Source organism: Ornithodoros turicata, chromosome 3 (assembly GCF_037126465.1).
Source record: "Ornithodoros turicata isolate Travis chromosome 3, ASM3712646v1, whole genome shotgun sequence".
Classification (NCBI taxonomy): domain Eukaryota; kingdom Metazoa; phylum Arthropoda; class Arachnida; order Ixodida; family Argasidae; genus Ornithodoros; species Ornithodoros turicata.
The window spans coordinates 58575615-58647703 of record NC_088203.1 but is presented as its reverse complement, the minus strand read 5'-3'; the positions used below and the strand labels follow the sequence as shown (position 1 = coordinate 58647703).

At 47.2% G+C, this 72089-nt stretch overlaps 2 protein-coding genes and 1 long non-coding RNA gene across 12 annotated transcripts; 2 read left to right on the top strand and 1 right to left on the bottom strand.

Annotated features, from left to right (window-relative positions):
• Positions 1–9787: 9787 nt before the first annotated feature.
• Positions 9788–15325, top strand: LOC135388509 (uncharacterized). Its single transcript, XM_064618093.1, has 2 exons — positions 9788–9796; positions 14659–15325. Exon 2 carries the CDS (start codon positions 14659–14661, stop codon positions 15187–15189), a length of 531 nt encoding a protein of 176 aa, XP_064474163.1. The 5' UTR covers positions 9788–9796; the 3' UTR covers positions 15190–15325.
• Positions 15326–45283: 29958 nt separating this feature from the next.
• On the top strand, positions 45284–53476 carry LOC135388507 (uncharacterized). 10 transcript variants are annotated; one of them, XR_010421434.1, is made up of 8 exons: positions 45284–45327; positions 45773–46221; positions 46451–46604; positions 46679–46840; positions 46964–47161; positions 52148–52180; positions 52611–52725; positions 53219–53476. XR_010421434.1 is itself a non-coding variant. In XM_064618091.1 (8 exons), exons 6-8 carry the CDS (start codon positions 47015–47017, stop codon positions 53411–53413), a joined length of 375 nt encoding a protein of 124 aa, XP_064474161.1. In that variant the 5' UTR covers positions 45284–45327; positions 45773–45841; positions 45931–46221; positions 46451–46604; positions 46679–46840; positions 46964–47014; the 3' UTR covers positions 53414–53476. The 10 variants fall into 10 exon arrangements, 5 of the variants coding, with proteins under 5 accessions (XP_064474161.1, XP_064474158.1, XP_064474162.1 ...); XR_010421433.1 differs by having other exon boundaries at positions 52608–52725; XM_064618091.1 differs by lacking the exon at positions 52611–52725 and having other exon boundaries at positions 45773–45841; positions 45931–46221.
• LOC135388508 (uncharacterized) lies at positions 46601–47161 on the bottom strand. The gene is made up of 3 exons (XR_010421438.1): positions 47000–47161; positions 46694–46912; positions 46601–46620 (listed from the first exon to the last, which is right to left on the bottom strand). It is a non-coding gene; the product is annotated as an uncharacterized LOC135388508 (long non-coding RNA).
• Positions 53477–72089: the final 18613 nt, after the last annotated feature.

Sequence of the window (72089 nt, the reverse complement as noted above, 5' to 3'; positions counted from 1 at the left end):
AACAACTGGTTTTTCACCGCAATGCATGTTACGTTTGTCCCATGTACATACTTCAAAGAAAAACCTTCCAAAAGGCAGGCAAGAGCGTTGAATGATTCCTCTGACAGACCAGTATACATTTGTATCGCATCGCTGGTTAAGTTTTCTGATAGGGGCAGAGTCTGTTCCAGTGCCTTCACTTGGTCTTCCAGATCTGCTATTCTTGCTTTCATACCTGGTAGTAAGGATGTCAGTATGTAGTAACTATTGTGATCCAGCACTTCTAATGTTGTGACATGTATTGCAGCACATGCACAGTAAAAATTTAAATCTGAAACATACTTTCCAAATCGCCAGATTCCTGCCCCCTGTCACACAAATGCGAACTGCTATCTGCAGTCAAAGTATGACCTGCAAATAGAGAAAAAAACATTCTTCATTTCGTATTCAACCATTGTGGAGAAGAGCAGACGAATGGTTAATAAATGGAGGAATCACACTTTGCAGAATGCTTTGGGTGCAGAGGAACTGTTGCATCGAGAGGTGTCCAACAAAAGAAACACACAAATTCAGATATGTCGGATGCCAGCGCTGTTCTAGCACCCGTCACATCTGAATTTATGTGTTTCTAGTAGCACCTACTGTTGCCGTGACGTTGAAGAACATTGCAAATATTGTCCAGTGTGTCCACAACATTTCAGCAATAAATTGTGCTACTATGCGCATTACCATCATTGATTATCGAGCCACTGCGAAGTCCACGTTGAGGGCTAGATGTGTGGCAAGGTCTGCGGGAGGTGGAAGCACTGCCAAGGGCTGAACACAACATTCCATGCTCAGGTTCAGGTTCTTGGTCTACTCGGCCAGGCGACACTTTGGAAATGGGGGTATTTTCAGACGAAGTTGGTGCTCTCATGCCTAAGCAGGAGAATCACAGTTTTGTAAAAGTGTAGCACAAAAACAAGTTATTTAGTCAAACTTAGATGGTACTTACAGCTCTGGGTGTTGGCTGTTCGAGGGACACAGCTTGGGGTGTTTTATGCTGCTGCATGGGCAAGAATGTCCAGCCCACTGGGTATGGCAATGTCAAGACCCACCTCATGCCTGGATTCAACTGGTGCAGGTGAAGGTACCGCCAACACAGCCTCTCTGTGAATCTCGGGCACCTCAGACAGTACATCTAGGCAATTCCGTGGCCTTGGAACACCTGAAGTGTGGTTGCCACAATATTATATGTGTTGAAGAATATTGCTTTAACAGTGTCACAATATTGTGAAAACACGATGGCAGTGCTGTCTCAATATTGTACTTGCGTTGGCGAAACATGGTTCTAGAGCTGTCACAATGTTGTAGAAATGTCTTCCAGTAACATTGCTGCAACACATTTTCAGGAGGACATTAGCCACGTTTCCGCAACGTTTGAGTAAAACATTACCACAACGTTTCGGCCAGACTTGTACGTATTTGGAGAATTGTATTTAAAATACTGTCTTTTAAATCCATTTTGTGGTACTTTGGTACTCTACTCAATGCTTTTCGTTTTCTGTATTTGTACTCTATTTAAAATACATTTTATGGTATTTTCTACTCAATACTCTAACTACATATTTTGGATCTCCCTCTCAGACTTTCTGTGTCTCATCATTCCATTATCTTGCTTGTTCAGTGGAAATTTCCTGAGTCCCTTGGACTTGACCCGGACATTGGCCCTTCTTAGAAGTCCCCATTTAGAGATCTTGCCCCGTGCGTACTAATCCTTGGCCAGTCAGGGTTCTGTTATGTGTGCCCTGACATGGTGATGCCGAATTCTGACCTTCCCGAGCAGGGACATGCCAGAAGTTTGCTTTGTTCTGGGTCACATATACTTAGTGGAGTTACGTGGTATCTCTTTGTCATCTCTTTGGGACTCGTGTTTAGAAGACTCCTATCACACAGCGGCGGTTAGCGTAGTGCGCGGGGTTTAGGTGATTCATGTCACGTAGCGGCCACTTGCCGCATTGACCAGTGGCCGGTGACTTTTTGCGTTCAAGGATAAATACTATATTAATTGTATTTCGAATACTTTTTGAAGTATTTTGTACTCTATCTTAATTACATTAATTTTCATGTATTTATATTCTTAATTATCTTCTTCTTCTATTATATATATTCTTATGTATCTTAATTACATTCTAACGTTAGTATTTATTATCTTATCTTAAATACATTTTTGCGTATCTTGTACATGTCTGGTTTCGGCAACAAATTGTGCGACTATGGGTGTTACCGTCATTGATTATCGAGCCATTGTGAAGTCCATGGTTAGGGCTAGATGTGTGGCAAGGTGTGCGGGGGGTGGAAGCACTGCCAAGGGCCGAACTCAACATTCCAGGCTCAGGTTCTGGGTCTACACGGCCAGGCGACACTGAGGAAATGGGGGTATTTTCAGATGAAGTTGGTGCTCTCATGCCTAAGCAGGAGAAGCACAGTTTTGTAGCACAAGTGTAGCACAAAAGCAAGTTACTTAGTCAAACTTAGCTGGTACTTACAGCTCTGGGTGTTGGCTGTTCGAGGGACACAGCTTGGGGTGTTCTGTACTGCTGCATAGGCAAGAATATCCAGCCCACTAGACGTGGCGATATCAAGACCCTTCTCATGCCTGGATTCAACTGGTGCAGGAGAAGGTACTGCCAACACAGTCTCTCTGTAAAACTCAGGCACCTCAGACTGTACAGTTAGGCAGTTCCGTGGTCTTAGAACATCTGAAGCATGGTTGCAAGAGACTATAAGTTGTGGCTGATTCCCTATCAGCCAGATATGCCAGCATCCCGTGCTGCGAACTTGGTGGGGGGGGCGTGGCCTTTTCTTATTTAAGGCAGGTAGCCTGACCTTGTGGCCCACTCTTGGCCAGGGTAAAACTGCGACAAGACGTGTTCGTTGCTCCGTCTGAACGTGAAATAAACTTGGTATGTTGGCTTAAATCTCTGTTGTGCTGCTTATTCCTTCGCGCACGGAACGGACGGGCTGACGCCCCGAGGTTGTGGGAACATAGGTTTCCACAACTGGCGCCCAACGTTTGGGGTCCGAGCTCGGCTGTTCCGTGCCGGGGAACACGCGGCACGGTTAGTAGTACATAGTAGTTGTTTTAGTTTGTAGTTTATTGCTGTTAGTTTTTTGGGTGTGCGTTCTCGTGTGTGTTTTTGTTTGTCCTTGAGTTCTTACAGCTCCCGCCCAGTACCTGTGTCCCGGAGCGGATGCACCGTTCACCGACGCTACACAGGTACGACCTCCGTAGCAGATCCGAGGCCCCGGGAGGGGAGCGGGCCCGTTCGGAAGAAAGGCTGGTCTCCAACGCCTCGGCGCCATCGGAGCCGAAAGGACCAGCCGAGGCCAAGGAGGCACATGCCGTGCCTTCCTTCCAAGCTACGTCGACTGAGGTACCTGCAGTGCCGCAGTCTGACGCCATTGCAACGGCAGAACTCCTGTCACGCATGACGGAGTTGTGCTCGCTGGTGGTTCAACGCATGGATGCCGGGTCGGTTTCGCCGCCGCAGGCACAAGCGCCTCTACGACTCAACTTACCGGTGCCTACCTTCTCAGGTTACACCGATAAGAAGTCTGTTGCCGATTTCCTGGATGACCTCACCGCCTATCAGACGGGTATGGGAATTTCGGACGAAGTCCTAATCCAACGCATCCTGCAGGTTGCTTTGGTCGGAGACGCCGCCCGCTGGCTTCGGTTGCAATCGGAGTTTACGTCCTTGCAAGACTTCCAGGAGCGGTTCAAAAACGAATTCCTTCCCCCGGATTACGAATACCGTGTCCTAGAGGAATTACATAAGTGTACTCAACATCCTGAGGAAAGCTTATCTGAATTCGTTCGGGCATTGCAGGATCTGTACAGCAGAGCGGATCCCACTGCTACGGAAGAGCAGCGCGTCGCACGGGCGATCCGTCAGTGCCACCCGCGCTTCCGGCCCTACTTAAGAGCCCATCGCTGAGCCCATCGGCCCCCTCCGCCCCCAGAGCAAGCGTTGGAACCGCGCTGCGCGTGGTCGGGAGGAGCCGCCTCGGTCGAACGCCTGCATGCAAAGACCGAACACCCGTAATGTGCCATCGGGAAACGGTCGCAGCCGGCGTCCATGAATGCTCGCTCAACGACGTCGGCAAGTTGCGAAGAAAGCGAGCAGACGGTTACTATCCGTGGCCTTGATCAGTCAAAAACTAGCTTTGCAAGCGGTAAGATAACGCAAAGAGATGCTTTGGCTCCTCTTGCTTTTTCTGTCCGAGATTACATCGAGGATAAGGAACCAAACATCGCCGTTCGAATTTTGGGTAAAGATTACATCGCCCTTATCGACACGGGAGCTACGCTTTCCCTTATCGGGGATAGTGTTTACGAGCATTGCGTGTCACGGCATGTGGAATTGCGATCCACAGATGTCACTCTTCGTCTTGCTTCCAATGACGCCGTTCCAGCACAGGCTGCAGTTGTGCTCTGGGTACGTTTTGATGGGAGACGACGAAAGCAGCGCTTCGTGCACCTTCCTGGCCTGGCAGTTCCTGTTATCCTGGGCAGAGATTTCATCATCCGGCAGAAATTGGTGCTGGACCTGCCCAATGGAGGATACGTGTACCACGGGTCGTCGGGATTTTTCCGCTTCGCCGCAGCACGGGAACACTGCACAGCACAGCAAGCTGTGGCAGCGTCCGTTGAAACGTCTGGGCTGCCGACTGTCTTGGGGTCATTCCATGGTCCCGAGGAGCAACGCCGTCAGCTTGAACAAGTACTGCGGCAGTTTGACGGAATCTTTACCGAAAAACCGGGTAAGTCGTCTGTGTTACAGCATAGCATAGACACCGGTAACGCTAGGCCCTGGCGTTGTAATCCCAGACCATTGAGTGTGCATAAGCGTGCTTTGTTAGACGCTGCTCTTGACGAAATGCTCCAAACCGGTGCAGTTCAAAGGTCCCAAAGTCCTTGGGCATTTCCTGTTGTTCTGGCTCCGAAACGTGATGGTACGGCTAGGTTATGCGTCGACTACCGTCGACTTAATGCAGTAACTGTAAGGGACTCTTGTCCCTTCCCGTCCATTGAGTCAATCTTGTATTCCCTGGGCAATGCAACTGTGTTTTCAACGCTTGATTGTAGTAGAGGATTTTTGCAAATCCAAGTTGCCCCGGAGGATGTCCCAAAAACAGCCTTTACGTGTCATAGAGGTTTGTTTGAATTTGTACGAATGCCTTTCGGACTGTCTAATTCACCCGCCAGTTTCCAGCGGTTGATGGATACAGTGTTGGGAGATGCGAAGTACAATTTCGCAATGGCATACATGGATGATGTCGTAGTGTTTTCTAGAAATTTTCAGGAACACTTGGAACACCTGTCAATCGTCCTTGCAAGGATGAACGAAGCGGGCATTACGATCAACCCCCGCAAGGTGCAGCTGGCATCGTCTAGAATCAGCCTTCTCGGCTTTGTGGTGGACGGAGGGACCATCCGTCCTAACGACGACAAGCTAAAGGCGATCACAGAGTTTCCGGTTCCCGGTAACGTCAAAGCCTTGCAGCGCTTCCTAGGTATGGTTGGTTTTTACAGACAATTCATTCCTAATTGTGCCGAGCTAGCGCAGCCGCTTAACCAGTTGTTGCGCAAGGACACGCGCTGGACTTGGGGAGAAGAGCAGGAACGATCATTTCGAGCTCTATCACAAGCAATCGCTGATACGACTAGGCTTTATCTGCCCGACCTCAACAAACCATTTGTTGTGCAGACAGATGCAAGCGATTATGGTGTTGGCGCAGTTCTCTTGCAGGAGCATGACGCTACTCTTTGTCCAGTGGCTTTTGCAAGCCGCACGCTGAATCCGACAGAACGGAACTACTCCGTGACGGAAAAGGAGTGCTTGGCGATCATCTTCGCTTTCAGGAAGTTCGACCTTTACCTGGACGGCAGTACCTTCACTGTTCAGACTGACCACCAGGCACTTTCTTGGCTGCAGCGGCTCCATAACCCGTCTGGACGACTTGCCAGGTGGGCCCTGATGCTACAAGGCTACTCCTTCACCGTGGAGTACAGGCGGGGCTCAACAAACGTGGTAGCAGACGCGCTGTCCCGCGCGCCTCTACCGGAGGGGGAAGAGGAAGGCACCGAGGCGCCTTCTCAACTTCTGGCAGCAGCACAGGTGGCACGAGACGTATCTTCGTCTTGGGGCACGGTCGTGAGCAGAGAGCAGCTCCTAGACGCTCAGAGAGCGGACGGCCTTTGTCAGCGGGTGTCGCAGTGGATAGCTGAGCAAGACTCGGCGGACACCGGAACGACTGACGGACGGCACGACTCCTATCTGCTGGGCGAGGATGGCATCCTGTTCAGATACATACCCCAGGCGGATGAGGACGACGGCTCATCCCCGTTCAGAGTCGTGGTGCCACGGAAGTTGCGTAAGTCTTTCATACGTTACTTTCATGACTCGGCCTTGGCAGGTCACAGCAGCGGCAGGAAAACTTATGAAAAGTTGTGTCGTGTTGCGACATGGCCAGGAATGAGGCAGGATGTAACAAAGTATGTTCGTACTTGTCCCGTATGCCAGAGAGCAAGACCTCGTGGTGGTTTACCCCCTGGGCGCTTACAGCCTGTTCAGAGCAATAGACCCTGGCAGATAGTCGCTTGTGATGTGATGGGACCATTTCCCCGTAGTCCTAGAGGTAACCAGTATTTGTTCGTGGTTACTGATCATTTCACGAAATGGGTTGAGCTGTTTCCTCTCAGGACACTGACTTCCCAGAGAGTGTGGGAAAAGTTACTCGACACCTTTTGCCGGTTCGGGTTTCCCGCACAGCTGATCACCGACAACGCAACCTACTTTACAAGTAAGGTGTTCTCAGATTCTTGCGCTGTCTTAGGCATTCAGCATAAGAAGACTTCCCCGTATCACCCTCAGGCTAACATAACCGAACGTGTTAATCGGAACCTGAAAATGATGTTGGTTGCTTTTACAAGCCAGCACCACCGTGATTGGGATCTTCGCCTGGCTGAGCTGGCGTTCGCTACACGGACGACGATCAACAGGTCTACAGGATTCACTCCGGCGTTCCTGAACTTGGGACGAGAGGCCCCTTTTCCAGTGGAGAATGCTCTGGGCCTCCGGGATGGTGGTACCCGGCCTCCTTATTCAAGGTTTGCTGAGGACCTCCGGAGTCGACTGGACGATGCAGCCCGGACGGCTCGGGAGAACCTGGACGTCGCAAGGTTGGACCAGGCTCGCCAGTACAACCGTGGACGTCGGAAACTCACCTACAGCGTCGGTGACCTCGTCCTTCGACGGACTCACCCGCTAAGTGATGCGTCACGAGGCTTTGCAGCTTCACTCGCAGATAGGTGGGATGGCCCCTTCGAGGTAAGTGCGTGCTGCTCCGGCCTCACTTACAGGCTTCGTCGCTGCGACACCGGCGAAGAAACTGGGCCAGTTCACATCTCGGACTTGAAGTCTTACCATCTCCGAGACCCGGACGGAGAGGAGCCCGATTTGCAACCTGCCTCCCTCCAAGACCTGGACCCGGATCCCGTTCCCGGACCTGCGTCCAGCCGCTACAACTTGCGTCCCCGCAGGCGGCGCATGTAGCTGCCACTATCTCCATCGCTAAGCATAGTGCTTGTGATTTAGTGCTTTATGAGTGTGATCTCTGTTCCACAGTTTTCCGCTATCTGTTTTGGGGGGACGCCTTCTCAGGCGCCCACGGTTTGAGGCCGCCTTCTTACCGTTTCCCTTTTTCTTCTCTCGCAGATGCAGCAACATCGTCGACAGTGGAGGACAATGGAGTCGCGTGCCTCACCTGGTCGTTCCGCCTCCCGCTCCGGCTCTCGTAGGAACCCTCGTCTCAGTTCTGCCCCGCAGGGTCACTCTGTGGCCACTTGGACTATAATTCACAACGGACAGCCCGTTGCCTGGGCGTCGCGCTCGCGATGGAACAACCAGCCCCGACCACTAAGGGGTGACGACTTGGCACTGACACCAGCTCCATTTCTGGGCCACACTCTTGCCGAACGACACCCTAGCGACCCGCTCCAGCCACTGACGGCAGAAGAAAGAAGGCTTTTGTGCCCAGTCTGCCTGGTCCCCGAGGTGCACCGAACTACACATAGACGGGGCTCCCTCCACCAAGCCCGGACCGAGGCCGCCCGCGCCACGAATGATGTCAACGCCGCTCTCGCCACTATCAGACGGCTTAGGCCAGAGTTGCTAGCCGATCCTGGGCTGCCTCACGGTCCTGCTCCACCTCCGGGACCACCTCCTCCGCCGGCCCCAGAAGAGGATCTCCTTGATGACCTCATGGACTTGTAGGGGGGGAGAATGTGGCTGATTCCCTATCAGCCAGATATGCCAGCATCCCGTGCTGCGAAATTGGTGGGGGGGCGTGGCCTTTTCTTATTTAAGGCAGGTAGCCTGACCTTGTGGCCCACTCTTGGCCAGGGTAAAACTGCGACAAGACGTGTTCGTTGCTCCGTCTGAACGTGAAATAAACTTGGTATGTTGGCTTAAATCTCTGTTGTGCTGCTTATTCCTTCGCGCACGGAACGGACGGGCTGACGCCCCGAGGTTGTGGGAACATAGGTTTCCACAAAGTCAACAACGTCATAAAAAAGTACCGATATTACGGTCGATGTAACTATAAAGTCACTAAACGCTGCCCGTAGCACTGTAACATTTCTCAGAGTGTATCGGAGCAATTGCGGATTTGGCAGTCACGAATTACTTTCCTCGTGTAGTTAAGCAATGTTGTTGCAGTGTTGTGCGCACGCTGCGCAAGTGTTACAAATGAAGTTCAAGTCGTGGACGTTAGTGACGTTTGGGCGACGTTGCAGTATGGCATTGATGAAATGTTGCTGTACATTCGGTGCTACCTGGGGTGTGTTCAACAAATATGGATGTAACGCTTTACAATGTTGTAGGAACGTTACATAACTGTTCCCAAAATTTTGTTTTGAATTAGTATGGCTGTGATACTGCCATAACGTAACGAAAACATTACCTAAACGTTGCCACAATATTATATGTGTTGAAGAATACTGCTTTAACAGTGTCACAATATTGTGAAAACACTATGGCAGTGTTGCCACAATATTGTACTTGCATTGGGGAAACATGGTTCTAGAGCTGTCACAGTGTTGTAGATATGTCTGCCAGCAACATTGCTGCAACACATTTTCAGGAGGACATTAGCCACGTTCCGCAACGTTTGAGTAAAACATTACCACAACGTTTCGGCAACAAATTGTGCTACTATGGGCGTTACCGTCATTGATTATCGAGCCAGTGTGAAGTCCACGGTGAGGGCTATATGTGTGGCAAGGTTTGCTGGGGGTGGAAGGACTGCCAAGGGCCAAATACAACATTCGAGGCTCAGGTTGAGGTTCCTGGTCTACTCGGCCAGGCGACACTGAGGAAATGAGGGTATTTTCAGACGAAGGTGGTGCTCTCATGCATAAGCAGGAGACGCACAATTTTGTAGCACAAGTGTAGCACAAAAGCAAGTTACTTAGTCAAACTTAGCTGGTACTTACAGCTCTGGGTGTTGGCTGTTCGAGGGACACAGCTTGGGGTGTTCTGTGCTGCTGCATGGGCATGAATGTCCAGCCCACTGGGTATGGCAATGTCAAGACCCTTCTCATGCCTTGTGGCGATAAGAGAGCGCCACGGGTTACGGCGATAGGGGGCAGCCGTGCTCCAGGGGGGCGTACCCCACGCAGAGGGATAAAAGCGGTGATCCGCTGGATAAGAGGCTCTTTCGTTGTGCGGTTTTTGCTGGGTGCAAGCTGACCGAACGTGAAATAAACCTGGTATGTCTGTTTGAATTTCTGTTGTGCTGCTTGTTCCTTCGCGCACGGAACGGACGGGCTGACGCCCCGAGGTTGTGGGAACTTAGGTTTCCACAACTGGCGCCCAACGTTTGGGGTTCGAGCTCGTTCGTCCCGTGGCGGGGAACACGCGGCACTGTGAGTTTGTGTAGTTAGTACTTGTTGTAGTTTACAGTTTTTGCTCTTACAGCTCTTACAGCAGAACTCCTGTCACGCATGACGGAGTTGTGCTCGTTGGTGGTTCAACGCCTGGATGCCGGGTCGGTTTCGCCGCCGCAGGCACAAGCACATCTACGACTCAACTTACCGGTGCCTACCTTCTCAGGTTACACCGATAAGAAGTCTGTTGCCGATTTCCTGGATGACCTCACCGCCTATCAGACGGGTATGGGAATTTCGGATGAAGTCCTAATCCAACGCATCCTGCAGGTTGCTTTGGTCGGAGACGCCGCCCGCTGGCTTCGGTTGCAATCGGAGTTTACGTCCTTGCAGGACTTCCAGGAGCGGTTCAAAAACGAATTCCTTCCCCCGGATTACGAATACCGTGTCCTAGAGGAATTACATAAGCGTACTCAACATCCTGAGGAAAGCTTATCTGAATTCGTTCGCGCATTGCAGGATCTGTACAGCAGAGCGGATCCCACTGCTACGGAAGAGCAGCGTGTCGCACGGGCGATCCGTCAGTGCCACCCGCGCTTCCGGCCCTACTTAAGAGCCCATCGCTTTGAAACCCTTGAGGCGTTGGCCCAGGAGGCTCGTTCAATACAAGGCGACCTCCTGGCAGAGCTTCAATACCGGCCCCCTCCGCCCCCGGAGCTAGCGTTGGAACCGCGCTGCGCGTGGTCGGGAGGAGCCGCCTCGGTCGAACGCCTGTATGCAACAGGTTTGGGTGACAACCCCCGTAATTCAGACAATGCGGAGTCATCCCACCGAGCCCTAGATCCGTTCCTCTATGACCAGAGGACGATCCCCGCAGGAACGAGCCTTGACAGACCCGTCCCGCCCCGAAGTCGCGGTCAACCTGGCCTTTCAGCTAGCGAAACCCCACGGCAGCGGGAGCGGCATCATCCTGCGCCCCCGCAGCCACGAGCGCCTACCGGCTGTTGGAATTGCGGCAGCCCTGACCATTTTCGTCGGGAATGCCCGCGACAAAGACCAAACACCCGTAATGTGCCATCGGGAAACGGTCGCAGCCGGCGTCCATGAATGCTCGCTCAACGACGTCGGCAAGTTGCGAAGAAAGCGAGCAGACGGTTACTATCCGTGGCCTTGATCAGTCAAAAACTAGCTTTGCAAGCGGTAAGATAACGCAAAGAGATGCTTTGGCTCCTCTTGCTTTTTCTGTCCGAGATTACATCGAGGATAAGGAACCAAACATCGCCGTTCGAATTTTGGGTAAAGATTACATCGCCCTTATCGACACGGGAGCTACGCTTTCCCTTATCGGGGATAGTGTTTATGAACATTGCGTATCACGGCACGTGGAATTGCAATCCACAGATGTCACTCTTCGTCTTGCTTCCAATGACGCCGTTCCAGCACAGGCAGCAGTTGTGCTCTGGGTACGTTTGGATGGTAGACGACGAAAGCAGCGCTTCGTGCACCTTCCTGGCCTGGCAGTTCCTGTTATCCTGGGCAGAGACTTCATCATCCGGCAGAAGTTGGTGCTGGACCTGCCCAATGGAGGATACGTGTACCACGGCTCGTCGGGATTTTTCCGCTTCGCCGCAGCACGGGAACACTGCACAGCACAGCAAGCTGTGGCAGCGTCTGTTGAAACGTCTCGGCTGCCGACTGTCTTGGGGTCATTCCATGGTCCTGAGGAGCAACGCCGTCAGCTTGAACAAGTACTGCGGCAGTTTGACGGAATCTTTACCGAAAAACCGGGTAAGTCGTCTGTGTTACAGCATAGCATAGACACCGGTAACGCTAGGCCCTGGCGTTGTAATCCCAGACCATTGAGTGTGCATAAGCGTGCTTTATTAGACGCTGCTCTTGACGAAATGCTCCAAACCGGTGCAGTTCGAAGGTCCCAGAGCCCTTGGGCATTTCCTGTTGTTCTGGCTCCGAAACGAGATGGTACGGCTAGGTTATGCGTCGACTACCGTCGACTTAACGCAGTAACTGTAAGGGACTCTTACCCCTTTCCGTCCATCGAGTCTATTATGTATTCCCTGGGCAATGCAACTGTGTTTTCAACGCTAGATTGTAGTAGAGGATTTTTGCAAATCCAAGTTGCCCCGGAGGATGTCCCAAAAACAGCCTTTACGTGTCATAGAGGTTTGTTTGAATTTGTACGAATGCCTTTCGGACTGTCTAATTCACCCGCCAGTTTCCAGCGGTTGATGGATACAGTGTTGGGAGATGCGAAGTACAATTTCGCAATGGCATACATGGATGATGTCGTAGTGTTTTCTAGAAATTTTCAGGAACACTTGGAACACCTATCAATCGTCCTTGCAAGGATGAACGAAGCGGGCATTACGATCAACCCCCGCAAGGTGCAGCTGGCATCGTCTAGGATCAGCCTTCTCGGCTTTGTGGTGGACGGAGGGACCATCCGTCCTAACGACGACAAGCTAAAGGCGATCACGGACTTTCCGGTTCCCGGTAACGTCAAAGCCTTGCAGCGCTTCCTAGGTATGGTTGGTTTTTACAGACAATTCATTCCTAATTGTGCCGAGCTAGCGCAGCCGCTTAACCAGTTGTTGCGCAAGGACACGCGCTGGAATTGGGGAGAAGAGCAGGAACGATCATTTCGAGCTCTATCACAAGCAATCGCTGATACGGCTAGGCTTTATCTGCCCGACCTTAACAGACCATTTGTTGTGCAAACAGATGCAAGCGATTATGGTGTTGGCGCAGTTCTCTTGCAGGAGCGTGACGCTACTCTTTGTCCAGTGGCTTTTGCAAGTCGCACGCTGAATCCGGCAGAACGGAACTACTCCGTGACGGAAAAGGAGTGCTTGGCGATCATCTTCGCTTTCAGGAAGTTCGACCTTTACCTGGACGGCAGTACCTTCACTGTCCAGACTGACCACCAGGCACTTTCTTGGCTGCAGCGGCTTCATAACCCGTCTGGACGACTTGCCAGGTGGGCCCTGACGCTACAAGGCTACTCCTTCAACGTGGAGTACAGGCGGGGCTCAACGAACGTGGTAGCAGACGCACTGTCCCGCGCGCCTCTACCGGAGGGGGAAGAGGAAGGCACCGAGGCGCCTTCTCAACTTCTGGCAGCAGCACAGGTGGCACGAGACGTATCTTCGTCTTGGGGCACGGTCGTGAGCAGAGAGCAGCTCCTAGACGCTCAGAGAGCGGACGGCCTTTGTCAGCGGGTGTCGCAGTGGATAGCTGAGCAAGACTCGGCGGACACCGGAACGACTGACGGACGGCACGACTCCTATCTGCTGGGCGAGGATGGCATCCTGTTCAGATACATACCCCAGGCGGATGAGGACGACGGCTCATCCCCGTTCAGAGTCGTGGTGCCACGGAAGTTGCGTAAGTCTTTCATACGTTACTTTCATGACTCGGCCTTGGCAGGTCACAGCAGCGGCAGGAAAACTTATGAAAAGTTGTGTCGTGTTGCGACATGGCCAGGAATGAGGCAGGATGTAACAAAGTATGTTCGTACTTGTCCCGTATGCCAGAGAGCGAAACCTCGTGGTGGTTTACCCCCTGGGCGCTTACAGCCTGTTCAGAGCAATAGACCCTGGCAGATAGTCGCTTGTGATGTGATGGGACCATTTCCCCGTAGTCCTAGAGGTAACCAGTATTTGTTCGTGGTTACTGATCATTTCACGAAATGGGTTGAGCTGTTTCCTCTCAGGACACTGACTTCCCAGAGAGTGTGGGAAAAGTTACTCGACACCTTTTGCCGGTTCGGGTTTCCCGCACAGCTGATCACCGACAACGCAACCTACTTTACAAGTAAGGTGTTCTCAGATTCTTGCGCTGTCTTAGGCATTCAGCATAAGAAGACTTCCCCGTATCACCCTCAGGCTAACATTACCGAACGTGTTAATCGGAACCTGAAAATGATGTTGGTTGCTTTTACTAGCCAGCACCACCGTGATTGGGATCTTCGCCTGGCTGAGCTGGCGTTCGCTACGCGGACGACGGTCAATAGGTCTACAGGATTCACCCCGGCGTTCCTGAACTTGGGACGAGAGGCCCCTTTTCCTGTGGAGAATGCTCTGGGCCTCCGGGATGGTGCTACCCGGCCTCCTTATTCAAGGTTTGCTGAGGACCTCCGGAGTCGACTGGACGATGCAGCCCGGACGGCTCGGGAGAACCTGGACGTCGCAAGGTTGGACCAGGCTCGCCAGTACAACCGTGGACGTCGGAACCTCACCTACAGCGTCGGTGACCTCGTCCTTCGACGGACTCACCCGCTAAGTGATGCGTCACGAGGCTTTGCAGCTTCACTCGCAGATAGGTGGGATGGCCCCTTCGAGGTAAGTGCGTGCTCCTCCGGCCTCACTTACAGGCTTCGTCGCTGCGACACCGGCGAAGAGACTGGGCCGGTTCACATCTCGGACTTGAAGTCTTACCATCTCCGAGACCCTGACGGAGAGGAGCCAGATTCGCAACCTGCCTCCCTCCAAGACCTGGACCCGGATCCCGTTCCCGGACCTGCGTCCAGCCGCTACAACTTGCGTCCCCGCAGGCGGCGCACGTAGCTGCCACTATCTCCATCGCTAAGCATAGTGCTTGTGATTTAGTGCTTTATTAGTGTGATTTCTGTTCCACAGTTTTCCGCTATCTGTTTTGGGGGGACGCCTTCTCAGGCGCCCACGGTTTGAGGCCGCCTTCTCACCGCTTCCCTTTACTTCTCCTCTCAGATGCAACGACGTCCGCAGCATCCCGCCCGCCGTGCACCTGCCCGCTCCCGTTCCCGCGGAAGCCGCCCGGATCCGGATCCACCCCAGCACCACTCCGTGGCCACTTGGACAGTTGTGTCCCACGGACAGCCGGTTTCCTGGGCATCCCGCACACGGTGGGCTCACCAGCCAAGGCCCCTCCGGGGGGACGACCCCACACAGACTCCGGCTCCGTTTCGCGGTCTGACGCTCACCGACCGCCACCCGGCCGATCCCCTACAGCCCCTCACTGCGGAGGAGAAGCGGATCCTATGCCCGCTCTGCTTGGTCCCCGAACTGCACCGTCCGACACACCGCCGGGGCCCACTTCACCAGGCCCGAACGGAGGCCGCCCGGACAGCCAACGACGTGACAACAGCCCTCTCCACCCTCAGGCGGCTCAGACCCGAACTTCTGGTGGAGACCAGGCCTCCCCCTCCTCCGCCGCCTGCCCCCTCTTCAGCCATGGACGACGCCGTACTAGACCTGTCGGACGACCTCATGACCCTGTAAGGGAGGGGGGGTGTGGCGATAAGAGAGCGCCACGGGTTACGGCGATAGGGGGCAGCCGTGCTCCAGGGGGGCGTACCCCACGCAGAGGGATAAAAGCGGTGATCCGCTGGATAAGAGGCTCTTTCGTTGTGCGGTTTTTGCTGGGTGCAAGCTGACCGAACGTGAAATAAACCTGGTATGTCTGTTTGAATTTCTGTTGTGCTGCTTGTTCCTTCGCGCACGGAACGGACGGGCTGACGCCCCGAGGTTGTGGGAACTTAGGTTTCCACAGCCTGGAAACCTTCTAAGCATAAGCCTGTGCAGAACTGGTGCAAGAAAAGGTACAGCCAACACAGCCTCTCTGTGAAACTCGGCCACGTCAGACAGTACATCTAGGCAGTTCCGTGGTCTTAGAACACCTGAAGCATGGTTGCAAGAGACTATAAGTCAATAACGTCATAAAAAAGTACCGATATTTCGGTCGATGTAACTATAAAGTCACTAAACAACTGCCCGTAGCACCATTCCTCACATCGTATCGGGAAATTGCGGATTGGGCAGTCGTGAATTACTTTTCTCATTTGGTTAAGCGTGATCGAGGTACACGTTTCAATTCCAGATCATGTTTATCGCGGAGCGAACGTGTTGTTATACAGTACGTGCATCGCTACTGTTAGTTTGGATTACCTTTGTCTAGCGTAACATCGTACGGCGTCTCTCTGCATTCGAACAAATGCTATAGTAAATTAGCAGCAGCACAGCCTCAACCGCCTCCTCCTGCACACCCACTAGACAACTTCGCAGTCTCGTTAACGCTTTCCAGGCGCACGTGAATACGAACTACGTGCGAAAGCACGTACGTGCCTTGCTTTGTACTAGCTCCTGGTCGACTAAACAACCTTGGCTCGGCGTCTTCACTGAGGCGGTGGCGACTCCCAGCTTTGATCACGGACTCAGGATAAAAATGCTTTCCGCAGACAACGTGTTGCGAGGAAACCTTGATGTTCTCTTGGTCGATAAGCAGGAAAGACCGTGCCCGACTTGCTTTGCGTCGTGGGAAGCGAAATATAGGGATACCGTCGTGGTGCCATGTTTTGCAGCCGTCCACTATGCGTACCTTACCCATGGGGGCGAAAAAAAACATGAAAATGTGCGACACCGACGTGCTAAATCAGCAGAAACATTACGTACGTCAACAAAGTAACCGCAACTAACGGCGTAACCACAATAACACCATCGAGCACGTTGGCTACTCCGCGCCGACCTGTGAGTGGCGGAGCGCTGTCCACGTGATTTCTCCGCCCATTTTCCCCTCTCCAGCGCAGAGGGTCAACTTGCAGAGCGTGTTGGTGTGTCTAGAACACGGAGGAGAAGTAAGGAGACCGAACTTCGCTGAAAAACGACGTCCCAATTTGTCGAGTCAATTGTTGGCCGCGGCGCGGCGCTCGCGTTCCCTCCGGTACTAGCTCCGCGAAATCGCCTGCACGGCAATGCGCCGTTTGTGCTCGAATACTCTACTAAAAAGCGTTCAAAACGAATGTTTCTTTGATAAGCATAAACAACGGTGTCTCCAGTAACGAGTTAATATTTTCTGGTCAGCTACAATTATTTTTTATTTTATTTTTTTCGGTTACTCTTACCTCGTTTTTGTCTCATAGATGGAAGCTACCTGTCCGATAAAAATGGAATCGGAAATAAGAAGAAAAAAAAAACGAAACTTTAATACGTAAGACAAACGACTTACATTGCCAAAGGTGTAGTGTCGAATGCCTCCGACAGAATCCTCTGTCGCTTCTCCACGGCCGTCTCAGGTATCGTGCCCTTCTCTCTGTGGTTCGCGCGTACTTTGACCGCTGCGCTAAACGCTAACATACCCCAAAAGAAGCAAACGTTGTTCTGAAAAGCCACATTTGAGTGGTATGGAGGAAAGAAAGTCAGGAGGGAAGAAAGAAAGTTAGAAGCTGTGTAATCGAAAGTCGCCGGATGCGATCTTTCCGGAATCGCGCGTTATGTGGGTCGTTGCATAAGCTGGGACTGAGAAAGTTTTATCTCCGTCCGTGTCAAGCAGTTAAGAGACCTTTGTGTGTGTGAGTGCAAGGAGGGGCGGGACGCTGTGATGATGGGACACGGTGCGGTTCCGAAGGTTCTGGCACTTAGTTTCTTATATCTTGTCATGCATGCCAATCGCTAGCTTTTGGGAACTGCAAAATAAAGTCGGGATCTAGTCTTTAATTTATGTTGACGAACACTGAAATCTTGAACAACACATTACTTCTACATTATACACTATCGCTTTGGTGTTCAGTTCACAAGCATGCTGCTCAAGTGTTGCACCTGATTTTTTACCACCACACACAAAAAAAAAAAGGAACAATAATGCAAAACCACCAATATATGTGAAAACGATGATATCGTCGATATCGACGATATATTTATCGTCGTTTTCACAATGTACCAGCTCGCCTGCACCCTTGCACTTCTACCACCAATATATACCTGCCAGAAAAGCTAAAAAGCCTTAATTCCAGTAGATATGGGATTTACTCCCCCGGTACACCAAGATGAAAATCGTCTTCGAGAAACAGGAAGTGCGTGCATTGAATCCTGTACCGCGCGTGTGCAAAACCTGCGACAGAAGTGCGTTCTGGTACCTTGGTATTAAATTCGTGTATGGTGGCATGCGAAATATGTAACTCTCTATCCCAGCGGATGCATCACAATTACATACCTGCCAACTCTCCCGATTCATCCGAGAGACTCCCGGATTCGGACCGGTTTGTACGATTGTACGGCCGAGAAGCAAATCTCCCGGAAAATGCAGTTTCCCTCTCTATATCTCAAACGCCTGCTTTTTCTCTGGGCACACAGACGAAAACGTCAATCGAATACCAGCCCAATTGCCATCGGCATCGCTGCCGCTTCCCGGAGCCTCTGTGTTACGGAGTTCAGGGCTTCTGGTCATGGTTCTAGCACTTCTAGTTTCCGGGCATTTCCTCCATGTTTTCGGGCAACAAAGGTGCCTTTGCACTAGCTGTTTCGACCTTGCGTACCTCGCAAAGAAACAGAGACATTGTTTTGTGTCCTCACGTTCTTTTGAGAAAGTGTCATAGCCTTGTCACAGCTTGACACCCAGATAGTTTCTTGGAGAGGGCAAAGTCTGTTGCTGCAAAACTTGTGCCCGATGAGCCTGCTGGGTTGAAGTGTGCTCCCGTTACATATGCAAATAAAAGCCACCCAACAACGGCTTTCTCCTACCCCCCCCCCCCCCCCGCTTTTGAAATCTCCCGAATTTGGATGTTCCCAAGTTGGCAGGTATGCAATTACGACACAAGGTTCCTGTTTCCCAAAGCGTTGTGCATACGCGATAAAGCTCTCGTGCAACAGCTAGAATGCAAATGCGGATTAACCAGCCCAATGACATCATTACCATACACTGCGAGGTGTTCCCGGGAACTAATACTGATCAATGCAAACCATTATCAATGGTGGTCGTGCGTTGGCGGTGATGTAAATACGCGTACCATCCTGTACGATGTCGGATAACAACCTTTGTGCTTCTTCGGGTGTCGTGTTTTATCGCAAATAATAAAAGAAAAAAGAGAATAGCTTCTTGACTGCGAGAGCGCCACGCTTACGCAGCCATTCAAGCCGTCCGGCCAACGCGGAGCCCCCTTCACGGCGGCTTCCCCGCATTCTAAAATAAAAGCTTCTCGCTTTGCACTAACAAAAACTGTAGGCAAAAAATTCACGGAGAGATCGTTCCTTGATACACGATAAGCGTGTTTACGTATCAAAATATTTTTTTCTGCTTCCACTGGACACACAAGTACATCTGAAAGAGTGCATTGCAGCAACCTTATTTCAGAGGAGCAAGTACCTGACGGAGCGCGAGCGCCGCGCCGCGGCCACAATTAGACTCGAGGAATCGAGACCACGCTTTCTCAACGGCGGCTCGGCAGAGTTCGTTCTCCTTACTTCTCCTCCGTGGTCTAGAAACGCAAGTACAAAAAGCTCATGTACAGAGTCAGTTCTGCTTGTCAGTCTTCTTTGATCTCATGAAAGCGTCCCATGTAGTACATGGTGGGATAATAGACGTCTAACCCAGGGATAAGTTGAGACTTTAGGGGTAGGTCTAAAAGTAGACATCTACTAGACCTCTACGGGGTTATACATTTAGTAGACATCTCAATTTGGAAGCCTACTAGACCTCTACGGGGTTATACATTTAGTAGACATCCCAATTTGGAAGTCTACTAGACCTCCAGAGTTTTAGATGTTATTTAGGCATGTACTAAAAATACCTCACGAGACACCACCGACGCGTTCCAGGCTAAAAAGCTCCCTTTCGCGTCGTATATCAGCTCGTATGAATTGTTGACCACACTTAAAGACTGCCAAGTCCGTATTCACCAACTTACTTAAACTATTGGTTTAGTGACGTCGGGTTTAAATCAATCACGTGAGACTTTCGTTCGCCAATCCTGGATCACCACCCCATGCTCTACCACCTGCTGCTGTAAAGCCTATGGCGGCGCACATAGCGAGCTTCCTGCACAGCGCAGGAACAGCGCACAGCGCATTTCACTAGAGTCTGCCAGAAGCGATGGTAGCCGGTAGGCCTAATCCCCGGTTCACGAAGAATTTTTCATCAAATCTTGGGTAAGTTTCGATTAATATAGTTACTAGGAGCGCCCAGGAGACAGATTTGATCACAATGGGACGAATATTTGCCTCAAATGTTCCATTTCGATCATCCACCCAAGCTACTTAAACTGGTGGTTTAAGCCCCATGCATTTGAATGGGACGTATTTTAAACTAGGGGAGGGGCTAGTTTAACATCGGTCTAAGTATACGTTGCAACTACTGTGGACGAGTGTGTTGAAAAAACTATCGTAGATTGGTTGCGGTAGGTGATGTTGCACTAATTCGAAGTTAACTGGCAAAAATTAAGCAGAATCGTTTTAAATGCACGGTTAGTAAACAAAACCGGCGTAACGCTTGACCGGGGGTACGAAATGCGGCTGTTGTTTTTAGAAGGCGCTATTGCGAACTTTTGCATGACAAACGTAAAAAGCACCGTCAAAGTGTGGTCAAAGAGAGTGACATCGACATGTGCCACCGGACAAAATCCATATACCAATCCAAGGGACCGAGAGAGCGTGCGGATGGCCGAACGTCAATGTGCTACTTCAAAAACAAAGCATAAGTAGTGCTGGCGCTTATTATGAGCGTCATCTCCTGTGGTACACACTGTAAGCGCCCCCGTCATTGTACAGTAAGAGCGATAACATACTAGATGGTTGTTGCGAGCCCCGATGGAGAAATTGAGGGGCGTTATCCACTGGCATGCTTATCAACCATCCCAGTATCTATCATCTCTTCGCAGCATGTCTAATCTCCAGAGACATCTAACCGTGCAATAGGACTGATCATAAAGTGCATTAGCGTCTTGCGGCTGTTGTGTGGGTACTATCAAGGCATGGAGACATTGCATGTTGTTGCACTACACTGAACACGAAATCTGAGCAGATTTTACGTTCCCCGATTATGAAAATACCGGAGCAAAAGCTAAGGAGGTCCCCATTTCCCCTGGACTCACATGCAAGCATAGGTGAAACTGAAACGTGTGTTTTACTTATTTCAACATGCCACAGCAGAACAGACCAATGAAAATCTGTTATTCAGGTATCGTGTTGCCACTGCTACATTAGAAAACATTCAAAGGGACAGCTGCTTACTTCTATATTGATTCATCATTTGGTAACAGTAGATGTGCTTTTGTAGGGCTGCTTCTGCAACAGACTCTACACAGCAATGTGCTAAAGGAGGCTGCAAACCTTTTGGAAGCATCATTACTATTGCAGGTACATAACCATGACCAATCACTGACAGCTTTTCTGCATTGTATAAGCACATATATTCTGGAGATCCTCTCTTTAAAATTTCTGCTATGGACTCATTCAGCACAACAACTTTGTATTCGTGAGTTTTTTGTTTATATTCAGAAAATAAAGGCTATTACGTAGTTCCACAAGGATGACTTTTTTCATAGAAGCATGCACTCTGGATATCCTGCTCAATTAGTTGTCAAGGTCACATGAGAACGTAAGTGAGCAATGGCGCACAAGGAAAAAAAAATCCTTGCTACATTCCACATGCTGACTCCGCCAATATGTCTGAGGTGTCGTACTGCAGTACATTTGAATTGCACAGGAATAAAGGGCAGTGTGTAGAGAAACTTTAAAGCTCTCTTGCTCCCATTGAACTGCACTTAAAGTTGAAAATTAGATCAACTGCAATTACTGCATATAGCACCTTCCAGACGAATATAACAAAACATAGGCTACAGACTCATCAATAGATAGTATTGACAATTATAATAGGAGTCAGCTGGTTCATGCAACATCAAAATGGAAATGTCGTTCCCCCATACTGCAGCATGAGCGCATGGATAAATTGTACATGGCCACATGACAGTTGTCAACTACTTCAAAGAAAGTTAGCTTGCGTTGACATGGGTACAGATTTGTCCAGCCAGTGCAGCCGTTTATATCCACACTGAGCACACGAGCACATGGAAGAACATGCACCCATGTTAACAGTAGCTATCGTTCTTTTACGTTACTGACAGCTGCCGTATGGCCGCATAGTTTATTTCTGTGCTCAGGTGTTCAGTGTGGATATAGACGGCAGTAGTAAAGCAGGGTAAACAAGCACCCATGTTACACTAGCTCTCCTCCTTTTACGTCGTTGATAGCTGTCATATGGCCACGGAGTTTATCCATGTGGTCATCTGTTCAGCGTGAATACAGCTCTAAACAAAAAATGGTGTCCCTTTTGTGTCTCCTGAAGCTCAAGGCTTTTCTTTCAAGCAAAAATGTACGCATGCTGTTCTGCATCATTTTGTGAGCAGGACTGTTAAAAATTACTCGACGCACTGCAGCTTTACACTGGTGTGATCTGTGCACTTTTTTTGTGTAGCCTCATATCCTGTACAGGTAAATCTTAAACGTGAACATGTTTGACACAGGTGTGCCTGGTTGGGTAGAAACTGAACAGGATCAACGTGGCTCCAACCAAAGTTAGCCCTGTTAGTTCGTCACCCCTGAAGAAGGAGCCGGTTCGGCTCCGAAACGTCGGGACCCCTCTTTCAAGCTAACTTTGGTTGGAGCCACGTTGATCCTGTTGAGGTAAATCTTAAGAATCGAAAAACACATCCCTATGGAATCATGCCACATGATTTATCATATACACCTGCATCCACATTGCAATCATGCTTCTATTCATCGCAAATGCCACAATACCTCTAATTGTAATAGGAAAATTTATTGACGGTAACAACATACAACACACCCGAAACACTACCCTCTAATTTGGCTGTGTTGTGCATGTCTTCAACGTGTTCTGAATAGCTGAGTTACAAAATAGTGAACCAAACCAATATCCTGCTAATATGCATATATGTAGTACATCACTTTACCTTCAATTATGTTACAACTTGTTCTCCTTGCACCAGCTCAGGTGCATGCTAAGTGTCCACGGTTTTTGCTGTATGGCATGTCCTGTACATTGGTACTCTCATTTCACACCAGCTCTCCTCTTCCTTGACCCGCACTCCACCCATAAATGTACAGCAGTGAGTGGAGAATAAACAGAATATGGGCATACTACGGTCACAAAGTTCTGGTGTAGCTAAGAATGTGTCGTCAGCATAATGACAAATGATTCTAACATCTATGGATCTGTCATTCGAAACAGTGCCTGAATGCTGTTGCAATACAAGATACCACGTACATACATTTACTGTTGGAAAGCCTTCACATCATCACCAGAGAGAGAGGAGAATATGTGGCGTCTCGTGCACACTGCTTTCTTGCCTGTGACGTATGATTGTATATGTGTCAAACCTGATTATTTATGACGAAAACCCGAGACTGGGAAAAAGACGAGAAACAGACGACACAACACAAAGTCTCATGAGACTTTGTGTTGTGTCGTCTGTTTCTCGTCTTTTTCCCAGTCTCGGGTTTTCGTCATGGATCTTAGCCACCAGCTCGCTTGCTTTTTAACCATTTTATCTGATTATTTATTTTGTTTCAGGTAAGCTGTTCTTCAATGCCATATGTGAAGAAAATAATTGCTATACAAATTTATTGCTATTCAAATATGTGACTGGCATTAGCTTAGGCACACCATGCCATGCCCCACAAAAAACATGTCTGTGTAAGAGCTAGCTTCACCATAGGTTCAGAAATCTTGTGGTTGTGTGTGTGGAATTTTTCATTTCTTTTTAATGGGAAATTCACACTACTACTGTTTCTTTTTAGAACCCCCCCCCTCTCCCCACATTTTCTATGGCACTCTTAGGGGTGCTAAAGTTCAGTAAAGTGGACCGAAGTAGTTACATGCTCTTCTTGTGTGCCAACGTAATGCATCTGGCCAGAATCTGTGAAACTGTTGCTTTGGGTGCTGGTATCTTGCAAACCATCTCCCATATGACATGTATTAATTACCAGAAGTTGCCAGAAGATTCTGCATGTCCACCACTCATTACTGAAGATCGGTGGTTAGTCATGCAGAGGCATCTACATTATTTTACCATGAATTCAGCATTGTGTCCCATAAATCTGCTGCCAGGCTTTGTCCTTGATGATACGGTACACCATGCTCATACTTAAACTGCTCAGTTGAATAGATTTGTGCTGACACACCTGGATCAATATGTCGGCTTCTGCAAAGTGACAACTACCAATGTGGCTAAAAAAAAACAACTGAAATTGCAGAAGAAAGATATACAATCATGTAAATTTTAATAAAAGTAATACAGCACATTGTAGCTAAGATGCACATGATTTCAAGTTGCATCCTTTTCTTTGTGTAAGCTTATTTGCATTGCGTCCAATTTTCCACTGCAGACTTCCCCTTACGGTATGATACAGATCAATATAGAAAGCGAGCAGACAATAATCAGTGCTGCTGTTTGCTGTAGCACAGAGATTTTATGCTAGAATGAGCATCTCTAGGTGTGCCTTGCTGTAGTATTCCACTGTGTTGTTTCTCAAGAAATAGCACAATTTCTCAGTACAAAGGTGCACAGTCAAACTGCATAACCACACAGTGCAGAAATGCAGCCTGTGCAATAATTTTTCATAGCTTTATCATCTGTGTAAACGAAAATTAGTCGAAGCAGGCCACAAATACATGGCATACATATATGGCTTTGAACAAATAAGCTCAACACAATTATTGAACAAAATGGCAGCACAGGCTTGTTTGTGGCTGATGCTGCAGCTGTTGTTGTGTGTGTTTTCTTTGGTCCTTTCCTGTTTGTTCCATCCTTGAAACACCACTGTTGAAACCGGTATAATATATCCTTCTTTACGAGGTATTTGGTTCATTTTAACATCTGTATGTTGTGTACACGGTCTCAATAAACTACAAATTCTGAATGGCTCGGATGCAGTGTAATGGCATTAAAGTGTGGCCGTTTATTTTAGCAACTATTACGTCTGTGATGTCAAGTGCATCATAGCAGATGACAAGTAAGGACAAATATATACATTAGGTATGTTCCCATTGTGTGAAATTTCATCAGAGCAAGAGACAGTCGCAACGTAATGATGTATCTTTGTTGGCTGAACAGAACTATCAATTTAGTGCTTAATGATTTGTACAATAATCTTATATGCTGAAATGCAGAAATGCAGAAATAAAGGAGGTCAGAGGTAGGCACAGCACCGCACTAACAGGGGGTCACGACACTGGCAACTTCCACGCTCACAAGCAGGGACGCCCTGGGTAACTGACGAAAACAGCGCTAAACAAACAAAGAAAAACACACACACACACACATGACGAGGACGTAAACAAGGCAGCACCATGAGTACGTTTTCCGCAGCAGTCACACTCCAAAGAAACACAGCCAGCAAAGAGATGCTCTAACGCATTGCAGATTTGTGACACGTTGAAAGTACCACGTCGAGTTATGCGTATGGGAGTCACCTGCAGGATAAGGTCACCCTTGCATCAGTGTTCTTTCTTTTTACATAGCCTACAGTGACCAAGCACTTGTACACACGTTGTGAACATGATATCAGGCTCGAAAGCGTATGAAAGACTCTGCTGGAATGCCCCATCTATCGCGAGGCTATCTTGATCGTTGCAGTTCACCACACAGGCCGCACAACAGACGATAAAAAAGCGATGGTCGATGCGGATGACGTTATTATACGCATCCACAATCGACGACCGAACACCGACAAAAGCACAACGATCACCTGCGCGAGGATACCTACTGCTGCCTTTCAAATAACATGGCAAACGCTCTCTTTTTAGCGACCATATCAAGAGCTTGTCATTCACAAAGTTCACAAATACAGAGGTAGGCATAACGCATAACCGACGATTACCGACACCCCGATCCGCAACCACCTGCAGCAGCGCCAGCGCCGCTTGAACTTTCTTCCGTTAACATCATAATCAAAAAACAAACGGGAGCCTTCCTCTTCACAATCCTGTCGTCTGCTACGTTCTCCCTCCCCTCAACCATCTCGTGCCAATGTCAATAGTGCGCATGCGTTGTGGTCACCCTTTGGTCAACCGCTCTTCATAGCCGGAGAGATCCACGTGATCGATTTACACCCGACGTCACTAAACCAATGGTTCAAGTCGGCTGGTGAATACGGACTCCAATGTCGTGCCTTTGCCTGTGCAGGGGGGATATGTAGAGGTAAAATGCGCGGAAAGGCTGCCAGGTTGGTGAGAGCTACGAGGACCTGCTGATCCGCATTCGTTTGCTGAGGCTGCAGGCAAGGGCGGTGAGACAGGGGGGGGGGGGGGGTAGCGGGGGATGGGACCCGCAGAACCAAGGCCTGTCGTGATCATACAAAGAAGAAGTACTGAACTGTGTTATCACGACGGTATTGTGAGGAGGGTGTCCCGGGCATCACCCATCTCCAGGGCCTGTAATTTCGCTGGCCGTCCCTGGTTGCAGGCAGTGCACACTGAAATACGTGGTCACTGGGACACTAGAGTAGTCGGAGTCAAAGAGTGACAGTCAACGTCGAGCCCAGCCTGTGCCTGTCAGAAATCGTTGCAGGGCGGCTGCCGCAAAGCGTTAGGATGGTGGATTGTTCCGTAGCCCTTGAAGAACTTTCAGATACTTTCGTATGCGGGTACTATTTCGTATTTAGAATTAACGTTTAAATTGTTCTACTCTGTTTGGCTACTTCTGTCTCCTAGCTACTGCACTGATCCCACCGGTGATTCCCTTTGTTTTTCTTTTTTTATGTAAATGAATAACCCCCCTCCCCCCCGCCCTCCACGGGTGATGGAATGAGCAGACAAGCTCGACCAGAGCCGTGTATGAGCTCGATTTTTTGCAGCCCTCTCTCCCCCTCTTCCCCACCCCCTCTCGCGCATGGGATCTCAGGGAAGCCAGTTCCATCACGGAGCTCGGAAATGCGACGCGTAATAACTGTAGCAGAAACATTACCTTTTTTAAAGAAAGCAAGTGGTTCATGTAGCATTGCATAAGCATACGCAAAAAAGCATGTTTTCACACAAAGCGAAGTACCTGCAGAAGAAGTGGAGACGAAAGAGGAGACGATTTTGGAGCAATACGCAACATAATTAGCTTGTGAGCCGTTCTTGTGCTCTCCAGTTTTTCTAAATATAAACGGTGAGCACAAAGTACACATGAGAGACCGAAGGAAATCATTGTAACGCTCATGTCAGAGCGTCGCACGTTCAAATCACGTCTTCGCAATTACGCAGAAGTTTATAGGAAATGAAGCTGCAGGTGCCAACCCGGGAGACCACATAGCTCCTGAAACCATCCAGTTATTTGAAGGAGGAGGAGATAGCTGAAAGAAGACAAAACACACACACACATTTGCTGCGTGTTACACGAGCACATCCACGGCTTTCGATGCACTAGTAGCATCTGAAGGTGGTCAATGAAATAATAGTGTAGCTGCACTGCTGATGAAATTACAATCGGCAAGGATGCCTTTAAGATTAACCGCTCACAACCAGCAAACTTTCCTCCTACAGTCCGAGGCTCCGAGCGAGCTTCCGAGCTTCGACAGAACAGAAGAAAAAAGCCGAACTCATCTCTACTCTGACTTCGTGCCTCTGCAGCCTCTCCTCTCTGGTTTACCCTCCCATCCTCTTTTTCGACTAGCGCAGCGCCAGTCTTCCTCAGGTAACCGAGGATGCAGCTGTAGAGTATGTACCACTGCGCCAATCTACAACGTTGCAAGCTCATTGGCCCAGACTGTGTGCGCGCTCCGATTGGTCGACAATGTTTTGAAATCGCATTTTGTAGCGCGCATATGCGTGCAGCGTCCCGGCGGCCATTTCAGCAGTTTCAGCATGGAGGAGGAGGAGGAGTGTCGTTGGGAGGAACCCGAGAGGTCTGCCTGCCTGATTAGGCGGCATGTTTCTCGGGAAGGGAAAGGTGGTGGAGAGGAGGAGAGGAAAGGGTGAAGTGGAAGAGGATAGAGGATATCCTCCCGCTCGGGGGGAGGATAGCTGCGTCCATGGGCCGACTTCAGGGGAACTGTGCCGGCATACGCCTATTACACATCTGAAGGAAACCCAGGAAAAACCCCAGACGGCACAGCCGGCCCGCGGATTCGAACCGCGGACCTCCCAGTCTCCAAGCGCACGCGTTACCGCTGCGCCACCGGAGCTGGTCAGTTTCAGCATAGTTTCGAAATAGCACGCATCGGCCGGCACGGCGTCCCTCCTCTTGTGTTCCGTGTTTCGGTGATGTCAATCGGCAGAACAGTTTGTGATTCTACGCGTGTTGCGCTGCTCCTGGGCATGACTATTATCCCACGAACAGTCTGGAACTGGAATGCTTCGTGAGTTGGAGCGGTTGGAGAGTGAAGAACGTGTTCGGGCGCCGTCGGTTTCCGAGGGCTACAACAAAGACAGCATTACGATTACGTGCCACACAAGTGCCTTCCGCTCTGCAAGCAACGAAAGAAGATGCTCACCATAAAATCGGCCGGCACGGCGTCCTCTTGTGTTCCGTGCTTCGGTGGTGTCAATCGCCAGAACAGTTTGTAGAATTGTGTTCGCTGGTTTATTCATGCGGCGATGTGATTCTACGCGTGTTGTACTGTTCCTGGACACGACTATTATCCCACGAATAGTCTATCAACTCCGGAACTGGAATGCTTCGTGAGTTGGAGAGTGAACACGCTCGGGCGCCGTCAGATTTCGAGGGCTGACAACAAAGACATAATTACGTGCCACACAAGCGCTTTCCGCTCTGCAAGCAGCGCAAGAAGATACTCATCATAAAATGGTACGCACTCATAAAACTGCTTCGGTATTAAGAAATGAACGGTGCGTTCGTTTTGCTTCAATTTCGAACCTGGTTACAGACTTACAGTGTGTGAACAACGCAGTGGACTTTGTATTCACAGTGCACCCATGTATCAGATCCTTGAATCAGTGCCTTGTGTCAAATAAATATTTCTTTTAGCCAAAAGAACCTTCAGTTATTTTGAATATCGAGTAACGGCAGTAGGCGTGAAATCCGGTAGAAGTCGATGGTAGCCAGAACCGGCCGAAAGGTCAGCCAAAGTTAAGGCTCCTGATTGGCCGACTGGCATTGCATAATTTCTACAACGTTGAACTCTCATTGGTCATGTGCCCAGTGTTGTGTGAATTATCTCAAACTATGGACTCTATGGGGAGCTGTTGGAGCCTGGCAGCGCCACGTGACTTCTGCACCACGTGACCTTCTCCTTTTGAATTTGCAAGTCGGTGCATGCGGTTTTCGCGCTGAGAGCCACCTCGTTCGCGTTGCAAAAAGTCCGCATGATTTCAAATGTTTGTGAGCAATTCCTTCACGGTACAGGTATTGTTGTAACTTCATAGTTCATACTATAGCTCTTACTTATAGGTGGCGTGCATATGACGTCACACCATAGCTTTACCCGTGCTTTTTCCCTCTTTCTGGTGAACCAGCGCACGTCAATGCACCCCACCTATAGCTATTGTTTTTGCAATCTGTGCAACATTGTACCGCATGTGCGTGAAAGCGTTTCGTTCCGGTCGCCGGCGGTTAAATCTGTCGGTTGTGGATACGTCGAAATTCGCGGGTGTCTTGGATGCTAGTTCCGAATCTGAAGCTATTTCCGGGTCAATTTACAAGATTTCAGCCATTTTTTCAGGTAAGTAGACTATGTATCGGATATACTTTTGTGAATGACAGGCATTCCCGTTCTTTTTGCTGCTTTTACCTCTTCTAGCAGGCATTGTGAGCGCTGATACGGAGATCGCAAGATGCAATGCCGTGTGACTGTTACTAACCGCTCTCTGTGCAAACGGTGTGTTACATATTTCATGACTCTTTCGCACTGACATGCAGTTCTAGCAATGTATTTTGAAATGGTCTTTCTTGCAGGTTAAGTCCGTACGAAGCGGCAGGCAATGGATGGTTTACAGGATTTCAGCCATTTTTCAGGTAAGTATGTATCGGGTATGCTTTTGTGAATGACAGGCATTCCCGTTCTTTTTTCTGCTTTTACCTCTTCTGGCAGGCATTGTGAGCGCTGATACGGAGTTCGCAAGACGCAATGCGGTGTGACTGTTACTAACCGCCATGCAGTTCTAGCAATGTATTTCGAAATGGTCTTTCTTGCAGGTTAAGTTCGTACGAAGCGGCAGGCAATGGATGGAGTCGTCGCGTGCTGGTAATGGAACTCTCTCGCCGACGTTGGATCAAGAAAGCAAACTGGACGGGATATCACGAGTCCCCTAGCCTACGAAAACACAGAAGAACACTATCGCCGAGGAGATGACTGCTTGAAGTAAAATGTTTGGTCGTCGTTATTCGTATTTTGGACATTGCGGATACGTGCCCCATGAGTTTAAGCTTTGTTGATTACGGCGTGTGTGTTGGTGGTCAACGGTACGCTTTCAAATACATGGAAGTGCTGAATCAAGTTTGTGTTGTAATGGGTTACTGTTTCGTGTGGTTTCTTGTAAGCGATCCCCATCTCGATGAATGCTCACGCTTCTGAAAGCCATGTAAATAACAGTTGTGTGATTTGAGGCTGTTTTGATACTGCTACTAATTTGAGGACAGCGCCAGAGGCGCAGTGCAAACGAATGAATTTTTACCTGAATGAAATTTGTACCCGACTGAATTTGTACAGAGTGCATAGGTTGGTCACTTTTGCAGTGTTTTAATAGCTTTACTTAAAATAAAGTTCTGTCAAAATGTGCTTTTTATGTGAGCTACTGCATGCCACTTTCACACGCACACATTCCTGAAACAGTACACACATACAGAGAAGCTTTTAGGTGAGGTATAAGTAAAGGCTAATGAAGGTGTAATCCTAGACATTATGGATAATTAAGGTCTAGTGCAGGGCTAGGAACCGCCTCAGTCTGGTATATAAAAGGTCTAAAGTTGGGCTAGGGGTAGACGTTGGATGTCTAAGTTGAGACGTCTAGGTGGCGTAACCTTAGCTATTCTAGAGGAAGGCTAGAGGAACACTCTTAACTCCGTACCCTTTAGTAAAGGGTAAAAAATTGCAATATTTTACCCTCTATTTCAGCAGCTACCAGGTACCCTCTGAGCGACCCCTTTTATAAAAGTTACAAGGAAACCCACTAATTAGAGGTTACGGCCTTCAATCCAGCACCTGCCCGTAAAGGTTACGCCAACGTGCGGCTTTTTATACAGGATGTTCATTTTTATTCGCAACAGAGTAGCGCTCATTTGGCAGGTGGGTTATGTGAATTTTTGCTAATTAGTCGATCCGTAGTTACAAACACATGCGTCAGGAAATGTCGGAAATGTTTGTAACTACGGATGGGTTAATTTGCGAAAATTAACATAACCCACCTGTCAAATGAGCGCTGGTGTGATGCGAATAAAAACAAACACCCTGTGCGTGGGATATCGACAGACATTTACAGAACACACCAAGGTACCAAAATGAACCAGCAGAAAAGGAGATCTTGAACATATGTATATTACAAAAACAGAAGTCTGTCGAGAGGTGACACATTGTGCACAAGTGCGATTCTGATGTGAGGAGAAACCATGGTCGCTTTACCATGCATGTGGAAAAAAGAACTATCTTCTAAGTGAGAAGCAGTGCATAAAAGTGCGAGGAAGCTAGCGAGTCAAAACAACTGACCTATGTTTGCTAAGCTGAACACACCCAACGAAATGGAGAATTGCAGCAGAAAAAAATTTATTCCACATTCGTGTTGCAGAGGCGAGCGCAAATGGCAATACAGTATTACATAAAACGCACACAACCTTGAGGAATATGAGTGTACAGTAACGCAGGAGACATACATTACTGCGTTATCAGCGTTGGAGGCGCTCTGGGACGAGTTTGTGAGGTGCTGCATTGCGCTGGTGACGGTATGTGAACCTGCATGTGGGATCCTGGGAACAAAAGTTTGGGCAATGAGAGTAACATTTACGGAACCATTCAAATCCGTACAAAGCACAAGGTACAAATCAACATAAATGCGGGAAGGCGTTCACTCCGCGATTGAGTCTTAGCATATCGTAAGAATACAACAAGTAGGAAGCTGCGAATTATATATCTCGATGCATCCGCAGCTCGCAAAATGCACGCCGGTGTATTGACTTGGCGACCAAGTAAGAGCAGAAAAGTAGCAAGCGTAAGTGGCGTTCATATGCAGGACCGCAAAACGCTTGCCATAATCACAACAAACATGCGCTAAGAGCTCTTGCTATCAAAATAACGCACGTACCTAGCACAAAATGTACACTTACCCAGTGTATGAAGTGTGTGAATTAGGGCTGCGGTGGTGACGTTCGTTTTCGGTTGTATATTCTTTGCAATCTTCGCACTCACTACACTTTCCCCTCAGAACACCGAAAATATACTTGTTTGCTAGCGACATCTAGCTTTTCCGGTGTTCCTGACGATACTATGATAAACGCGAGGAAAACCACTGATTAAAACAGATTACACTTGTTAACGGACGGACGACGAGCGTTAAGCGTTTCAAGGAAACCGCTCTCAGTGTGGATAGACCTAGACCAGGCTCGGCTACGCAGCGAAATCGGAAATCTTGGTGGTTGCGGCATTGACAATTGTTTTCCACCCTTTAAAAAGAAACATACTATCTGTATTTCAGACTGCGAACTTATAATCTGTGTTCATACAGCATTGATAACATGTAGTTGACGTATAGGTGACGCTGAAACAGATAAAAAATAACAGCGTAGATTCGCAACTGTCGTCTCGAATGGGAGGCTGAAACGTAGCATTATGCTGAAAAACAAAAGGAAAACAAACGATAAGAAACTAACAAAGAGATTATCGTTGGAGATTTCGCTTAGAAGTTACAGTGTCGGAGTTAGAGCACTGCACGGGCCGACTTTTCCGGGCCCGACCCGGCCCGGGCGCATCGAAAAATGGCCCGGCCCGACCCGGGCCCGGACCTTCATATTTTTATGCGGCCCGGCCCGGCCCGGCCCGGTGACCCAGTGACTAGAGCCCGGCCCGGCCCGGCGTCTAAGCAAATAGAGCCCGGCCCGGCCCGGCCCGGTGACCCGGCGAGTAGATCCCGGCCTAGTATTTCCAGCCGCGACGTACGCGTTTCTGGCGATTATCAAACAAATTTATAAGTAAATTTATAAGGAGATAAGACAAACATACAAGTGATGGCGGTTTAACACCGTAACCGCACGAGACCAAATTAAATCCAGAACGCACGGGGCGTTAACGTTACACTGTCAAGATTTTGCGGAGATAGAGCATGCTGTCGACAAACTGCTTCTCCCAGTCCCTATCCCTCTCACCAAGCTTTGCCAAAGTGGTTGTGAAATATGTGAGGAGTGAGGAGCAATGTAAAGTGGCTTGGAGAATGTTCTAGAGGGTCGAATCATATGCATAATGCAGTACCCTTTGCTTGTATTTGCAAAATATGCACAGGAATGACGCAAGCGCATGATGATATGAACTAATGCATCTCCAATGTGTGGAATTAGCTGCGTGGCCCGGCAGGGCCTGACTCTCGGGAACATATTTGTCGGCCCGGGCCCGGCCCGGCCCGCGGTGGTGGCGTATTTTCACGGCCCGGGCCCGGCCCGGCCCGCGGTGCTGGCGTATTTTGTCGGCCCGGGCTCGGCCCGGCCCGGAGCACACAGCCAATAACAAGCCCAGCCCGGCCCGCGGGCCGGGTCGGGCCCGGGCCGGGTCGGGGGCCCGGGCCCGTGCAGTGCTCTAGTCGGAGTAGAGGGTACATTTATAAGTTACAACAAGATGTTTTTGTTTTTTCCGAGATGTAACTTCTATTCGTGTTGTAAAGACATGACCTTGGTCGCTTTTAACCTCTAAATATACGTTACAGTGGTGTAACCTATAAGAAATCTCGAAATCTACGTCTATATAGAAGTTACATGTTTCTAAAAGTTACAATAAAAGGTACGGGTTTAAGAGTGAACTCCCCTAGACATTAAGGCTATTGAGAGATATCTACTATAGGCTTGCCAGACGTCGATTAGACATTTATTATCCCACCTTTGGCTACATGGGGTATGACACGACATGGAGGTACGGTATCCTGTAAGACATCGTAGGCTGTGGAATCGGAGGAAATATGTTTTACTGCATTGAAGATTTCTTATGTAACCGCGTCTTCAGAGTCCGTTTAGGAAATACACTCTCTGATGTATTTATACAAGAGAATGGAGTGCCAGAAGGAAGCGTTTTGAGCGTAACGCTCTTTGCACTTAAAATTAACTCAGTGGCCAAGGTGATACCACGTGCAATACAGTATTCCTTATATGTAGATGACCTACAAATAGGTTTTGCTTCTTGTAATCTCACCATATGCGAAAGGCAAGTGCAGGTTGCCATTAATTCCCTTACTAAATGGGCAAAACCAAAATGGATTTCGATTTTCACCTGAAAAATCTGCCTGCGTCTGCTTTTCACAGAAGCAGGGCCTGTTTCCTCAGCCTACCCTTCTCCTGAATGGAGGAAGGATATCTGCGAAAACGGAATATGAGTTCTTGGGCCTAGTTTTCGATTCCGAATTGACTTTTCAAGCACATACACGGCAGTTAAAGGTGCGTGCTCAGAAAGCATCAAACATTCTTCCCATACACAAAACTTGGGGTTCAGACAGAACGACTCTCCTTCGCGTCTACAGATCAGTAATACGATCAAAGATGGACTATGGGTGCGTCGTCTACGGATCAGCTCGACAGTCTGCCTTGAAAAGCCTTGATCCGGTTCATCACTCAGCTCTGAGGATTACAAGTGGTGCATACCGCATTTCTCCAATAGAAAGTCTTTATGTCGAGTGTCATGAACCTTCATTGACAGGCCGAAGGAACTTCCTGACGCTGACCTACGTTTGAAAGGTTCCGTTCCTGAAAGACCATCCATGTAAATCCATTCTGAACAGCGATACAATGAAGGTCCTTTTTCGAAATAAACAACGATATGTCCCCCACATCGCTTTCCGAGCAGCGCATATTGCCGAAGAGTGGGGACTTGATCTTACACCTCAGGATACCTTTCCATACGAATCTGAAAATGCTCCTTGGACCAAACACGAGATTTTCATGCAATTTTCAGTTGCTAAAGTTCGACAAGAAGGCCACTTCTTCGTTGGTAGTAAACTCAGACTTCTTGGAGATTAAGCATAGCTACAGAGATTTTTCAGCATTTTACACTGATCGCTCAAAAAGAAAAAATGGAGTACACTCTAATTCGTTTTACACCTTAAAGGGTGTAAATCAAAATGCTCATGGCGCACACCTTTTAAGGTGTATTTTAACACCCTCATGGCAATTGCGGTGTAAAGGGTGTAACGCCGAATAAAACTGCTGGGTTCGTGGCAATACGCTGGTAACTGTGTATTCACAATTACCAACATATTACATATAATCACATTGAGGTTCATATATGTACGTACATCAAGGTGATTACATATGTGTGTAAACATGCACAGCCGACATACAGAAAAGCATGTATGGCGTGGCAGCTGTGCATGGCGATGAAGCATGGCAGCTGTATATAGCTTTTCGTGAAATTGTAGACCTTCTCATGAGCAGGCACCTCCCCCATATGCATGTTCATGGCTTAGAACGTTGCATTTATTCGTTTCTTCAAGGATTTGCAGTGCTGTACTCACAAATATCTAACCCTTGTAAAATGCATTACATTGTACATTATCCGCGACTCATCAGGATGTTTTGTCCTCACCTCTCCTAGCTGTATGGTGTATGCGTTTCAAAGGAAAACACCAGCATTTTAAAGATGTTGCTAGAAAAACTCGACATTTTAAGAACATAACCCTTTCACTAGCAAGAAGACATCAATTTTATCAAATGTATGTGTGGTCGCAGCCCCTCATCAGAAATGCCACATCTACTGATGGTTCCAAGGAGATACAACTTCAGCATGCCCCAAAACAATTCAGAGTTACATTCATGACCGTGATATTCGCGCAGAATCTATAATCTATGTGAACAGTGCAGTTGATAATGATAACACATTTGCTGTTGGCTCTGTTGTTGCCAAGGAATCTTCCGAGGAGGACGTACCCGTGTTCGTTGAGGTTACAGGCATATATGTTATTAACTCTGATACAATTTTTCTCATACAAACATTAAATACAGTTGAGTATGGTTCTGTCTTGCGATGAGGTGCTACGTGTTTTAAGAAATTTAAGCACTATCTCAGCAGATCTTCTAAATCTGTATACTTTACTAGATGGTAGACGTGTTGTAAATCCACGCCATGCACTTTTGTAATGTAACTTCCCGTTCCCTGTTGTATATATTTACTTTTGTTCGTGTGAACGAACATAAACATACTCCTTCCTACACCCAGGCGACACACTTATCACCATATTTCACCTGAGTGTGTAGTACACCATTGTTACACCCTCAGGAACTTCCAAAACAAAGTTGTAGTGTGTGAAAGGGGTGTGATCTTTGTTAATACACCTATTTTACACCTTTAAAGGTGTGAAACGACTTAGAGTGTAGCCGCAGCTGCCGTACATCAAGAAAGCAATATTCGTTCAACCCAATTGCGAGCGTGCACACAGCTGAAATGTACGGGGTCTTACTAGCGTTCGAAATGATACAAAGTGCAAGAATAAAGACGGCAGTGATTTACACCGATTTCAAGAGCCTCATGATGGCAATGAAAACGCGGCAACCAACAAAGTACGCTCTTCTTCATCATCTCTTGCTGCTGCTTCATAAACTCCATAAAAATGGACATGTGATTCACTTCTGTTGGGTCCCTAGCCATGCTGGTATTGCTGGGAACGAACTAGCTGACAGAGTAGCGAGAGATACAACCTCAACTGCTGCGAAGAGCACAGTGCAAGTACCGTTTCAAGATTACAGAGCTACCATCAAACAGAGATTATTCTTGCAGTGTCAGCAGAGGTGGAACAAAGAAGCAGCTAATAAGTTGTACTTGGTAAAGCCAGTCATAAGAGAGCGAGGAAGTTTCACTCATGGTAACAGACACCATGACGTAATCTTGACACGATTACGAATTGGGCATTCCCACCTAACGCATAATTATCTGCTCCGGGCCGAGGAACAACCGGTCTGTCAACACTGTAGTGAACAACTGACCGTACTGCATATTCTTATCAGTTGTCCCTTGTATGACCGCCACCGCATCACTTAATCTCCGATATTTTATCGATATCACTTACCATATCATTCATCTCTTTTACTAGGTGACGATGGGAGTGTCTCTTATGACAGTATCCTTGGTTTTTTAGACTCTACAAAGTTGATAAAATACATCTAGTCCTGTAATGAAATCAATTTCCAAGATAGCGACAGTTTTCAAGTAATAGCATTTACCTTTTTACCATGCTTTTTATGAGAACAGAAGCTTTTTATATTGGTCAACATCCTGAACCTTCATAGTCATTAAGTCATTGATTTGGCGCTCTTTGGCCCAAGTTGGCCTTGCGCCATAAAACCTCAATTACACACACACACACGTATCCTTCGCATTTTATCCGCTTGGTACGGTACGGATAACACCTTGCGACTAGGGGCTGCGGTCCATGGTGGCGCCACCCACCAAACACCAGCATGCGCTTATGCCATCTGCGGGGAATTTTCAGTGTATAACATGTGTGCTATACATTAAAAAAGGGTTGCGAAGGGACATTGCACATTATACAGCAGTATGTTTTGGGAAGACCAACTTCTAAGTGCACGCTGGGGAACCTGTATCCTCGGTGTAGCCTCACGCGGGTTCCAACGCGGCAATCTACACGATCTAAGAGGAAGAAGGAAAATAGCCCGTCTGATTTTCTTTCATAAGTTAATGTACCCATATCCGTCACGACGATCATTATACTCTTTCCCTCACCATGACTTTCATCTCGTCATACTCACTCATGCAAAGTGCTAGCTCCATCAGTTTGCACTAACCGATTCCTGTAACTGCCCCATCAATTTATGGTCACCCAGTGGAATAATTTACCATGTCTCATTATCTGTAATCAGAATCAGGAACATTTATTGACTAGTGTAAAATTTTCCTCATTTCCCTGACCATTATTCCTGTAAATTGATTAGTGGCAATTACATGGCTGTCTCCTTTCTACATAACACTTTGAGGAGCACACTGCAATGGATAGTACATTACAGGAAATTTGACATTAACGGGACTGCTGCACCGATCTGCATACATGTCCCTTTCATGGATATCGTCGTCTAAGAATTCCTCCGACACAGACACAATAAGCATACCTCCCATTACGATTTCCTGTAGGACGAAGCATGAAAATGCCGCTACTTCCACATCGTCTCGCGCGTCTCGCGGTCCGCCATTTTGAGCGCAGGGTAACTCTAGCCATTCGAAAATTTCGGTCAGAGGCGGCTACTCTGGAGTCACGTGATGATAAAGGCTTTGACGTCATTACCCAACTACTGGCCCAGCAAACCAAAGTCCATACGTGCAACGATCGTTGAATCGCGAGTTGCGACGATGCGTCCTTTCACTGGACGAGCGGCTATCCCCGAAAAATCTTCGAAAAACAACCAACTTGGCCACCCCAGTGAAGTCCCTGTGGGCTCCCATGAATCTCCCCAAGGAGAAAGTTGGGATCATCGTGCGTGCGTCGTCCGTAGTAATGCCGTGCAGCTAGCATGCAGGGAGCGCTCGTTCCTCAGCCGTTCCTCCAGCGCATTCGTTCCTCAGAGTGACACACACATTCGTGACTCAGAGTCCATTCGCTAGTAGCGAATGGGACCGTACGAACGTACAGACATTTGCCTAGGGAACCCAGTCACCTGTTCGCAAGTCTGTACAGCAACGTACGCTGCTAGCGTGTCACTCCGAAGAAGGAATGCGCCGGTGCGTGTTCACTAAACTTGTGTCCAGCATTGTACTCAGAAATGATGTTTCACTACCACAATGATTGCGACGCTATTCCCATCTCCAACCATGAACTCCACTTTCAGTAAGATGCAGGGAATTTATGCACACACCTAATATCTTGAAAAACTGTCATGTCAACTGTTGCATTAAAAAAGTAAAAAATAACCTGGAACAAATAACACGACAAAATGTCCGTGTCCTCAGGTTTCTTTTCGTACAACAGGAGTCGAACAGTCGTGCTTTTCAGCACATTCTTTGTAGTTGACGAACAGATACAAGACATGAGTAAAAATATGTGAGAGCAGAAGCATAAGGCTAATGCCTCTGTGGTGACCGCATGAACTTACAAATGCAGCTAAGTAACTTAAGGAACCATAGCTCACTAATCTACTCACCTCATAAATGAATCATAAAATTTTGTTTTTCTGTGCACAGCTTCACATCTGCGATAGAACGTGCTTGTCTGCAGAAGCCATATATATACAGGGTGTCCCAGAAAACGTGTCACTGAATTATAATAAAAAAAACTACACCACCTAGAGTCATGCGGTCAACGGCATTTGTTCTTACTGGGTTTTTGCCACCTCCTCATGTGAATGTCGTGTAACGTAAGTATAATAATGTAAATTTTTGCGAGCTTATTCGGAAATTTGCCCAGCAAAGGTCACTTTTTTACCCCACCATTGTGAAGAGCGTGTCTAATTTAGTCAAATTAATGATAATTGACAGGGATATTCAGAAGCTATCCCATCGGAAAAAATAGCCGATAACATCATGCTCTACGGAGGTCGCACAGAATAGCGCACGATGAATTTTTCAGCGCAATCTTTGTCAGTCCGACGAAAGGAGGTTGGAAACCCAGCCCTCCCCGACATCGCAGAAAGAGATAAAACATGCACGGCTTATCACGTCCGACTTTCGCTGGGATAATGCTTTCCCTCTACCAATTTTAGGAACTGTTACTTTTTCTACTATCACTCTGTGGGCTGGCTTCGGAACCCCCTTTCGTCGCACTGAGAGCGATTGCGCTCAAAAACTCATCGCGCGCTATGGTCCGGTACTCCGAAAAGCATGATATTCGGCTATTTTTTCCGATGGGATAGCTCGTGAATATCACTGTGAATTATCATGAATTTGAGTGAATTCGGCACGCTGTTGATTGGCGGGGTAAAAAAGTGACCTTTACTTGGCAAATTTCCGAGTTCAGTTCGCAAATATTTACATAATTAAACGTGGAGTACATGACATTCACATTAGGAGGTGGCAAAAACCTAATAAGAACAAATGCTGTTGACCGCATGATTCTAGGTGGCGTAGTTTTTTTTATTATAATTCAATGACACGTTTTCTGGGACACCCTGTATATATATATTCACCTTGACAGTTTAATAAGATTTTAAAGCACCAGCTCGGTTAAAATAGTATCACTTGTATTAAAAGTATGCAAATGTTACGAAGCACGCGAAATGTGGATAAACTAGAATGGTGTTCAGTAAGTAGTACTACCAGCAACACGTGAACATGTGCATTTTTCTACACAAATTTATTGGAACGGTCGTGCAACTGTTTTTCCCTGGCGACAATGTCATCTGCTGAATGCAGATCCCATTGAAATGTATGGCGCTCGTTATTCAAGGATCAGAAAACGGTCCGTGTGAACCCCACCTTAGAAGATTTTTTGAGAAGCTACAAACGTTTTGACCCATGCACAAAATCTGCCTCCAAAAGCTTCTTGGAGGAAATAACAGGTGATTACATCATTAGCGGTTTTGCAAAGTTATCTTGCAACGGTTGTTCCTGGTATACTTTATGTGGGCACTCCGACTACACTTTCTCACAATGAGGCATTTCAAAACTTTTAGAAAACTACTTGCTCAATACAGAGGGGTCGAAGAAATGTGCGAGGTGATATCACAATCAAACACTCTGCTAAGAGGTACACCGCATGACTGTTCACGTATTTCTTATTCCCCAATCACTCGAAATTACAGTTTGAGGCATCATCGCCTTTAAGGAACCTGGTTTGGCGATGCTCCGCCACTTTCAAGTTGTCTTTCGTCGCGATGACCTGTAATGCTTCGTTGGATCTTTTCCGTAGCATGTCCGAGCCACGACTTTATGATGTCTTCCACTTGCGCTTCTGTTGCTCGCTTCGCACGTGGGTTTCGTAGTACAGATTCTGAAATAAACATGGCATGCAATCATTAAATGTACTACGAAAGCGAGTGAGAAAAATGGAAGAGTGAAAGAGAAGCGAGTGCATGACGTGTTCGTCGCAATTTACTTGAGCCACTGAAATTCACATTGAAAGCCATGCCTATATGGTACAGTGAAAACATGCATGGGTGAAGGAATGTTCGAATATACAAAATTCAAGATCAACACTAGTGCAACGCAAGGCAAGAACAGGCAAGAAATGCAATGCTTTTATCTACCTCAACTTCATGTGGATCATAGATGTTCCAGCAGGTGCCAGCAGGTGTGCCACGATAAATGTTCTGTGGTGCAGGCGAGCTGGTGCATTGTAACGCAACGAAGAACCCGAGACAAGGAACAAAAAGGAAGCAGGCACACACACACGTCCTCAAACGCAGCAAATCTTTTAATGACACAAAACATCTACAATCCCATGTTTTTGAAAAGGTGCGTGACCCGGCTTGGAGAGTTTTAGCTGCGTTCAATTAAGCTCCCCACTCATCATCTCAGAATAAATTTGTTCTTGTTAGCTGAGTTCAAGGACATTAGGTCCAAGGGCAACTGTGTTAGCGTTCCCTGTGTTACACCTCTCCACCCATTAGGATGTTATTGGGAGTGTAGGTGTTTTGTGCCATTAAAGGTGTATAGAGGGCCATCCAAAAAATTTCAGATTAAGACATCTGATGAAAGTGTGTGTGTCATTATACCGAATAGCGCGAAAGGTTTTGATGTGTGCAATTTGTTTACCAGAAAAAAACTCGCATAAACATAGCTCCGCGCCTTCACCCTTAACTCGCCACTCCAGCTATAACGAGGATGAGGAGGTATGATGGCACGTCACCGATGGCGGCATAAGGAGACTCGTTCTGGTTTGCCGGTCAGTGGGGTTCAGCGCCTTGTCCCTTTGCCGCCGTAAACCTGTTTTGCCAGTTTTCCCGGAGAATTGGGATAGAAGGAGCGGCCGAAGCATTACCGAGCAAGGAGAAAGGATTTATCAGAACCCCGCACAGCCGAGTAGCAGACGACAGCGGAGTAGCAGACAACATTTCTCTAGGCCAATCAGCAAGCGTTCTCCTTATAGCGTCAGCGCGAGGTTCCAGGCAGATCACAGGCTGGTACTGCTCTTCACCACCGTTCCGCACGGTCGCTTTTTGCGGCGTATTGTAAATTCAATTTCTGCGATAGTTATGACTCTGTGGTGTAAATTACTTCGCATGGTGCATCTTACTGGCCTACTTAACAGTTTTATAGGAAGAAAACTGGGTGTTAAAAATGACTTCTGCGCTGCTTTAAAGGGTTTGCTGTATTTGTGAAAATGTGTGTGTGTGCGCGTTTCCTTTTGCTCCTTATCTCAGGTTTTTTCTCATTTTAAGCAAGGTACATTTAAGTTTGTTTCTTATGCTACACACGGCAGTATTAATCTTAGGACTTCACTATGCATTGGCATGATCAGCGAAAATTGTTGGAAGTTAGTCAGCTATTGCTAAGAGCCAGTCCCATCAAACGTAAAAAGTCTTCAATGTGTTAATTTTGAGAAGGTTGTGACGGCGTTGTGGAAGGCACCATAACGACAACTAAGGTACAGTCAAGCTCATTTACAAGGAATGCTCTTCTAAGGAAAAAAACGTTATAAAGATACCACTTGCATTTTCGCACTGCCCCCAAAAGCTTTGTTGTATATTGAAACATTTACAGCGACACTGAGTGTAAAAATATCCTTGCGCATGTCATTATGCTGTGTGGGGCCTCAACGTCATATGTACCTAGTTTTTTAGAAATGTTCAATGGCTATAGTAAGAACTGCTGAATCTTATTATGACATGTTGAGCATATGTTTGTAACATATTAGTCTTAGTGAACATTTGCAGGAATTTGCACTATCGGTAATTGTGAATTTAGTTTGGTCTGTGGTGATCAGCTGCACATTTTAAAATCATCTATACGCATGTGTGGCAACAACAATGACGTACCGTGACCAGAAAGGTGGTCAGAACCTTCTTTCAATAGACCGCTGGTTCGCTACGCATGAAAGATTAGCTATGCTACGGCATTATATACATTCTTTTTTCTCCTGACAAACGAAATTCTGAAATAAAATATGCCAGATAACTGTGATTCATACTGTATATCGTTACTACCAGATATCAAACAAGATTTCATTAGATACATACTAATGATGATTCTGCAAACATTCAGAGCGCTGAAATTGTGCTTTCCTTTGCCCCCTTTGTAGCTGAAATACTTTGCCACATTGTCAGACATGAGATGTTGAAGGATCCGTCTCGCAGTGTCCCCTTCACCTGCACCCCCATACCTCACGAGAACGCTTTCCTAAAACAGCGAGTTAATATGAGTGCACAAACAAGAGAACGGTAATGCTATGATTGATGCGTAGCTACATCAAAATTGTGCATGCAGAACACATGCACCATGGTGTGGAACGTACCAAGTCGACTCTTTCTGGTGCTGAAATAAGACTGGCCGTCAAACTCGAGGAATTCTTCAAGGTCCTCGTACGATTTTCAAAAGGTCATCGTTTCCAGCCTGTTCTCTTGGTGCAGTTGCTAGCTTGGATAATATCAGGTCTAGCACTGCAGTGTGATGCTCCTGAGTGAGCTTAATTGTGTGAATCATCTTCAGGGCTTGAGACTGAAATGCTTCACAATATTCTGATTATTAAAAGCAGCAATTCAACAATAACAGTTTCATTTCTCCAATATGTAAGATGACCAGAGAGCAAAACTGAGAATGTTATCGGTTGGCTTCGGCTGTCAGTTAAGCTTGGCTAACGTCGATCATTGTTTTCAGTTGGGCTCCCTGATGAATTGATGTGTTCGAAATAAACGCAAGAATGCTGACAAAGCCCTCTGTATGTGTGTCTACACAACAGTCCATGCAGTTATTGTGTGACACTATTACTGGGGTCTTCTTACCGCTTCTGTTTTGATACACATGTGACAATTGCTCTGTATGGGTAAACGAACCATAACATTAGTTTCTTGCATCATGCACCTAATCGAAAAAAAAAAAAACATGCAGACGTGGACTTTTTGCTTACGCGTGCAGTGCTCATTTGCAGATATTCCAGATGTCGTTGACGAAGCTCTGGAACGTGTATCCCCTGCAGGAGAAGCAACTCAACCAATAATGAGTAGAGTATAGCAAGTGGGAAAGCTATGACAGATCAAATATTGAAGAGTTTAAGGAAGGAGTGATAATTTAGGATATCACATGATCCAACCACTGCAACCTTGTGCTGAAGAATGATAACGTACCCCTCTCAGACGCATCAAGAACATGGTCCACTGAACGGCGGACGTTTGTACCTATTGAGGAGGTGCCAAATTGATGTCAGATGTTTTGCGCTTGGAATAAATGACAAAAATTCAAGGCAGAGTTACTGACCTGATATATGTACTAAGTAGACAGTGTACTGTACATTGTCCAGCATGTCCAGCATAACAGTCTTGGAATTATTACTTACTTGCTACAATTTTACTGCAAGCATAATAATAAAAAGGCAATGAGCTAGAGGTAATAATATGTACTCTTTTTGTTGTTAGCTGTGCAACAGAGTTTTAAAAACATAAAACGTACGCACCATGCACAGGACGGAAGAGACGTGTGTCACAGTAAGCACTTGCTCCATCTGACTGACTTGCGCTGGCACTGTGTATGTCTGTAAGCCATTATGGTGGATTGAGTTGATGTCAGCGAAATGCATTAGTGCAATTTAAACCTACCACGTAGTGGTGCCTGTGAGAGTTGACTGGGCCTGGCTGAGTGAAACTGGGCATGCTGGATAGGCTGACTCACTCGATGAGGTTGATTTTGGTCAGTGTCTCTTGTTTGGTGAACGGGAGCTCTCAGGCTGGCAGGGACCCCATATGAATCTGTAGGCTGTAGGCAACCTGTAATTTTTGTTGATGGGCTTCGTTAATTTCGTTCTCAGGACAGCAAAAGAAAAAAAAAATTCATGAGAAAGTACTCATATGGTTCCTCCCTACCACGGTGAAGAACTGAAAAGCAGGAGGACCCGGTGTGACTCATAGCAGAACGAGGAACGTTGGATGAAATTTCAACAAACATAGATTGCCAAATATATCAGTGTTGAAGAAAAAAGACTGATCTCACAGAGTGTAGCTTCAGGTGACGGGGACGGCTGGCATGGTGCAAAATGTTCCATGTTCTCTTTTGTGGCACGCATGACGCTGCGTAATGTGATTGCTTAGTGAAGAACACGCACCAGGGAGACCCCTCTCTACCTACCATTATCTGTTTTTACCATAGAGATAATATAGGAAGACTCTAGAGAACGGCCTTGGCGCGCGGCCAATGCTTTCTCCCTACCGCGGGGTGTGCCCACCTGCGCGCGGCCAGCGGAGGCATAGACAGCGTTGCCAGACCTCTTTTTGCACGCTAAATGTTAGCGGAGTACTCGTTTTTGAGGGCAACAATGCGGATCTCTATGGCAACGTAAGTGAGAACGCCTCGGGCGTGGCGTTCGTCTGCTCCGGTCTGCTCTCATGGCCTCCGCATTGCTCGCCGAGCAGGAAATATGTAAGCATACACCTATCAGTTGTTGTTTGCATGCATGCATGATGCAGACGTTTGTCGTCGTACCTTTGGGCAATTGCGTTGAACGGCTTCTTTTGGATTAATAGCTTGTATCGTGGCGTAAAAGGATAACTTGTTGCACACAGTGAGGCCTAGCGAATAGCATGTAATGTGGATATATGACCGTTTAAGTGTTCGAACAAAGAAAGGTGTGTTTCCGAACTGTGCGTTTCCTCGAAAGGCCTTTATTTGCCGTGGTTGTTGGTCATTAACAGGGACAACAGGCGAAATTCGTGATAAATGTTACTGCAGGTGTATCACCCCTACCCTGTTCCGCCGTTTGCGCGTTATAACAATGCAACAATGTAGGAAAGCGTCGTAAACTGTTAGTGTTTTCATCAAGGCACACAGGTATATGTAAGAAGAAAAAATAAATTTTGGGTCGCAGGTCCACTTGGGGCGAGCGAAGACGACGACGATTTAGGGCATCTACTGATTGCGGAACAAGATTTGTTTCGTGAGCATCTGCCTCACTTGGGCACCACGACTTGCTTCTGTAATTCTTCGACTATGTTCTCTTAATCTGATGCCAGCATACTTTTGCAGGATCACTTTCGCCAGTGAAATTATGTGATCAGGCTCCTCTGCATAGTGCTGGCACAGTGGTAGCTTGTCACCGTGTGTTAGGATGAAGTGGTTAAACGATTTCAAAACGATCACCCGCACTACAAGCTTCACAGACCTCAATTTCTCGAGACGAAAGGTCTGGTCTGCTCAGCGCAACACAGGAGACGTGTAACAAAGGAGGATGGTTTAACCAGCCCTGCATTGTCCCTGAGCATGATGAGAACACTTGATGTCTCGTCATCTAGGAGTGTGTCCAAACAACCATTACAGGTGAGTTTTGAGGAGACAATTCTAACAACATATCCTTCAATATAGGCAACAATGTCCTCGCTGAACCTGCTGAGTCTGGATGATTCCCCGTAGTCATGGTCAGCACACTGTAGAAGGGCACAGATGTTGTCCTCTGCAGGAACTTCTGCAGTGGGAGTCTCCTCACCTGCACTTTCCTCCCTTCGCGGCTTGCCCTGGTGACCGAGTGTCTCTATGCCTTCCACTGTAGGCGCGACATTCGCAGAGCTTGGGGCCTGAACTTCAGCGTGTATCAGAAGCTTCCTGTAGGCATGACGGAATTGGGAAGCTGATGGGTTGTTATTCCATCCTCCTCTTTGCCTGATGCAGCTGAAGAACAGTTCCAAGTGGTCATGGCTGAGGCGGTACGTAGTGATGTAACTAGGGGAGTGCAAGGGAGTAATATAATTTGTTCAAACATACTGTTTTCTGATTCTAGACCTCTACATGTTACCTGCATGCGCCCGCCTGGAACAGCGCTTCTGCCAGCTGTGCAACACTTTTTAGCGTAAAGGCCACGCTGATGACTGACATGCGTCTCCCATGCTGAGCAGCTAGCTCCCCGGATGGAAGTCGCAGTGTCATCATTCTTGACGACAATGTAAGCATCCTTTTTCCTTGCTGGGAAATTGTTCCATTGCGAAGTGGTGCCTTAAATCCTTTGCCAATGGGACTGTGCGAATTAAGCAAATCAAATGCTCTGTAAAAGATGTTCATGCTTTAGCTTTAGTGGCCACAGTCATGAAACTGAAAGGCCTACTCATCTACGTCGGCAATGAACGAAGCGGTTGCGTCACTTCCTTCAAATTCGGTCAATCCCAGGAGCCGTGCGTGGGTCAGGGCTTTGCTCACGGATGAACTTAGAGTCTGCGCTGCAAGGCGGACCTTCATGATCTGGCGGCCAAACTCAATATGGGATCTGGTGAGCTTGTTTGCTGCTCTGATGCCCTCCTTCTCTTGGAGTTGCTGCAGCCTTTCAATAAAGGCCCACCTGATTGTCTAAGAAGGGTGAAAGTATACTTAAATTTGTTGGCAGGCAAGAGAGAAACTGAAATGGAAGCTAGGTGTACTGCATTCAAATGCAGAAAAGTGAGCTCAACTTATGCATAATGCTGGAACGTGGAGGGACCAGAAAAAAACTCGTCCATCCTTGTTCCCACATTATTCACAAGGGACAGTTGGTAGTATTGTCATCCTATTTGCTTACTCCATAGTGGCTGCTCTGTAACACCTTGTGATCCCCAAACAGGTTCCTGAGCAGTTTAAAGGGATAGTCGCATCCGGAAGCGTGTTCCGGAACTGTTATGGTCACGTTCCCTGTCGTTCATAATGTACGCCGGCAAATCTTCTCCGCACAAATCCACTTGGTTGACTCAGAAACGATTTTTAAATGTTCGCGCTTCCGGCGCGCACGGCAATCCCCGCAAGGCGCCGACACTGGATGACGTCACCCGGATAAACCAACCATCAGGAGGCGCTCCTTTCCGCCGGAGTTCGGTGTGTGTCTGAGCGTGCGTCTGACCCTTTTCCTTGTTGTCTTGTCGCGTTTGCTTTGAAGTACTTTGAACCACAGCGTGTGCCCTAGGATTTCACGCCGTTGACGTGCGATGTCACAGTCAGGAAATCGGTGCTACGTGCCCGGGTGCACAAAGACTTATAACGAGAATTCAGAGCTTACATTTCACCGACCTCGCAATGGCGAGACGAAACGAAAGTGGGAGGCAGCGATCGCCAGCCACTACTGTGGTGTGGCCCAAGGATTGAATGTTTCACGCGTCGGTTCCTGTCATTTCGCCGACGACGCCTATTTTGATGAAGATGCATTGCAAGTTCGGCTCGGGCCACGGCACAAACGGAAGCGGCTGAAGATTGACGCCGTGCCTACCATATTCGATCAGGAACAAGGGCCTGAACCAGTAACGGAGGTAAGTGACAATCCTGCGTGGTCACAGTTACGCTGCGATGAAAAATATCAGTTGCCACAGTAAACATCATCGCGAACACCTGGCCTCACCGCCGATTGTAACGTCATACCGGCTAGGTACACAAATTATTACAATGATTACAGCATCCTGACGCAGTAGTATGCGTACTCTCGAGAAAAAAGATTGATGTATTGTTGCTGTGCTAATGGTCGCCTGTATTATGCAGGAGTAATAACGTAACACTCCCACATGACAGCGTTATTCTAATGCTATTGCAGCTAGTGGATGTTTCTGCAGTTCATAGTGTAAGCCTGATGGCAGCATTCAGGGATGTGAAAACATCGCAATCTGTGTTTGGCTACGTCCGAGACACTTCACGTTGCATCAGTATTCGACTGCAGCCTTGTTGCTAATTTCTGGCTCTATTTCAGGCGGCAGCAAGCACGTCGACGGAATCAACTGGATTTGGTATGTTTTGTCAAGCCACGAAAATATTGGAATTCTTTTTGCACGTCCCACAAAATAATGGATATGTACGAGCCCTGAAAATTGTCGAGTTCTGTGAAAGGAATCTTGTGTGATGCGGCTGCCAGTGTTTATAACGTAATGTGGACAGGCAAATAATTGTGCCAGTGAAACAGGGACTGCAAAGGGGAAGATTTATTTGCATAGTCATTTTTATGTTTGTTACTGTACCCGCTAGGCCCTTAACGTGTTCTTTTGTGTGTTAACACTCAAGGCCATATTTCAGATGCGGAGGTCATGGCTGAAGCAAGTGCTGGGGACCCACTTCCCACTTCACGGTGCATCTCACAAGGGGGTTGTCAGCCCCTGATTCCAGGAAGAGGAAAACAAAGGACACAGACTTGCATAGCATATTAGTACACCAGATATGGATCTGACAGCATAAACCCTCTTAACATTCCTGTGGCAGCATACCTGTAACCACCCAGACTTCACACCACATTGATTTAGAACCACAGCACAACATAATAAACCTAAGCTATTTTTTTATTCCCACTCCGTCATACTCCACTGTACAATAAATCGATACAATTATAGGGTCATTCTTTATTCCCGTCACTACACCGCATTGACAATCTGCACAGAGTTCAAAATATTCCCACCTTGGCACTAACTTAGTGCAGTACAGTCTGGATTTGATGCCAGAGCTAATACCGCCACGTGTAGTAGTTTTTGCTGTACAGACGGGTGGACAGTCTGTTGACTGCAACTGGAGATACAGAGTGACAAGACAAAACATCCCCCACACTGCAATGACGAAAAGACGAAAATTTTGCCGACATAGGCACACTACGTGTAAATGAGCCCTTGGTCATCCCCCTTGCCTCCCATCAGAAGTTTTCGAGGATACTCATCAGCATAATTTTCGTCTTGACAACTACAAGTCTCCAGATCCAGCCATCAGTATGCACCAGCTTGTCTCTCTTGTCAAGACACCCAGCCTTGATAAGACGTAGATGGGAACTCTTTCCTGATTGCTCGGACAACGCATCCAGGAACCTGTCGTCTGTTCCTTGGACCAAGGTATCCCCAGACCCATCTTGTGAATGACGAGTATGCCGTGAACCTCAGGCAACTGGAAAAGACAACTCCACATGACATTTCTTTTTGTTTAGCATCATATCTTGTGGGCATTTGCATACCTGCCAAATCTCCCGCAGTCTTGGGAAGACAATGGCCAGAACAGACACTATCCCAACCTTGGAGTCCAAAGCCTGTGCATTCCTTCCTTAGTTCCAGGGTCTCTTGCAATTTGAATGTGGAAGGTTAGCAGGTGTGCAACGTAGTACAACAGAAAAATGTCCGCCTTTCAGGATGAGCCCGATTCCAACTGCTAACTCCCTCCCAAACCAGTTTCCCTCCAATTTCGGCAAAATCCATTTTCTCCCAAAATGTGTTACTCTTACATTCTTCAGTAACATGCTTCCCCCCTTCATTGGCACCTCAAATGCTTCTGTTTTCGGAGTTTAAAATTCCCACTGGATATCTGTCAATCAATGAGCTGTTTTGTGTTGCCAATCAGGCCATGGCTAACTGGCATAATTGAGAGCATGTCGAGACTAGCTGAGGCGGCTGTGTTGCTTCACTTTTCCTAATGGAATTGTTGGACTAGGATTCTCTGGATCGTTCCACGGCTGTCGTCCACGCTTATGATTTATGGGGGAAAAACGTGTGTAGGCCAAAAAGCTGCTGAGAATAGTCGCCCTTTTGTATACAGCCCTTGTCCACTTTAGGTGCGACAATAACCAACAACATAACTTTTTTTTTTGCATAACCAACAACACCCGACTAGCACCCGAGTTTACCCTTCCGAACCTTGATGGGGGGTCATTTAAACCGAAAAATTCATTACGGTCGTAATCATATAGCAAACGGGAGAGCACTGCAGCAGGCTTACCTGTGGTCCTGGAGATTGAGTCGCCTAAAATGTTGATCATAGCGGCAGAATTGAGGCGCGTACACCACTAGAAGCTCTCTACGGAGGCAGATGTCCCTGAGTAATGCACTGCACCTGTTATGCACTGCACGGCGGCACTGTTGCACATTTCTACAACCCTGGCAACAGAATGGCAACACAGGCGCTCGTCGGGCTCCTGTGGGTCGCAGACTCCACACAGACACCTGCCGATTTCAACATTCTAAACTGTTTCGCACATCCGACGGCAACCATGCAAAGAGATACGTCACCTAAAAATGTCATCCCGCGGGTTAGCCGCAGCCACATCTCGTGGATGGTCGGCGGGTTCCAGAGGCATTGGGTCCGTAGAGTATGGGTCACCATCCAGCATTAACTCGTCGCCGCTACCGCTAACATGTTCGTCAGAATCTCCCCCAGACAGAGAAACATCACTCTCGTTTTCCGACTCCATGTTTGCTCCCTTCGCTTCGCGATCGCCAAACAGGCGCGCGGCTCGCATTTGCCCAGGGCGCACGCTGATTGGCCTTATCCGGGTGACGTTTGCTCCCACTTTTAGAGAGCGAGGGCGCAAGCATTCCGGTTTCTTTTTCATCGGATTGCGCGAAAAGTACGCCGCGGATCGAAATGGTATTTTCGGGCCCACTTAAGTGGTCGGCAAGGAATTAGAATTCGCATTAGTTTCGAAATTGACCTCGGAGAATGCGACTGTCCCTTTAAGACTGTGTGCAGCATCAAAAATTAGGTGTATGCTCTTGTCAGCATCAGCAGGATGGGAGAAAAATGTGCGAAAGTCCTCTGTGTTGTTGGCATGGATATGGCACCCCAGCAGTCGCCCCATCATAACATTAGACGATAGCCCGTCACAGACGACTGCCACGAATTCGAGCCCACAATTTGTTAGCACCATGATGGCTTCTGTCAGTAGTGTCTTCAGTACTTCCCCAGATAGCCCCTTATTTAGAAAATAGCAGAAGGGTATTTTCCATGGTGATGCGACGCCCACAGCCATAAATACCAAAGAGTCACCTGCTAGGGGCGCATCACCCGTGTCATGGGGTGTGTGGTCCTCCCCAAAATCAACGTAACCAATTAGCCGTCCAGTGGCCTTGTCTACTTCACATTTTTTGCGTATGCTCATTCCATCAAGCATGATTGAGCACAGCTTCTCTCTCCTCTCAGTTGTTTCATGCTTTTTCTTCAGGTGGTCTAAGACTTCCTGCGTGAAGCCAGGCCAAGCACCAATAACCTTTGACCATTCGCGGAGTGTGTCTACAGCTGGCATTGGGAATAGTTTTGAGACATATTTGTAGGCACGAGGTGAATAAAAGTGGAGTGTCATTGCAAATCTCCTAGTTTCTGGGGAATATCTACGGCCTGGCTTTTTCTTTCTCACGTTCTTTGCCCATTCCTTAAGTATCTCTTGTGGCAGTTCCCCAAAGGACTCCAGCTTTGTTTGAGCCTCCTCTGCCAGCAAGTTCTTTTCCTTCAGTTCAGCAATGAGGCTTTTTAGATTTTTAATTTTCTTTTCTCTCCTTTTCAGGGTCAGTTGCAGCCGTCGACGGACACCACGCAGGTACTGGTTCTTCTCTCGAAGTTGTCTCATTCCTGTTCTTGGCGTTGTTTTGCTGTGATAGGTGTGCTCCTTGTGACCCTTGGGTGTGATCGGGCTGCCCTCAGTATCTCTGTTGCTCACAGACACCTGCAAAGTTGCCTGTTGGTTAAGGACAGCATTCCCCAATATTTTGCATTTTAAAATTACCGGTTGTCGTGTAGGCGTGGTTTCATTGCATGTTTCCGGTTGTTGCTGCCCTGCTCTGGGGTCAGGGGACAAAACATCTAGAGAAATGTCCTCAAGTCGTTGTGTTTTGGGATCTGGGCTTTCCTGCTGACACTCCTGAAATGGTAGTAGGAACTGTCGCTGCTCACAGGAATTGGAATGCATTGTTTCGCAGTGGGCTATAGTCACAAAAGCAATTTGTCTGTGTTTTCATGTTTTTCAGCAGCAGAAGAACCTGACAGCAGAAAGCAGCAGGAATAAGAAATGACATACAGACATATACTCACTGCTTTCCGCTTTTGTGGCAGCTTACAGTAGGGATGGTCCTCATGGTCAAACAGGTTAGCCTAAAAAATGTTTGCATTTATTTCTACAGCTCGGGTTACATGACGTCACACTGCATAGAATTCACGCTTTGAGAATAGTTATTGGAGCCTTAGCCCCACAAATAGGTATTACATTCTTGAGCACTAGTGAGGCATCATCATCATTATTATTATTAAGAAAGCTCATGTGCTCACAGGCAGTAGGATAGCCGGACTCGGGCTGGGGGTCTGGGCCCGTGGAATACTGCTTTCAGGCCCTTCCTTAGAAAAGAATGAAAAAAATCCTACATGGAAGCAGATGTATGACTTATTGACCAAGCCATTCTTACAAGCAGCGAAACAGGTTGAGGGGGGCTGGTAGTCTCTGCTTCCGCAGCACTTGCCTCGGGCATCTCCTGGATAGAAAATTAAGGCCATTAAAAAGGGAAGGAATCGCACAATCTATAGGCCAAGCCGTCCTACAGGTCTAGTTGGAAAAGCACGTAAGCAAGAATTCATGTCCTTACAGGCAGTGGAACAGCTGGAGAAGGGACGGCGGGCTCTGCTTGCTCAGCACTGGCTTCAAGCATTTCCTGGAAAACATGGAGTGAAGGCAGTCATGCAGGGGGGTGGCTGCACAAACTACTATATGTACTTACCAGGGAAACTGTGTCAGCACCACTTTCATCTTTCATCTGGCTGGCTGGCTGTTACTTGGCTCTAAAAAAGTTCTTCCATTATTATCTCCTTTTGTATCATTTTAAAAGTAATAAAGAATAACCGGATACCTCAGCAGTTCCTGGCCTCACTGTCATAGGGACCGCGTTTGCCTTCAGTTTTGCTGTCTGATGACCAGCGATGAAGCTAGAAGTGTGGAAGTGCCTAGAGCATACTCTCTGACCGCGTGTAGGAACGAGCGATTGCATGTCAAGTGCTTCCAGCCATCGGGAAAGCAGGTGAGGATCCCGCTGAAAACTGCGATAATATGTATCTCAAGATCGTGCCGTAAGTTTCGACAATATTTGTGTGCCTTAGAGTGAACAACGTTTATAGGCGACTGGGCACGCCACAGAAAATGCTTGTGCATGGATCCAGTGGACACTTACTTGTGAAATGACACCCCGCAGGATTTACTCTGCCTCATTTTACATTTCACACAACAGCTGGGCATCTTTCAAGCTGTGTAACTGCAGCGTCCGCGTCTGACAAGTACAAAGCGATGCGATAGCGAAACTACATGCCAGTTCCCTGCTGGTGCTCGATTGAGCCAGAGAACGTTGAGATCGCACTTTGACAGCACTCAGGAACTGAACTTGCAGACTTTTATTGACTTTTATCAACACTTTATTTCTCAATTTTGCACATTTCACCAAAACAGTCACAGATTTGTGACATTTGAACGAGTTTTGAAACAAGAGACGAGAAAGTCAAACTTAGCGGTGAAGCGCGCAGCCAAAGGCAACCCTGTTCATGCTTCCCAAAATGTCAGCGCCCGCGGGGGCACACTTTTCTTGCCGAGTCCGACCCCCCTGGTTTTTACCTCTACATTCTTTATCTCTCTCACTTTTTCTCCCCTTAATCATTTTGACATTTGAAGGGTACCGGAGTAGTCCAACTGACTTCAGTGTATTCATCAACTACACATTAATTTGACCCATCATCATTTACATACGAACAATGCAAACATCTAAGATCTTTAAGATCCTGAATAATCATAACAGCAGCGCGCTTGCTTTGTGTGATCCGTTACTTGACAAATGAAAAATAAAACAAAAATCCATGGAAACAATACGAAGGTTGAGCAAGATACGGTTCTTGTTCCAATTTCAAAAATGCTCTGTGAAAACATGACATCAAGGGGTAGCACAGTTATCCCAAACACAAGTGTTCCACCGTTCCACACCAGAAGTGTAATACCTGGAACCGCAGAAGTGGTCCTGTCAGCATCAGAAACCAGTGATGGTGTAGATGCCATTTGCAAGTGGTCTTAAATATAGAATGTGAATGGCACGTTTTTAGCTGCTGCAGAAATATTTTTTAAACTTTGCAGATCAAGGTGCAGTTACCTCGAAAATCGGTCAAAGTAGTGTATGAAGGAGGAGAGTCACTTTGAGGATGGTATTCCGACTGGAGCTCTGCGGACATACAAAGTGAAATTATTCAAAACCTTGAAAGATCAATAATTATCACTTATGTAACGTAGCAAACGATTTCAAATATCTGATATGAACTGGTGTGGCCATTTACCTCCTTCAAAACACGGTGGTGTTGGTAGTCGTCGAATATCCCAAGAGTTACCGTGACTACTGCCCGGACTTAGTGCCCTTTCTTGTCGTTTTCTTTTTCCATTTCCAAGTTCCGTATCGCTCTGGAGATCAGATGTCACTTCTGCCATTGGCAACTTTTTTCTCGCTTCGTCGTAGGATGCTACAACGGTTATTTGGTAAGACCAACAAATCACTGAAAAAAGAACTAAGCGGAGACTTACAGAACCACCCCATATCCAAGTACTGCTCCTCTTTCCAGGTGCCTTCAGGTTCAACACCTTTCTTTATCATCATTGAGATTCTGCTTGGTGGTGTCTTGCTTTGCCACATGCAGCAACCACCTCTAATCCATTTTCTGTGGACAACGGCAACTGTGTTCCCTTCATTTGGGAATCTTACAATTGCGAAAGTTTTACTGCCTAGAAGCAGGAAGCAATTATATAGCTAACTTGACATGAAATACCTAGGTTACTAATCTGGTAAGGTGCGCATTTATTAAAACATACACTGAAAATGGCGATGTACGAAAAACAAGAAGTGCAGGCATCATTGTCATTCATAAAAAAATTAAATCAGGGTACATTGAAAAAAATAGAAAGGTATAATTATAGGACACCTAAATCCTGATGCTAGAGTTCATTGTTTGATATGTGTAGCCGCGCCATCGGAGCAATCATTTCGAGCACGTTATTGTGGAAACAATCCAGGCAACTGCCTTGTTTTCGAATGTCAGCTTTGCGCACTTGGACGCGATAGATTCGACAGGCCAACACTGCATTGTTGATAACCGTGACACTGAATGCACGCCCATCAACGACGATTTACACGGATACTCGTAGAAGTCGCAAACATTGAGAAACCTGCGCCCAATGATCTGAGGCTCCCCTGAAGTCTTCAAGTAAGCAAAGTTTTCAACGCACACTATGCTCCCATCCTTCAACATGCAACAGCTGTCACGCTTTCCCGTGCGGAGCATGAACTTGTCCGGGACTATGATTTTCTTGTACTGTGGTCCTTTGAACCCTGGAGGGAGCGGTCCTCTTCTGTGTTCCTGGAAAAACGTAAGGCTTCTACGGTTGATGACGGAAGAAGGGACATGAGGGCTTCTGTTCCTCAAGCCTGCAGCAAAGCTGTTCGAGTTGTTTGCAAGGCTTTCTGGCTGCTTTTTGAGGATCTGCATATAATTTTCGAACGCAAATGCGCTCCAGATGTCAAGTGCACCATGACGACGTACGTCATCAGTAAGATGAAGTAAGCCGTGAATATTATGGGATACGCAGTCTTCGCCATAAAGCATGATGAACACCGTTACAAAGTACTGCAATAACTTCTCAGCATAATCTGCAAATACTGAGTGGTAACTTGGACTTGTAAGGATACGTATAGCAACGTGAAGGACCAAGAAGTTTTTGTAGAGTTCCTCAGTAATTTTCCCAGCAAGCACCAGAGGTCCAGTGTAAAGCAGGTGAAGTCTAAACTCGGTTGCTTTCCACCGGTCTAAATCGGAGAGTCCTTGGTTTTCGGCTGAAGTCAGATGGGACATACGGTTCAATATTACCAACAGATATTTCACTTTTTACTCGACTGCTCAGTCTGTAGCTTTTCTTTCCCTTAAACCAGAGCACCATCAATTTCCGTGTCACACCCAAGCAGACCATATGCATATAATCAAGTGGGACTTGCCTCACCAGGTCAATAGGCAACTGCTCAAGTACTGTGGCACCAGTGTGCTACTCGTCATCTGTTTTCCTCCAAAGCTATCATCGGATCTTTCTGTTCCTGTCCTACCCGGAAAACATATTCTACCATTTTTAAATTCACCCTCGACAGTCCATTTGGTACAACTGTAATATCCTGTGTGTCCTTTCACTGACAGGACATACGCTTTTGCAGGGGCCATCACACACGATTGCGCCTAATTCAATACGTACAACTCTTCTGTCAATGCACAAGCCAGTCAACAACAAGGCATTAAATTCCGACACAAACGGTAGCAGGAACTCGTTCACGTCCGCAGGCTTACTCGTTCCATAATATACCCCCACAGGGAAAGGGGGCATGTCACTACAATTTGTAACTCTGCAGAGTATCGGCCAAAACTGGTCGCGAGTACTCTTTGTGAGCGGAAGTCCATCGATGTTAACATTCAAGGTGATGACATCCGGAAGACTGGCTTTGTCCTATAGGCAGTGCCTCAACCCACTGGTTAAGCCAAAGCGACAATATTTTCCGGATCCCATTTCGGTAATTTTGGTCGCTCTTTTTGAGTTTGAAGTAAAGTCCTGGCAAACGCCGGTAAGTCTTCCCAACCCTCCTGTGTGCGTAATATTTTCAGGAGAGACGTGAGTGAGTTGCGTGTCACTGCAGACACCACGCTCCATTCTCGAAGTCGGTCTATGATTGGCGGGGTTTCCATCGGGTCATCCTCATGGTGATGAGTGTCACTTGAGTGGCCCTGGTCTAGATCGTTAACTCTGCTTTCGTAATATTGTTGACTGTCTCCACCATGTGGTACACCAAAAGAATCACGGATGTCATTTACATCGCGAGGAAGCGTTTCTTGCGTCGAAACCGCCAAAATGTGACCTTGGCTAGCATCAGTGCTACAGAACCTGCCGCCTTGTGTGTTTGCTGGGGGGTTGGCTACTGGTGTTGAATAAGAAAACGCGCCCATTGTCAGCCGTGCACGCGCTCGCAGTTTCATCCGTTCCATGGTCAACGAAATCGGAGCTGTTAGCACTGTTAGTTGCTATTTGCCTTTGGTGTAACCGTACGGCAGATGCAGGTCGTGAAAAACCACTGCCGTCGCTCTTGTCGCCATGACCAGTGGAAATTTTCACGGTACAGCTACGTTTGGACCGATGCTCTGAACAGACAGGAATTTGTTTGGTCCAATCCCAGAGGTACGCGCCATACTGTCTTTTCGGTGACATGACGAGCAATGTCACATACAAAAGATTTAGAATAGTGCACAATCACTTTTCTGCTTCACTGTGGCTATTCATTTGTGTTAATTACTGAGACATAACAGCAGAAGTAACAAAAAGCAAGGGAACCCCCTAACATGCAGATCATTGCCGAAAGGGGGTGGATGTTGTACGAGCGTGGCGATTAGAACGGGCTGCTTTGTTTATCATTATGATGCCCTTTTGCAATAGCTTTCCCAGCCCAGCGCTCGCTTTCCGGATGCCAGCACATATCTCTCGTCAAGACGGCGCATTAGTACATCGAATGCGCCTCGACGTGGTCTTCACTGCACAGTGGCGCTACCGCTTGAGACAAGATAACTCTTCCCACTGCAATCACCGCGGTGTTGTTGAAGATCTCGAGCACATTCTTCTCCATTGCCCACACTACCACCCTTCCCACTCCGTACTCTCCGCCTCCCCGGCAGCAGCCGCAGTAGCCCCCTCCTGCACTCACGGTTGGGTCGCCACAGAAGGGAGACCCCCACGTATAGCTGTGGGTGGCTTTCCCGTGTCTGAGGAAAGGGGGATCCTGGCGGTTGAGTGGACCCAGAGGTTGTTTAAGACCCTTCGGGGCCCCTCCGGGAAAGCAACACACCGCTTTGGCCCCTGCTTCCCATAGTCGGGTGGTCCTGGAAGGCCCGGCCAGGACTATTCAGCTAGTCGCCATCTCCCTTTTCATCACTTTCTCTCCCTTGGTCTCCTTTCTCTCCTTTTCCTCTTTTCACCTTCTTTGGCGGCAAGGGTCAACCTTGGGCAGTCTTTCACTCTCCAGAAGCTGTGCTTGGGTATAGTGTAGGTGTACCTGCTACTGCGTCAAACGCGGTCCCCTGGTTGGGCTCCGTGGTGGGCGGCAGGACCCTTGCATCGAATTGTATTGTCACCTGTATGGCTTCCTCTTCTTTAAAACCCCGAGATCGAAATCGGAAACGGTTCCGCACCGAGTACCAGCAAATTGATTTAAATACCTCAATACCCGAACCATGGTTTGCAAAGTTTCTGGTTGTCCACTCGAATGATGACACAAGACCACTGTCAAAGGTATCTCCTTTTGTAATAGCGAAAGCACTTGAACAGCTGATAGGTAAAGAATACAATGCCAAGAAACTGGGCTCTGGAGATATCCAGGTCCATGTTGAAAAACGAGAGCAAAGCAGTGCTCTTCTTTCACTGGCAAGCATCAATGGGATATCTGTCACAGTAAGTTCGCACCGGAGTCTCAACATTGTTAAAGGAGTAATTTCTGAGAGCGACCTTCTTGACTGTTCGGAATCGGAACTTCAAGAAGGCCACAACAGCACGGTGCGGTAGCCGTAAAGCGAATAGTCATGCGTAGGAATGGGAAAGAAATCCCAACAAAGCACATAATCCTTTCTTTCAAGCTCCACAAGCTGCCAGACACAATCAAAGCCGGTTACCTCAGTTGCAATGTGAGGGCTTACATCCCAAATCCGTGTCGCTGTTACAAGTGCCAGCGGTTTGGCCACGGTTCTCAGGTATGCCGTGGGCAGCCCGTCTGTGCTAAGTGCTCCGGCAAAGACCATTCGTCAGAGTCGTGCAGCAATGACTTTCAGTGTGCCAATTGCAAGGGTAACCACCCTGTTTACTCCAGATCATGTCCTTGTTGGAAGGGGGAGAAACAGATCCTCAAGCTGAAAACGGAGCAAAATATCACATACAGTGCAGCAAAGGTACAATTGGCGTTCCAGAAGAAAGGAACCTTCTCTGATGTGGTGCGCAGCGGAGTGGCACCACTCAGAGTATCGGTGGAGACCCAGACCTCTGGGGCTCCCCTCCACACTCCCCAACACAAAGAGAGGGACACTGAGGGTTCTCCTCCAGTGGCCTCTCAGACGAACAGCCAGGGAGATGCAATGTTAACCTCAGAGGAGGTTGTTGCATCCCCTTCCGTTTGGGACGGGATTGCCATGGGCCTGTCTCAAAACACGAGTCAGAGCATGGATCTCGATGACGACGACTGCTGCTCTCAAAAGTCGTCTTCGAGTCTACCATGTCTTTCCATGGGCAAGGAACACATAGGGAAAAAAGCTGGCCGAGGACGAGGAGGAAAAGCCAAGGAACAACAACAAAGGGTTCCTTCACCGAGAATACAAGCTCCTTAATCCCTCCACATTCATGGACAGTTGTTGCACAAGGTCTTTACGCCTTAGAGTAGTCGTTCAGTCCATATTCTTTTTCCTCTTCTGTGCATTTCTTATGGGTTCCCAGAGCATTATTCAGTGGAACTGCCAGGGTTTGCTGAAAAATCTTGATGACGTCCATGATTTGGCAGACAAACATCATGCTGTCTGTTTCTGTCTCCAAGAAACAAATTTGATTCCAGACACCCCTTCCCACCTCCCCCGGCGTCGGTAACTTGGCGCCCCCATCGCCCGGCAGCAGCCGCAGTAGCCCCCTCCTGCACCAACGGTTGGGTCGCCACAGGAGGGAGAGCCCCACGTATAGCTGTGCGTGGCTTTCCCGTGTCTGGGGAAAGGGGGATCCTAGCAGTTGAGTTGTCTCGGAGGTTTGGTTGGACCCTTCGGGGCCCCTCCGGGAAAGCAACACACTGCTTTGGCCCCTGCTTCCCATAGACGGGTGGTCCTGGAAGGCCCGGCCAGGACTATTCAGCTAGTCGCCATCTACTTTTCACTACTTTTTCTTTCTGCCTTCTCCTCTCTTCCCCTTTCTCTTTTCACCTTCTTTGGCGGCAAGGGTCAACCGTGTGCAGTTCTTTCACCTCTTGCGAAGCTGCACTTGGGTATAGTGCGAACGTACCTGTTATCGCGTGGAGCGCGATCCCGTGGTTGGGTTCCGTGGTGGACGGCAGGGCATTTGCACAGAACATTGCATATTATTTTATGGCATCACGTAACCCTAAAAGAAACGATCGGGACCGAAAACGGTTCCGCACCGAAGGACAAGCAATGAATTTCTTAGAGACACCTGCGGAAACGTGGTTTCCAAAGTTTTTGATAATTCATGCTGACAATGACACTGGTACTTTAGGCAAGTTATCACCATTTGTGACAGCCAAGGTTATCAAACAAGCAATAGGGAAGTCGTATCAGGCCAAAAAACTTCGTACAGGGGATATCCAGATTAAGGTGCAAACCAAGCAGCAGAGTACAGCTTTAGAGTCACTGAAACAGATTGGCGATATACCTGTGACGGTAACGCCTCACAGAACACTGGACACAGTGAAGGGCGTAATCTCCCAAGACGAGCTGCTGGACTGTTCAGAGTCTGAGATTGAGGACGGTTTGACTGAAGAGGGTGTTGTTTCTGCAAAAAGAACAACCATGCGCAGAGAGGGCAGAGAGATTCCCACAAAACATGTAATCCTTTCGTTTAAAGCTCAGCTACGCCGATTTTCGAGTGTTACAGAATGGAATGGTACTCACACGATGTGTTCATAAGGGAACACTGATTATGTATGCAAAATAGTTATCCCAAACTCCTCGCGGTTTTCCGAAAAAGTGAATTTTTAGTTTCACTGACATCCCGTCTTGTGGCCCGCAAACCCTGTGTCGACGACACATTCGTGGTCTGCCCGCGCTCCGGCTTGGCATGACTTTTGGCTTGGTTTCTTGCGCCAAGCCGGCCAGTTTCTTCTGCCGAGCCGTCTGCTGCGCAGATTCACATTGGGAAAGTGATAAACAGTTCGCTATTAGGGAGCCAGTATATTTCTGGACACACGAGGAACGTGAGGTTTGCTTCCTTCGACTGCAAAGCATTTGCTAGGCCAGTACAGACTTCCTGGTGTGATTCGTGTTCTGTGCTGCGTGCCGAGAATGCGTGAGCGTTTTGCTCCCGTCTGCAAGAACACTTCAGCATGCAGTTCCAATGTTTCAAACCACAATTTTCCGAGAGGCGAAAGAGAAATCTATTGACTGCAACAATCGGTTACAACTCCGACTGGGTGCCACATTCGAAAGCAGCGACTTGATCTGTTCATCTGGCTCATACGAATGTTACGGAAGCAATACGCAACTTGTTTCACAAGAAGCCGAAGATGTCTCGACCGGGATGCTGTGCCAACCTTATCTGCAGCAGGAGATTGCAGGGGCAGGACTAGGCAGCAGATAAAGGTAAGACGCCTAATATTACACAAGTCAGTCATGCGGTGCAAATTGCATCACGTAGAAGAGAAAAATACGCTATCTGTCAGTTACTGCTTCATCCTTTAGAGATTACGCCCCAGCGGGTGTATTCTCAGTACAGATTTGGAATTGCCTTATTTGTTAAATGATTTCGCAGGCATTCTGGCACCACCGAAAAGCTTGTCTAAACTATCACCGTCTGGGTTTCAAGCTGAAGGCTGTCACCAGTGCCAACCAGACGCCCCTTCAAAGTTCATCTGTTTTTGTTGACGGAACAGTGACACCTGGTACTGAGACATTTCATTTTCTGATTAATCAAGTGCATTCCATCACTTGTGCTCGACTTCTTGTGTTCGTATACCCTTGCTGTTGCTCGCTAGCTTAGAGCAACCATGCCTGAGGTGCCAGCGCTTTCAGAGTACATTTAAGCAGTATCATCGTATCATATGCACGGCAGCACATCTTGTGTATTTTGAGTAAGGTATAAATTCAATGTTGGCTCAGCTGTTGTATTTTGGTCACAAATAAGGTGTTCTTCCAGAGCGTTCAAGGGCAGTTCAAGCAGCTTCATGTGTGCAGCAGCACATACTTTTTCTCAGTTTTGACTAAGGTAAATCGAAATCTTCCAGTTGATGTGTGTCGGTCATAAATTATGTTTTTCGAGACATTCAAACAGCATCATGTGTGCAACAGTACATACTTTTTCTCAGGTGAAGTAAGGTAAATCTGTCCGCCGTGGTGTTCTGGCAGTGCAGCAGAAGCTTTTGTTGCATTCAAGTGGTATCATGTATACAAAAACTTGTTTTATGCCTTTCTGTAGCTGCTGTACTAATATTGTGAGTACAGAGACATTCCTGCAGAACATATCGGAGCATCTTGTGTGCTATTGTTTGTATCATCTACAGCAGTATATTGATAATGTTAATTATTCAATGACTTCAGCTAACATTTACATTCTTACTTCCAGGTAAACCTGTCACGCAGATGCCCTACCCCTTGGTATGCATAGTTCAAGATTGTACCGAAACAATCCACCTGGAGCATTATTCTTCAATTGGCAGTGGCATTACTATCACAACACACCACACACTGCATGTCTATGGTGCGTGTACAATGCATCAAACCTATTCTCAGGTACAGGCCAGCTGGTACGCAATTACAACATGAAACAACTGACACAGAGACCGTAAAGTCATGCCTTTTCCTCCGCGCCTCGGGTTTCATGTTATTATCCTCACATGCAGCTCAATTCGCCTTGCTGTGCAGCATGAGCAAAAGCATATATTGTTTGTGGTCACATGACACGGAACATAAATACAGTGAAACCTTCCTATGTTGGACACCCGCGGTGCAGCCGAAGCGTCTCCTACTTATAGAGGTGTCCAAGTTACAGAATATGACGGCAACAAAAAATGGAAGAGATCACAGCTGTGAGAAATGTCCCCCTTCTTCAATTTAAGGTCCTTAGTGGTACCTGGTGGTGGTGCCTGGTAGTGGTACCTCTACCCACTCTTCACTGATAATTATTACTGATTTTAGTATATTCAATTCCGTTCGGATTCTACTCAATGGCATTACCTCTGGAGCTTTTCGAGCGGCAAGGACTTGTCTCTGAAGCGTCAGCCCACTTCTCATAGCTTTGGTGCAGTGCTCGTTCAAAGGCTCTAGACAAACTGAAGACAAGTGCTCACATAATGTAGACTGACAGCACTTGTTTTTGGACTCTAAAAACTAAAGCAACAAAATTCTGAGACCAGTATAGGGGAAAAAGGGGCAAAAGTCAAGGCCACTGGCTCATTTTGGGTCTTTTTGGTGCAAAGATGGGCCGATATTGAGGTAATTTGGTCAGGGTTTTGTCCGACTTTGCAGGGAAAACCCTATCCTACTTCCAAGATAGGGAGGTGTCCGACATAGAGAATTTCGTCCTCATGTAGTTTCAATAGGAGCCTGCCCGTGCAACGAAATCATGGGGAGTTGTCCGAGGTAGGGGGGTGTCCGACTTTGGAGGTTTTGCTGTACTATAGAGCATTCTACATCATGTAATCTAACAGTTATTCACATTTGGATATTTTAACCATCGAATTTACCCTGCATGCACCATACCATGTACAAACACAAACAACTGCTAGACAGCAGCATGTACTGTTGCCGTATAGCACTTATGGCTTGCGTCCTGTGATCGGAAACAGTGGTATCTTTTTCTGCTACAATCGGTAAACTACAGTAAAGATTTAGAAATGCTGTGTCATACCATAAAGCACTATGGGAAATGGCAGTTTGAAAAACTGGAGAAGACTGTCATTAGAATGGGGGACAAATTTTTTGCAGTATGTGCTGTTCCACGTAATGCACTGCAGGCCCACCACAGTATGGTAACGCTCTGAATACTGATTTGCTGAAAAAAGGAACGTGTGCGTTTCTTGTACTAACTTCCCCTTATGCAAAGTAAAAGAAAAATGTTTTCAGCCAATGGGGAGGGAGAGGACATCATTGTGGAGTCTCGTTGGCCTACAGTGTGTCGTGTGTGAAGGTCATTTTGAAGAGTGTAGGCTGTACAAGACTGTGTTCCCACATTCTTGGCAGTGTTGACTAATAACCATAATAAAGTAGAGGGTACATTTGTTGCTTCATATATTTGTGTCATGGCAAAGTATGTAGAGATACATCTGTCTCAACATGCAGGTGCCAAAACTGCTTTTTGTGCCTAAAATATGACAAATCCTTGTCTGCTCAACACCACTAATCATGTGCCGGCCTCCATGACATGTCTGTGACATTTCAAAGTGATTAACATGTACCATAGATGTGCGCAATGCTGAAGATGACTGTGTACCTTCTATGGATTCTTGTTTCAAGAAAAGTACTGTGTGATTTGTACCTTCACAATTGTACATAAAAATAAAAAGTTTCCGGAAGAAACATCATGAAGGTCCATAGCGAAAAACCCTGAGACGAGGGATAGGAAGGGACATACACAATGTTTCAACATAGCGTGTTTATGTCCCTTCTTGTATCTCCTCTTCAGGTCTCGCCATCATGGACACTATCACCAGCTCGCTTGCTGTTGAACCGTTCTTTCAACGATAAGGGTCACTTTCATGGACTGGATGGCAGCCAACATGCTGTCAATAAAACGAATAATGGAAAGCTTTCTGACAAATGGTGACTTAGAATTTCAGGACAGTACCTGCAGTGGTAGTATTCTTGTGTTCTCACCCTTGACGCCCATTGTGTGTCATCGGTCACCTGTAATCTGCTAATATGCACATAGCTAAAACAAAGTATATCTGTATTTCTTTGAATACAGTTGGTACAGCACATTGTTTTTTACGTGTTCTTTGGAAAATATAAATAAAAAAAATTCTCTACTCTGCAAGTCTCCCGTCAGCTCTACTGAGCAGCTTCGAATTTCACTAGAAGCCACGTGTGAAACCAAACTAGTGGTGAAAGTTCATATAGGTCATAGATAGATACTATTATTATTATTATTAGATCATAGGTCAGGCTTAGGTCCTGGTTGGTAGCAACGCATTTGAATCGTATTAAAAATTGGTGCAGGAGGTGACCAACATAACTAAATACACCAACTGACCCTCACAAATTTTGTGGTGTTATACTTCTGAAACAACATTAATACGCTGCAGTGGTCTTTTCTCCTTTGTTCCTTTTAACCTAGAAATATTTGGTCTTCAGCATCACCAGCCTTGCTGAGCATGCAGTTATTTACGTTGAGCACTGCAGTTTCATATTTGTTTCTCTCGACAAGCAAGCCCGCTTCCCCATTTTGATAAGAGTCTTTCAGCTTTGACAGGGCATTTGTGAACAAGGAAAACATTTGGACTATTGCGTATTTTGCTATGAAGTGCACCGTACAAGGCAGAGGACACCATCAACCATTCCCACCAAGGTTATTAAATTTGTGATAAAGTACATATACCTTTTGTCACTGACTAATTTGGTGGCAAAGTTACTTGAGTGACAGTTGTGCAATTTTAAGCACATGTTTAAAAAAAATAGGATATGGGAAGTGCTGACTGGTTGAACATGTGGAGTACCCAATATAATAATTGGGGGTTTACGTCGCGAGACAACTGAGTGTGGAATACACAGCACAGTGTAATGTTCCTTATTCTGGCAATGTTAGCATGGTTCAAGAAGTGGGAAATGTTGCACTACCCTTAATAACATCTGTTGGGCCCAGCAAACAGGATACACATACCCTGATCTGAAGACAGCATGCCTAACTCAAAAGCAATATGAGATCGACCCGTACGTGTTTATTTGCGAAACTATTATGAATGAAATATGGCCTGTGTGGTATAGAACAATGCGCACACTCAAGTAAACATGCAAAAATACGTATAAGGGCTCTCGACCTACATGCCGCGATGCGCTCTACGAGATAAACAACACACTACAAAACTACATCCAACACTTTTTGTGCGGGGCAACTCTAATGAGCACTTTCATATAACCGACGAATGGTTCAACGAATGCAGTTCGAGTGGTCACGATACATTCCTACGTCGTTCATTGCAGTCGCGCTATGATGGTGCACAATATTTGTATCTTGTGTAACAAGCCTGGCAATCGCACGATGTGCATGGGCAGAAATACGGCCTTCTTTCTTTGAAGACCAGTCCTCTGCAGGTATATGCTCAAACAATCACCAAGTTTCACGTTGTTGCTCAATCGCTCCCATTCCTGCACTTGTAGTAAAAGCAGCAAACGGGTTGACGTGGATGGCAGCTGAACGGTTGAACTGCGAAGTTCTCGAGCACATAATCACAACTTCACGCCGAAAATGATGTTGAGGTGAGTTCGCGGTTGTTGTTTCCATCGTTCAATAGTTCTCGGGATTACCTCGGACGAAACATTCATCGTAGCCGGCGGCCATAACTGGATTTCCTCGCAAACGGGAGAAGACGCCAGGGAAGTCAGAGAAAGCCTCAGCTTTCATCCAATCAGACGCACGATTATCTACGTAGATGGAGCAGGTTTATCCCATCTACGTCACAAAAATGGCTGCGCCCATGGCTTGTTTTGGTTTCTTTGATTAATTAATTTTCGTAATAGGAAGACAAAATTGACAAACGAAGGTGCGTTTTGGGGGCAGTTGGATGTGCTCGTTCTGAATATCACAACCGTTTCAACACATCGGGAAATCGGAGTAGCTGACCTTTAAGCGTCACACACTCCCATCGACCATAAAAGCCGGCTATCTCAACTGTCATGTTAGACCCTTTATTCCCAACCCGAAGCGCTGTTTCAAATGCCAGCGCTTTGGGCACAGCTCACAGACTTGTCGGGGACGGACGACATGCCCGAAATGCTCTGGAAAGGACCACATGTCAGAAACCTGCCAGAATGACTTTAAATGTGTGAACTGCCAGGGTGGGCACCCAGTATATTCCAGGTCCTGCCCTCGATGGCAAGACGAAAAACAACTCCTCAAGATCAGAACGGAACAGAACATTTCGTACAAAGCAGCTAAGGCCCAACTATAGTTCCAGAAGAAAGGTTCTTTCTCTGAGGTGGTGCGCAGGGGAGTGGCGCCCCTCAGAGTGTCCGTGGAGACCCAAACCGTTGGGCCTCCACTCCACACTCCCCAACAAAAGGAGAAGGACATGGAAATGTCCCCTCCTCCAGTATCTCCTTCCAGCCAAGTGGCTGGTAGTACTAACGAGGTGGCAACAGCTTCCGTAGAGGCTGCTGGCAACCTCTCCATCTGGGAGGGCAACACTCAGTGCTCGCCTCTAAATACAAGCCATAGTATGGACGTCGACGACGATGACTGCTCGTCGCAGAAGTCGTCGTCGAGTCTTCCTTCTTTTTCCCAGGCTATGGAGAAAAGAGAAAAAGAGAAGGGCAGAGGTAGAGGTAGAAAACCCAAAGATCAGCAAAGGGTACCTGCACCTAGAGTACAGCCCCCTTAACCACAATACAAACATGAAAAGACAGTCAATGTCCGCACACATCCGAGGTACTGTGCAGTGTTATGCGCTTCTATTTCTTTTGCCCGTCCTTTTCCCTGCTATGGACCAGGCTATCTGGCAGTGGAATTGTCGAGGATTCTATTCCAATTTAGAAGATATTAAGGACATTCTAGACAAGCATAACACTATTTGTGCGTGCCTACAAGAAACTTATCTGAGTGCACAAAACATGAATCCCCTCCGGCACTATAACATGTTTAGGAAAGACCGCATGAATAACGCACGAACAGCTGGCGGTGTGGCTGTGATCGTACCACGATCACTTCCGGCTAAAGAAATTTCTGTTGCAAGTCAGTTAGAAGCTGTTGCAGTCCAAATCTGTCTAAACAAACTTGTAACTGTCTGTTCTGTGTATCTCCCTCCTTCTGAAAGAATATTACAAGCAGACATTGAGAATGTATTAGACCAACTCCCACCTCCTTTCATTGTCTTGGGAGACTTTAATGTTGGGGAGCTCTGAAGTCGATAGTCGGGGGAAAATTCTAGAGAGGATCCTACTTGCTCGACCCATGGTGTCTTCTTAACACAGGTTCACCAACATACCTCCACACAGCCACACAGTCCTTCTCCGCCATTGACTTGTCCTTTTGCAGCCCATCGCTGTTCCCAGACATTGCGTGGGCAGCGATGACGAATCCGATGGGCAGTGATCACTTCCCAGTGAAGTTGACGTATGTTTCAAGTACAAGTACAATAACAACACGTCAGCCTCGCTGGAAGCTCCGAGAAGCCAACTGGAGTTTATTCAAAGAACAATCAGAGTTCACTCCAGTATCTTTTAATGGAATGTCGATAGACGACACCAACAATTTTATTACCAATGTTATGTTGGAAGCTGCAGTTCAGAGTATCCCGCAGACCACTTCCCGACTACCTAGGCATCCAAGCCATGGTGGACAAAGGACTGTGAGGACACACGGAAGCAACAAAATCGCGCTTGGGGTGTCTTTCGTAGGTATCCCACACCACATAACCTCTTAACCTTTAAAAAGGCACGTGCTAAGGCAAGGATGACACGGCGCCAGGCCAAACGGTCCTCCTGGCGCAATTTTGTCTCGTTTTTAACGCACAAGACCCCATCAAAGATAGTGTGGGACAGAATCAGAAAGATCAAAGGAGAGTACAGAAGTGTTTCTGTCCCTCTGCTTGAGGTAAATGGAACTCCATGCCAGAGCCTAAATGAACAAGCTGATGTATTGGATCAGCACTTTCACAATATATCAAATTCCTCCCGTTACACAGACAAATTCTTAAGTGTCAAGCGACGTGAAGAACAGCGAATTGTCACAACAACGGGAGATGAGAACTGTGCATATAACCAACCTTTCACTGCCCGTGAGCTCCTGCAGGCACTATCATCAGTAAATGTTAGTGCTCCGAGCCCAGATCGAATCACCTACTCCATGCTTGTCCATTTGTCAGAAAAATCCAAAGAAGGTTTGCTGAAGTTTTTCAATGACGTCTGGGATAGTGGGCAAATGCCGTCAGCATGGAAGGTCGCTACAGTAATTCCTCTCCTGAAACCAGGAAAGGACCCATCAAACCCTACAAGCTATAGGCCCATTGCTCTCACTAGTTGTATTGGAAAAACTTTTGAGAGAATGGTTAATAACAGGCTGGTGTATTACCTCGAAGTGAATAACTGCCTAGACAATAATCAATGCGGTTTTCGAGCTGCGCGTTCTACTACAGATCATCTTGTCCGCTTGGAAACCGCAGTCAGAGAGGCATTTGTCAGGCGTAGTCACTGTGTCTCGGTATTTTTTGACCTAGAGAAAGCGTATGATACTGCATGGCGGTATGGTATCATACGAGATCTGCATTCCTTAGGCATAAGAGGCCGACTTTTACGTTGTGTCGTCAATTTTCTTCACGGGAGAACCTTCAGGGTACAGTTGGGTTCCACCCTGTCAAGGCCATTTGTTCAGGAAAACTGAGTACCTCAGGGTTCAGTTCTCAGTGTGACTCTTTTTATTGTGAAAATGAATTCAATAGCTACCGCAATTCCTCCTTCTGTGTCTTACTCGCTGTACGTCGATGATGTTCAGATCTCCTACTCCTCGACAAATTTGAATACATGTGAGAGGCAGCTCCAGCTGACGATAAACAGACTTGTCAGATGGGCTGACCAAAATAGATTTAAGTTCTCCCCAGAAAAGACTGTGTGTGTCCTATTTTCCAGGAAAAGAGGACTACTTCCAAGCCCAACACTGTCCATCAATGGTCGGGACCTTGCAGTCCAGGACGAACACAAATTCCTGGGAATGGTCTTTGACAAAAAACTCACTTTCTTGCCACACATCAAAGAACTGAAGACAAAATGTATGAAATCGTTGGCTTTGATGAAGGTTATATCACACAAGACCTGGGGAGCAGACAGAGATATGCTGCACAAAATATACATCTCAGTAATTAGGTCCAAGATAGACTACGGTTCTGTAGTATATGGTTCCGCTCGACCGTCTGTCCTTAAATTAATTGACCCTATACATCATCAAGGGCTACGGTTAGCGCTTGGAGCTTTCCGAACCTCACCAGTGGAGAGTTTGTACGTAGAGTGCAGCGAATGGTCTTTGGAGAGACGTCGTTGCTACCTCAGTATTCTCTACGCCCTTAAAATTAAAAGCTATCATCAACACCCTGCATTGTCTTGTGTCCAGGGCACACAATTTTGTCGACTTTTCATAAGTAGATCATCAGTTGTACGTCCGTTCAGCATGAGGGTATCACACTATCAAGAACTCTATGATTTCTCTTGTCGGGATTCCTGGATCTTAGAATCCGGACTAGAAGTTCCCCCGTGGCAGCCAAAACCCGGCTACAATTATTCTCTAACAAAGTATGACAAGAAGGCTACATCGCCCCTAGTTCTTCAACAGGAGTTTGATGAATTGAAACACTCCTTTGTGGATCACGTGGAAATATACACAGATGGATCACGAACCACTAGCAGCGTTTCGTGTGCCATGGTCTCTGCAGCAGTGACAAGGTCGCATCGCCTAAATCCAGTCACATCTATTTTTACAGCCGAAGTGTACGCAATTATCTTAGCCCTGAATTTTATCTTGCAAACCAGCATTAGATCTGCTGTAATCTACACAGATTCTCTAAGCTCTCTACACGCCCTGCACTGTCTGCAGAGAACCAAGAATCTGTTGGTTAAGAGAGCGCTTTCCTTGGTAAGTAGAGTAATAAATAGAGGTTACAGTCTAACGTTTTGCTGGGTGCCCAGCCATATGGGTATCCCAGGAAACGAACAGGCAGATCGAGCTGCTTCAGCAGCCCTTACCTTAGACATCAGTCCACTTGACATGCCCTTTCACGGCTTCAGACGGGTGCTAAAATGCGCCATTAACGCAAAATGGCAAGGATTCTGGGATTCACAAACACAGAACAAACTTCACCTAATAAAGCCACACATCAGTCATCACACGCACACATTGGAACACCGCATCTGTGATGTCCTGTGGCACAGGCTCGGAATTGACACACTTACCTATCACACGGCTTTCTACTTCGTGGGGAGGAGCCGCCACAGTGCACTCTCTGTGACGAGCCAGTTTCTATTGTACACATTTTGATATCGTGTCCAAAACACGAACCTCATCGAAATCGTCACTTTACTGAGTGCTACAAGTACTTTTTACCTCTTCACCCAACTCTTCTACTGGGTGATGAGCCTTTTGTTCCTTTCGAGAACATTTTGAGTTTCTTTAGAGATATAGGAATGCTTAGGAACTTTTTTTAGGAACTAAATTTTTTATAACAACCTCTATGTCTAGATTTGCTTCTCTGTCTTAATTCCATCATTTTTACTTCTAAGTTGAGTCATTTACAACCATAGTTTTTGGCGCTCTATGGTCTCAGTCGCTTTTGCGCCAAAAACCTCCAATTATCATCATCATCACCCTTTCCACCTCCGACGGTGGAACGTTTATCGTAAGGACCGAACAGACACGGCACGTGCTTCCGGAGGTGTGGCCATTCTCACGGCCAGAACACTTCCCACGAGAGACGTTCCACTTTCCACAAATCTTGAGGCCATTGCTGTACAGATCTGCACTGACC

Bases quoted from the DNA above. Each gene is read 5' to 3' on its own strand.
- LOC135388509 (XM_064618093.1), top strand. From the start codon at position 14,659: ATGCAACGACGTCCGCAGCATCCCGCCCGCCGTGCACCTGCCCGCTCC.
- LOC135388507 (XM_064618089.1), top strand. From the start codon at position 47,015: ATGAACGAAGCGGTTGCGTCACTTCCTTCAAATTCGGTCAATCCCAGG. The intron at 47,162-52,147 runs GTGAGCTTGTTT...TCTCCTTTTCAG, and splicing joins CAAACTCAATATGGGATCTG to GGTCAGTTGCAGCCGTCGAC. The intron at 52,181-53,218 runs GTACTGGTTCTT...ATGTCCTTACAG, and splicing joins CGTCGACGGACACCACGCAG to GCAGTGGAACAGCTGGAGAA.